This window comes from Aethalodelphis obliquidens, unplaced genomic scaffold (assembly GCF_003676395.1).
Source record: "Aethalodelphis obliquidens isolate GAN/ISIS:26980383/991018 unplaced genomic scaffold, ASM367639v1 scaffold11, whole genome shotgun sequence".
Lineage (NCBI taxonomy): Eukaryota > Metazoa > Chordata > Mammalia > Artiodactyla > Delphinidae > Aethalodelphis > Aethalodelphis obliquidens.
In genome coordinates, this window is record NW_020837955.1 from 12,941,362 (window position 1) to 13,013,450 (window position 72,089).

Consider the following 72,089-nt stretch of genomic DNA (forward strand, 5'->3'; position numbering starts at 1 on the left):
ACTATTCTAGGTCCCTCATATAAATGGAATCATACAGTATTTTCCCTTCTAGGTTTGGTTTATTTCACTTAGCATGTTTTCAAGTTTCATCCATGTAGTATGTGTCAGAATTTCATTCCTTTTTTTTTTTTTTTTTTTGCAGTACGCGACCATCTCACTGTTGTGGCCTCTCCCGTTGCAGAGCACAGGCTCCAGACGCACAGCCTCAGCAGCCATGGCTCACGGGCCCAGCCGCTCTGCGGCATGTGGGATCTTCCCGGACCAGGGCACGAACCCGTGTCCCCTGCATCGGCAGGCGGACTCTCAACCACTGAGCCACCAGGGAAGCCCTCATTCCTTTTTTAAGCCTGAATACTATTCCATTGCATGTATATACCACATTTTCTTTATCCATTCATCCATTGATGGATCTGTGGGTTGTTTCCATCTTTTGGCTATTGTGAATAATACTGTTATGAACGTTGGTGTACAAATATCTGTTCAATTCTTTGCTTTCAATTCTTCTGAGTATATACCCAGAAGTGAAATTGCTGGCTTGTAACATAATTCTATGTTTAATTTTTTTGAAGAACCAACCCTGGCATTTTCCTTCCTGGTATATTTCCAGAGTCAGTTCTTTATCGTCTATTGAAACAGTGTATTTTGCCTCTCTGATGTACTATCCTACAATTCTACTAAAACACCTCTCTTTTGCTTGCTCTCTCTTTCATTCACCAAGGCATTTAGAATTATGATCTTATGTTCCACAGTACTCATCTTCCCCAAAACAAAAACACTGAACCTCACTCCTTGGAACAAGCTGCCATTTTCCAAATCATAAGTTGCATTAGTTAAAAGAATAAGAAGCTAACTTTTTTGGAGGAAAAATGTGCAGTCTTTCAAATCAGTACCGAGATACCAGCCTGGTAGGCAGCAAGTAGACATACCAGGAAAAGAGCTCCTGATTTACAAATGTCTCACTTAAGAACATCCCTGACATTCAAACCGTAGTGGAATTCAGGAGTTGAACTCCTGCAGTTGCTGAAGGTCTCTGTTTGCCACCACTGGTATTATGAGGACTGTGGACTCTCACTTGTTAATGGGACAACTAGAGCCCACCTCTCTTCTATTTTCATCTTCCTTCTTTCTTCTTGACACCAGAACTATAGGGGTGCCACCACCACCGTGGCTAGCTGGCATCATGTCGAGAGCTCCTGTTTCCACTGGAAGATTGAATTCCTTCGAACAGAAGAATTTCAGTTGGAACACTGCATGATTTTGCATACAGAAGCAACGCTCTTTCACATCTAGTCAACTTATTCTGTCCATTCCATCCTTATCTAACTCAGAATCTATCTTTCCTCCCTGCCTCCTCTCCCTTGAGGTCAAAATCTCACCTAGACCACTGCAATGGGCTGAGCTGGTCTCCCCGACAGTAAAGATTTCTACCCCACCCTTCATATTATAGGGGAAATCCATCTCTCACCAGCTCAATGTCAGTGTCACCGGAGCCTTGAAATAACAGTGTTCAAAGAAGAACTTAACCACTCCAAGCCTCTGCTGGGCGGGGCTACAACAGAGCTTTGTCTTCTTACTTCTAGTCTGATCTATACTTTTCTTACCAGTAGCTTTTTAAGTTTACATGGCTCTTGTTTGTTTAGCAAACAAGAATGACTGTAACTGATATCATTCATATGTCAAGGTCAGCAGCAGAAGGAAAGGAAGTTAAATGAATAAACTCCAAGACCAAAATCATTCCATTACCCTTTTGTCACCTTAGTCAACATTGGTATGGTACCTATTTTCTTCTCTTTCTCTTTTCCCTTTTTGAGGATGGTGATCAAAGTGAAGTAGTTAAGGTACTTCTTGATCAACTCATCCAATTCTTTCTTCCTTTCACTTCCTAACCAGCATCTTCATCACTTCCAGAGGGAAATTAAAAGTGCTCCAGGACCCAGTTCCACCATGGTGGGGTGGAGGTTCCCCCCACACCAACAACAGTTCTCTGGACACCAGCTTGGTGTCCTACAATTTGATTCAATTCTAACACTAGTCACCTGGAGATAGCACAGGTAAATCCCACAGGTTAAAGACTCAGTCCTACACAACTGCCCCCGTGCCTTCAAATGCCAGTCACAAGCCCACGTCATCACCTGTGCTTCTGACCAACCTGCTATAAACTGGAGGTTCCAAGGTCTCCCTTCCTGGGCTTCAGATGCTAGTTGCAAGTCCAGGTTGTTACCTGTACCTCTGACCAACTGGCTATAAATCAGAGGTTCCCATGACCCCCTCTGCGGGTTTGATTAATTTGCTAGAGCAGTTCACAGAACCAGGAGAAGCATTTTGCTTATTAGATCACCAGTTTATTATAAAAAGATATAACCAGGAACAACCAGATAGAATAGATGTATAAGGCAAGGTATAGGGAAAGAATGCTGAGTTTCCATGTCCTCTCTGGCCACACCACTCTCCCAGCACCTCCACATGTTCACCAACCCAGAAGCTCTCCGAACCCCACCTTTTGGGTTTTTAATGAAGGCTTCATTACATAGGCATGATTGATTAAATCACTGGCCATTGCTGATTGAACTCAATCTCCAGCCCCTAGCCCCTCCCCACTCCCAGGAGTGGAGAGTGGAGAGTGGAGAGTGGAGAGTGGAGTGTGGGACTGAAAGTGCTAACCCTCTAATCCCGGGGTTGGTTACCCTGGCAATGGGCCCCCATCCTTAGGTGCTTTTTAAAAGTTACCCCATTTAACTTAAACCCAGTTGTGGTGGAAAGAAGCTTGTTATGAATAACAAGACATCTGTTTCACCTCTAAGGCTCAGAAGCCATTTCAGGACCTGAGGACAAGAACCCAAATATTATAACAAAACATGTGCCCATTGCTCTTACTGCTCAGGAAATTCCAAGGATTTTGAGAGCTATGAGCCAGGAACCCAGGGTGAAGATCAAATATATGTGAGAAATATATTTTGGTTATCTGAATGTGGCCAAATACATATTTCTTATAAATCACAACATCTCATGGGCTCTTCAGATGCTCTGCACATCTAAATCTCAGAATGCAACTGTGAAATTGCACTTGATTTCCAGATGTTTGGAGGAGCTTCTTGGTTCTTCCTTCATAACCATGAGCTACCACCCTCACCACCCCTCCCTACAATTTCCCCACCAAAACACTTCTACAACCACCAATAAAATCAGGTGTACAGATTTTTGCAAGCAGCCTTAAATTCTTTTTAAGAACAAGGCAAAGGTATATGTTAATTAAGTTAGAATTCAGATGGCCATTTGTCCCAGTTTGCCTAGGGCAGTACCAGTTTGTGCCTACTGCCCTGCATAATTTTTAAACGAGCTCCCCTTTTTACTCTAAAGAAAAAAAGTCCCAGTTTGGAGGATAAATTATATGTTTTCCCTACTTAAAAATACACCTTGCTTTCCCAGTAAAGTGCTTTTCAGGTGACTCGGTGCTGTTGCCCACATCATTGCACTTTAGTTGCACAACAACTCTGCAAAGTAGGAAGGGAAATACTTTGTCTCTGTCAGTTAAATGAAGTAACCAAGGCTGGCTTCAGGTAGCATGGTGGTGATTGTCCGAGGTCACGCACTCCGTGACAGAATCAGAGCCAAAACCCAGGACTCCTGATTTCAAGTCCAATATTGTTCAACTGTGGATCCCTTTGTGCAAATATCTAAGTAAAAGCAAACCTCATTCTCTTGTTTAGTAACCTGCTTGAACTTGGACCTAGAACAGTTTAGACAGGTTCATCCTTGCCCAGAGACTCTCTTTTCACATTTGAAGCAAACAAAGAGATGAAAAAAGAATTACGTAAACATAAAGAGGGTATTAGTGAATCCTAGGGCCAAATGACATAAATCTTTGATTTTACCAGGTGCAGTTATATCAGGTTATTGGAATTTTATTTCTAACCAAATTAGGATGACTTGGTTGACAACAGGAAGGAAGGGAGGGAGGGAGGGAGGGAGGACGAAGTAAATGAGGAAGGAAAAGAGATGGGCAGACAGAAATACAGACAATAAAGATCAATAATGAATGCCTACGGTTACAAAAAACATATAAATGGGTTCTGCCCCAGTCTTATAGATACATATCCCGTATGGTTACGTGCTAATCTTTTTTTTTTAAAACCTAAAACCAGTAAAATTCTACTCTCCTTGGATAAGTGGCAACGACAGAAAACAGATAAAACCCACGATCCTTCAAAGACAGGCACAGTGCTTGGCAAGGTCTTCAGGGTTTCCTAGAGGTGCTGAATGCGGCGCCACACGGAGAAATAAATGCATACTCCCCTAACCTCCCGACTGGCCGCCCTAAGAGAAGATTACACGACCCGCGGGGGTCCCTGCCTCCTTTCGCAATGACAGAAAGAGGTCTAGTGTGCCTTGGGAAGGATGACTCCAAGACGCTCGCCATTCTAGCCAGACTGCAGCAGAGGGGTGGACGCCTTGGGGCCAGGCCCGGGCACCGCAGCTGACCTGGGAGGCGACCGGCCCTCCCCTCGGGGACCTGAAGGTGAGAGGGTAGCAGAGGACGAGCGCGGTTCCCCGTGGAGGGGGTGGGGAGGCGAAAGGGCCGCACGCGCATGCGCCGCACCGCCACCTCCGCGGGCCGGAAGAGCGGAGCAGTGGAGCCGCGGCTGCCGGCGCCAGACGCCGCGGTGGCCGCGGGGAGATCGCCGGCTGGGCGATGCGGCCCGTGGACGACACTGGGGCCGCCAAGCGGCTGGAGTCCGGGCTGCCGCTGGTGGACATCCCGCCCCCGGGCTCCAGGCAAGAGTCGGCGGCCACCGAGGTAGCGGAGACGCCCGGCCCCGGTGGGTGCTGGCAGTGTCCTTCCTTGCCGTGCGGCTCGCGCGCGGAGCAGGGTGAGTGCGGCGCACGGACCCTGGTGCGGGTCTCGCCCGTGGGGGACCGGGCGGGCGCCAGCGGTGGGGGTCCCCGCAGCCGCCGGCCGGGGGCCCCGTGTGGACCGCGCCCCCCCCCTTCCCACCCTGCTCGGAGCTCGTGAACACCCTCGTGCTGTCACCTGGGGGCGGGGGGGGTGCGGGCTGTAAAGCAGAAGCCCCCCGCGCCCCCGTCGGCGGGAAGAGCGGAGAAAGTTTCTGATTGTTTTGGAATCCATTTGGGATTCTGAAACTGTTCTTATAATTAAAGTGATTAAAGTGTTGCGGGCAGGATCATGGACTCAGATTGCCATTCGGTGCGCCCTGCCCGAGATTGGGAGTCAGGGAGAAAGGCCATCCCGCAGCTGGCCGAGGTTGGGAGGAAGCTAAGCAAGAAAACTGATCTCAATGTAAACGGTGTTGCTTGAAGAGGAAGTTGAAAAGCATCGAGTCTAGAAAAACGTTTTTCTCAGAGTTTTAGAATCTTGGGAAGGCAGAGTTGAGTGGGACTACTACTGGTTCTTAACCTTTTTGAGTTACAAGGAATTTGTAGCAACTGATGCAAAATGAGACAGAGGCACAATCTTACAAACACAGGTAAGAGGTTCACGGACCCGCCTCCAAAGCCAGGGACCCCGTGTGAGAAAGCCTTTATCTTGTTCAATGTCTTCCTTTCACAGATGATTTAATTGAGGCCTGGGAAGGTGAGGGCTTTGGGAGGGTTTTTTTGTTTTGTTTTGTTTTTTCGAAGATCTAGCATGTGTGGATGAGACACTTCACGGGTCCGGGCAGCACCAGGGATAGGATCCCAGTTTGCTAGCGACCCAGCCCAGAGCCCTTTCTCCTAGCCCCAAGCACATTCCTCCTTAAACTCCACCACCCACCTGGAGCAGCTTCCTCAAAGAAAAGAGAAATAGGCAGATGTCCTTTCAAGACAAAATTACACAGTCTGCACCACCTCATCCTCTGGATCACCTCCCTTAAGTGTGACCTGGGATTTCTATGTCTCTTAGCCGATCCCGCTTTCTGTCTGCACTTCTTAAGAGTCAGAAAATTCACACATTTTGTGGAGAGACAAACCCCAGGGAGATGGTTCTTGCTGCATTTTTGTCCTTCATGCTAAGAGAAATGATCAGGTTTCTGATCATTTATGTAAGGGTTACCTTCAGCTGAGCTGACCAGATGTGCAGCTTTGAAGAAGTCAGCTTCTCATCTTAGCATCCTATGGCTGAATGTTGTTACGATGGACTGCTGAGTTAGTCCTTGCAAACTTTTAAATGATTCCCCTGTTTGTGAACCAAAGAGGCATACTTCAGGCAGAAGGTGGCAAAACCTACGTAAGCAGTTGCACCTAAGAATCTTGAGGGGTCTTTTAATTTCAAAGAAAGTTGCTAATAATAAGACTTAGATAAAGTGACCAGATAATATTCCAAAAACGGGATTGCCATAGAAACACTTTAACACCCCCCCCCCCCACCATACTGTGGTCATTGAACTTTGTGACAGTATCATTTTAGCTTCTTAACCCAATTGGTTATCTCAAGAAAGTTCATTTTCAAGTTCAGGTTGAAACTGTTACCCATTTTTCTTACTTCTTGTATAACCTTCCCAGACAGCACACAGCTATCCTAAGACATCTGTTTATTTTCTTGAGGGACAGTGTGGGTCTTAGACTGAAGCAAGGAGAAGAAGTTGTCTTAAGTCTGTGCCTCACATCCCCCTGGAAGGAGTGAGTTCCTTAGGGTAGCAGTGGCCCTGAAACCAGTAGAGCTTTTTACAGTGACCGAGGTCCTATTTCAGTGGGTCTAGGGTAGGGCTGGCATTGAAGTTTTAAAAGTTCCTCAGTTGATTCTAATTCCCAACCTGAGTAGTGAATCACCAGTTTAAAGCAGAGGATAGAGAAAGTGAGCAACTTTTCAGTTTTCTTCTGACTCAGGAAATCGCACTGTGGCCACTTACTTAACTTGAATTATTTAGAGTTGCCAAATTATTAGATATGTTTTCAGTGGAATATGGTCATGGAAGCATATTACATAGGCAGATGCCTCTTTGGATTATGCTACTCTCTTGTCCATCTCCTTTGACAGAGAGAATTGAAATTACTATTCTGTAAGAGACTGAGGTCTGCCTGAGGAGAACCAGTCCTCAGTCTTATAACAAATAATCAAGTTAAACTAGACCTTGTAACTTAAAGTTTTAAAAGAGTTAAAATATCATGTTAAGTTAAAATATTCCTGGAGAAAATTTTAAAAGTTTAGGTTGGAGAAGATCCTTGAAATATAGACCAGGGAGATGTTTTCTGTCCTCGATCTTCCTATTCTGTTCTTTCTGAGGGTGTAGGTTCTATGTAAGGATTGGGTTTCTTTTAAGAAAAACTATTTTGGGGCTTCCCTGGTGGCACAGTGGTTAAGAATACGCCTGCCCATGCAGGGGACACAGGTTCGAGCCCTGGTCCGGGAAGATCCCACCTGCTGCAGAGCAACCTAGCCCGTGCACCACAACTACCGAGCCTGCGCTCTAGAGCCCGCGAGCCACAACTACTGAAGCCCATGTGCCTAGACCCTGTGCTCCGCAACAAGAGAAGCCACCGCAATGAGAAGCCTGCACACCGCAACGCAGAGTAGCCCCTGCTCACCGCAACTAGAGAAAGCCCGCGCACAGCAATGAAGACTCAACACAGCCAAAAATAAAAAATAAATAAATTTATAGAAAGAAAACTATTTTATTTGGACCTGAATTCTGAAATTTCAGAAACTGACCTCTAAGGCTGACCAGAGCCAATACCTGTATTTTGTGGTGCTTAACTTGGAAGTCTTCTAAAGCTTCCTTCTCATGGGCTGAGTGGGTATGTGCAGTTTGGTTCCTACAGTATCTGAGCACATAGATATAGAACACAACGTGGAGGATTCGGGTACTTATAATGGATAACCTATTACGTGATGACTGCTAGCTCCAGGTCATTCTCTTCAGCAGTACACCTAGAACAGGAAAAGGTGGAGACCACTGACCAGAATGGCATCTTTTACTACAAAGGCTGAAGTGTACCCCCAGGAAGATTGTGGATCATCAGAGTTTGGTCCCACTTTGCAAACTGTTTGTCACTTGTGGGCAAAGGTATCTAATTAACATGAGGATGTTGAAATGTATTACCTGGTGTTTGTGTTTATCAGAAAAGGGCATTAAAACAAACAAACTTTGTGCAATACTGTTTTATGGCTGAGTAACCCATTGTAAATTCCTAGATTGGAATGATAATCCTTGTTTTACTACAAATTGCATGTGCCTACACATCCTTCACCTCTGCTATGCTCTTAACTAACAAGGGCCAGTACTGTGTTTCCTTCCTATTCTGTCCTTGTTTTTGTGTTCGTTTCAAAAAAGAAAAAAAAAATATTCCTCAGTGTGTGGCCTATCTTTTAAGTTCTCTGCTTACCCTGTTGCATTTTGCTGTCCTCTGAATGATGGGGGTGAGATTGAAAGCAGGTTCTACTCCTGTCTTAGGCAGCTGTTTAAGACAGAGGCAGTGGCTGCTCCTACAGACTGTCATTAATGGATTGAATACTTGATGCCCTGGAGAAAGCAGAAGTTTCCTGGTTCAGATCAAACCAAGAATTAGATGGCAGTCCTGTTTTTTGTTTTTTTAAATTTTTAAGCACTTTTAAGCACTTTTAAGTACTAAGTCAGAGGGATAGATAACCTAGCCCCTGGCCTCAAAGAGTTTATGTTCTAAATGGAAGATAAGTCGTAAACCGTGAAAACTTTAAGATCTCCTTAACTGTTCAAAATAACTAAACAGAGAGCCTTCTCAGATTATGCTTTTGCCTGTGGTGTTAGACCCTACATCATTCCACGAAATTTTCTTATATTATTTCCTTCAGCAATTATTTATTCAGGGTCTTCCATGGGCCAGGCCTGAACAGGGCAGCTGAGATCTTAGCCCTGGAGGAGCTTACAGGCTTGTGGGGGAAGTCAGCTAATCAAGAAGTAGCCATATCACACAGTTAGGACCTGTTTTCCAGAAAAGAACACTTTCTACATAAAGCCGAGTTCACCAATGAGATGATATAAAATATCACTTGGAAGCATTTTTCTCTAGCCATCTTGATAAGCATTTCTTAAAGATTTCTTTCACCATCTTGGCAAGCTTTTTACTTCCTTTTGACTTTAGGAGTGAGGGATGAGTCTTCAGTGAGACAAAGAGATCCATTTTATAGGGTGAACTGCATTCTAAAAAGGTAGGTTTAAATTGTTGCCCTTTGTCTATGGTTCTTTATTCTTCGTGGGGAAAATGGTTCAGATCCAGAGAACGGATATGCTTAGGAGGTAATTTTTGTAGGCTGTTAGCTATTAATATTGTTCCATTTTTCTCAATTTCTAAGTAAAAGTGATTAAACATACCCTTGGAAGCAAGGACTAACCAGAATTTAATCTTTTTCAGAAGCTGAGAAGAAAGCACCCTGTCCTGGACTTGGCTTGTTTTACACATTATTGTCTGCGTTCCTCTTCTCAGTGGGCTCTTTATTTGTTAAAAAAGTGCAAGACATCCACGCTGTAGAAATTAGTGCATTCCGATGTGTGTTCCAAATGCTAATCATTATCCCTTGCTTAATATACAGAAAGTAAGTATTTCTTACCTGCAAAGTAGAAGGTATTAATAAATGTTTGTAAATCTTTTGACCTGCTTAAATTATCTACTCTACAGACTCTGCTTTATCTCTCTCATAGCTTTACCAGTCCCTACACCCTTTGGCTCAGATTAATGAAAAGTCACAAGGATCCACCCACAGAAGATGCTCTCATTAGCACCAACCACATGCCCAAACAAAGGAGGAGAAAGAGATTCAGTTATTTACCACCCCCTATTTTGAGAACAAAGCTTTCCTTGTACAATTCCCCCCATCTTGTACCACCCTCCCTCTTTCCTTTGGCGTAACTAGTATTTGGAAGAAAAAAGTAAACAGGAGGAAACAGTAGTGTCTCCTAGTGTCAGAGGTTTCTTTAAGTAGAACAGGCTGCTCTCCTACCAGGGCAGACAGAAGGTTACAGTAATAATATTTAGGTCTTCCCACTAGGGTGCCATGGGAAAGGGGAAAGGGGATCTTGAGAAAGGCCTCTTTAGCTCTTTTCTTGTTCAGTGTCCTCATCTGTAAACTGGAGGGAATGATATCCTTTGTCCTCTACCCTGTACGAAAACTGTAGTCCCCATCCTTACTCTTCTCTCCCCGCCCAGCCTCCCTTCCCCTTCTACATGGACCCCATACACACACCCTCCCCAGGGGAAAATTATACCTCCCCCACACTGTTGTAACCTCTACAGACCCGCGTGTACTTAGACGCCTGGGAGGAGCGCCTGTTGGGTTCCTGGTGGCTGTCTGGCTCTTTTTCTTTTTGGGTAAAGATGCTTAAACTCCAGATTAAAAGCTTCAGTCACTTGCTACCAAAGTCTCTTTGTATCTATAACTCAGTGCAGATTTACTTAGAATAGTTTCACTCCTTATCCCAAGTCTTTGGTGAAAAAAAAAAAAAAAAAAAAAAGGTGAAAATCCTCTAAGATCAGAAATATTGTCAGAAATTCCCGTGTAGGTGTGGACAAGTCACAATATTTTAGGAAATGATGGTAGGTAAGACTTCAGAAATGTCTAAAGGTGGCAACAGACCACTGATGCTAACACAATCATTCTCTCCATTTTGGAGTAAAGGTATTGGCAGGAAGGCACTTAGAAGAATTTTCTTAAGTTGTTGGCACTAATCTGTTTTGACCCATTTTATGTTTCACTATCATGAAGAACTCTCAGCTTTTCAAAGTATGGACCAAAGGTGACCACACTTTCATTTCTAACTCCAGAGACCAAGGGCTCCCTATGTCAAGCCTAGACGCTGCTCTAAAAAGGCCAGCTCTGGCACAGACCAGAGAGCCGCACCTAGCCAGGAACTTACACAGTACTCTGCTTTGTAAATATTTAAGTGTAAAGCATTTGAGCAGCAGTTGTTATATTTATCCGAATGCTACAGTTTCTTTTCCAGCGTATTTTAACTCTTTTCCTAAGGAGAACAATGAAAAGTTGTCTCATATTCAATGGCTGAAATAAATTTTAGCATTGCTTTCAGCTGTAACAGAAAAACTCACTAAGATTGAGAAAGCACACTCGCATTCCCAAGTTTTCTTATACAGGGCAGCTAAATAATGAAATTGTATTTATTATAAAAATAACACTTTTCATTATAGAAAATTTGGGGAAAATAAATAGAAAGGAAAATTACCTATGAGTCCACCTATTAAGGTATAACCATGATGAACATTTCAGTATATTTTCCTTTTTGTCTTTTTTGCAGGCATGTACCTATACCTAGGGAAAATAATATCTATATTTGCTGACTTATACTATTTATGTATTTCTCTTGTGCTATTTTTGATTCTACTGTGAACACTTTAATGTCATTAGCTATATTTAGGAAACACTTTCTAAAAGGTGTATAATAGTTGTAGACATAATTAATTTACTATTGCCTTGTTTTCTGATAGTTAGGACTTTAAGATAATGCTTAATTTAAAAATGTAATTTGAAAACAAATACCGAGTTCATTTAATATGCATTCCTTCCTTTGAATTTACAGAACTGGGTTTATAGGCCCCAAAGGTCAACGAATCTTCCTCCTTCTCAGAGGAGTCCTTGGTTCTAGTGCCATGATCCTTTTATACTACGCCTACCAGTCAACATCCCTCGCTGACGCTACGGTTATCTCATTTAGCTGTCCAGTGTTTACATCTATAATTGCTTGCATATTTCTCAAGGAAAAGTATAGCCCTTGGGACGCTGTCTTCACTGCATTCACAATCACCGGAGTGATCCTTATCGTGAGGCCGCCATTTTTGTTTGGTTCCGAAGTCGTGGAGACGGATAAAGACTATTCAGTTCACCTGAAGGGTGCTTTCGCAGCACTTGTACACGCTGTGTTTGCTGCCGTGACTTTAGTCATCCTAAGGAAAATAGGGACATCTGTGGACTACATGTTGAGCATTTGGTATTATGTAGTAGCTGGCCTTACCGAGTGCATCGTTGCCCTTTCTATATTAGGAGAGTGGAGTCTGCCGCACTGTGGGTTGGACAGGCTATTTCTCATACTAATTGGGCTGTTTGGTTTGGGAGGTCAGATGTTTCTCGCAAAAGCCATTCAAATAGAAAAAGCAGGACTAGTAGCATTAATGAAGACTATGGATGTGGTCTTCGCTTTTATCTTTCAGATTATTTTCTTTCATGATGTGCCGTCGTGGTGGACAGTGGGTGGCTCCTTATGCGTAGTAGCCAGTAGCATTGGAGCGGCCGTTCGTAAATGGTACCAGAGCTCCAAATAAAGCATCATTGCTGAAATGGGTACACCATCACCCAGTTGAGACTTACCACCCGCATACACACCTGGAAAATGTCCATTTACTTCACTGACTATATACATTTCATAGTTAAGGTACCATTTTTGAATATGGTATGTCTTTAATTAGTTGAGGATAGCCAGTCAGTTGGGTGTAGCAATTATTATTTTTTGTGTGTGTCAGTTATTTTTTGGTTTTGGTTTTGGCTTTGGTTGTTGGGGTGGCATTTGGTAAGAGAACACATCATTAGTTGAAGAAAAACTGCACAATTTTTTATGACTCTTAAGTATAAATATATGTAATTTTTAAAAGTGTATTTTTGGTACTGATGGGATATAGGTGGGAAGAAATTTTAGATTCTCTTTTAGCAGTGTAGAGGCTAAGAAAGTTATTGATAATAATGCTGCTGTATAATTAGTGTTGTGTTGAGAATTCATTTGAAATGTAATCCCATTTAGGAGGCCAAAGCTGGAGTAGGTGCCTACTTAATGGTATTAATAAAACAAATGAATTAGCCTTATTTTCAAGGCTTTTATAAATTATTGTCATTCTTTTAACCCATATTTGTGCCTTTTCACTCTAATGCTGAAATTTTCATACATAAACTTAAAAAAAATCTTTAAATCACCAAATTTGGCTAATAGTTTTCTGTTTTAGTGGCATTATCATCTGTAGCTACATTCTGTAAGTCTAATTGTCCTCTGTTTTTTTTTGAAACTGCACTAAATTTTTCTTAACTTTCTAAGTTAAGGTGTTTAAAAATCATAAGAAAGAAATCTTGGCATGGCCAGTGTGCACATTTCCATCCTGAAGTGTTTTCCCTATACTAGAAATGTGATTTTCTATAAATTCTCCTTGAATTTATGGTGTGATGCCAAATAAAATTTTCTCAGGGCTTTATTAGGTTGAACCGTAAGAAATTGATGAGATTTTACCTTTTTAACTTACAAAAACCATAGTTCCTTATGGTTCACCCTATTAAGATACCTCTCTTACCTTCTAAACCAAATACTTAGGGGACTTTGGAGTATATTTTTTTTAAATTACTTTTTAAAATACAGTAATCCTAGTAAACTTATTTTTGTAGTCTTTTTCCCTTATGGAGTTATATATAATAATGCTTCATGTTATATAGTAAATGTAAAGACCTGTGAATCCATGGTCGATTGATTTTTGTAGTTTCTTCAATAGGAAAACAAAAATCACTGTTAAATTCTAGTATATCAGTATGATATTAAGTGTCAGTGCTGCACCATGATACTAACATCATGAATTCAAACACATTTTATGTCTGGAACTTCATCAGGCCAGTATTCTGCAGTTAAAGAGAGAATGTAATATTTAGGAAACCTTGGGAGGTTATTAATCAGGAAGTAGAGAGTACACGCAAATGGCTCTTTGTCACAGTGAACCCTTTACTGGTGAGGCTATAATGGTCTCCAGCTCTTACTGTGTCAGAGCTCTTATCTTAAGCCTACAGATTTGAAAGATTATAGGCTCTTTCCCACTGTTTCATCACAATTCTTCCGAAGTAAGAAAGAACTTGGGCTTCTGAGGTTTATGCCTTGGTGAGAAAAGGATCTTTTCCAGTAGTTCCAAGAGGAAATTTTTGGCTTGCTGATCTTCCCAAGTGCTTCCCACCAGATAAATCCTAAATGGTCTATTTAGGAAAGTCACACTATCTTTATAACTTTAGCCTAATCTGCAATATTAGAGTTTAGAGTAGCAAAAGCATCATTTTGCAAGTATGTTAGATAATTATAGAATTAGAGTGTCTTAGGGCTCAAGGGTTAGAGTCCTCTTGTAGGAGACATGCTCCATGTTTAGGGATGCTAGGGAGGGGATCCCTCCTTTAGTTCCATGATTAAGTACGGAAAGTAAACCACTGCCTGAGCTACATAAGGTAAATGAACTCTCAGGGAACCCTCTCCTGGTTCTTTACCTTGCACAATAAAAGAACCTATGGGACCTTGAAAGTTAAATGCCTTTGGGCCTGTACACTAGAGACATGTTTTATTTCAACAGTGTGGTTTAAGTGCTTGAATGTCACAATATATGACCAAAGTTGGAGAAAATGTTTCTTCTCCCAACTTTTACAGGGTGTGACTCTTAAATACTTTTATAATGTCCAGGGTATATACAAGGATATGTATTGTAACAATTATGGGTGCGTATATTTTGCAAAGACTGTAGTTCCTATATCTTGAAAAGGGAACTATTTTCATAAACTGGTTTTATTTTATAATTGCTAATAAAATTAATATGAAAGAAAACTATATTTTGGTTTTTATGATTATAGCATATGTGCTAGCTAATATACCTTATTTCTTTTTTTCATCCATGTGCTTCAAAATGTACTTCTTAAAGAGATTGACCTCTGGCCATTCAGTTATGATGTAATAAGTTTCAAATTATTTATCTGTCTCTCTGATACTGTTACATCAAATCTAATGTCTCAGAAATAAAGGTCCTAATCTTATGTTCCAGTGAGGCCTTTATTTTTCTAGATCCTCAGAGCTTGGAGCAGCTTTTGTTCCTATAGCTAATCTGTTACTAAGTCATGGAGTGTCTGTCTGCTTATTGTCTTGTGAATTCTTCTTTCCTCACCTTTCCACTGCTGCCGTCTTAGTCCGAGACTTATCACCTCACACCTGAATCACCACAACAGTATCCTGGTTATCTGCTTCTAGACTCTTTGTTCCACTCAGATCCTCGTTCCACTGCCAGACTAATCTTCCTAAGGCCCTGCTTTCATTGTTACTCTGGTTCTCATGTAGCCATAGCCATGCCTTCTTATGTACCACATCACATCCAAATTATTCATCTAACCCTATTCCTACTTTTCCAACTTAATTTCTTGTGTCCCAATACAAATTTGATACTCGGGTCAGTCTCCCCACCAACTCCCACATTTGCCAAGAGATCCCTTCCTTTGTGTTTCGCCTGCTTTCTTTGCCCTCTCTTCTTTGCCCTCTCAAGCCTCTTAGTCTCCAACGGCTCAGCTGAGCTTCTGTTTCTTCCACTGTCTCCAGCGTCTCCCACCCATACTAGTCCACCTTGGAAGAATGGATAAAACACTGGATTAGCTGTCTGAAGATCTGGGTGTGGTGTAATCACTTTCCAGCCAGGCCCTTCCACTTAGTGTCCTTGAGCCTGTTTTCCTCATTTGCTTCAATTATTAAATAGAAAAATATTACTTGCCCCAACCCATGTTACAAATAAGTGTCACAGAAGGACTTGTGGACCCCAAAGGAGGACAAAAACACTTAAGTATTGAACTGTGGTTACTATGGTAGAGTTGAGCATTCACTTCCTCTTCAAAATGATGCCTAGCGCAGGGTCCTTCCCTCTGAGCAGTCTCACCGGGAATGGTATGAACTGTTTTCCGGATTACAAACCTCATTTGGCTCCCTCCTGCTGGCACAGAATTCTACTGTTTGACAGCTCTAATTTTCTGCCTGATCTGCCCATGTAGGGCTGCCAATGGTCACCAGTCTTTTTATCTTACCCATAGGTGTCACCGTCTTTCCAGTTCTGGCTTTAGCTCTGTGAGTATCACACTTGGCTCTGACTAGGGGGGTGAGACTGATTCTCTGTGTGTTTCACATGCACCATTCTTCAAACTCAGCATGGCTCTTCTAGCCTCTTATCCTTTCACCCAATAAGCATAATTAGTCTACTGAGGGTAATCCAGTAGGAAGAGCCAGATCTCTTTGATAACATGCTGGCCTCTGATCTAGGTGTATGGAGCCATGGTCAGTACTGGGCATGATGATTTGGTAATTACAGTGTAGGCTGGGCACGTGAAGCCTGGGCGTTACCCCAAACACACTACTATATGACCCCTTTGGTCCCTTACATCAAATCTAATACAGCTACCATATTCACTTAGAGTTCTGCAAGAGGGACCCTCTGTGATCCACAAAGACCCATTCAAGTTTTAGCCTATTTGAACACCAGATTTGGAAAACCAGTTCACAAAGAACCCATGAATCTTGACACTGCCCATCACTTCCTGGAAATGGTGGGTGAAGATTTATAGCAGGAGGGTAAGGAGCAGACATATCTGGTATCAAGGTAGGGCAGAAAATGTTTTACCATAGAAGTCCAGTCCACAAGAAAAGGTTCGACTGGGTTCCACAAGGTGCTATGCCAGCTGTCACCTCCTAAGCCAGATTTGCAACACTATGAAACAATGCTTATTTTTATCACTAATTAAAAAAAATAGTTACTTTTCATAAGAAAAGTTATTATTTATGTTATAATGGAATCATTTTAAATAAACAAATGGAAACTTTTTAGTTTTGCTTTTAAATATTGTAAAATATATATATCCCACATGAACCAGAAGCTCTTTGGAGTCCAGTCCTCAGAAATGTTTAAGAGAGTAAAGGGGTGCAAGACCAAAAGCTTTCTGAGCCATAGGTTTCATAGAGGTATCAAATTTGAAACCTTAAAAAACAAAGATTAAACCCATTCCTTCTATTTCATGAGGTTCTGACAGTCTGAAATGCAGCTAAATATCAGTTTGTAAATTAGAAACCTCTTTAATGTGGAGTTTAATTTTAGAATTGTGAAGTTAAATAACTCTAAATCTATATAAGAGGTCCAGATTATGTACCCGAGAGAGAGCAAAGGAACAATGAGAATCCAATTAGCCCATGGTCATTGGGTCATATCAGATTGTCTCCATTACTTCCTATGTATGTGCTTTGGTTCCTTGGTATGTGTACTTTAGAAAACTCAGAAGACTTTGCTACTCTGTAGGGTAGCACATGCATTGATACAACTTCTATGAAGGGCAATTTGACATCGATTAATTTACAGATGCACATATTTTTTCACCCAGAAATTCCATTTCAGGAATTTGTCTTATAGATATACTTGCTTACTGAAAAATGACATATACAAGATTATTTATTACAACATTACTTAATAGCAAAAAACAGAACTAGCCTGAATGTTCCTCAGTAGGGTACTGGTTAAACAAGTAATGGTACATACACAAAATACAATGGCATTAAAAGTAAATTCAGCCACACCATTGTAAAGCAATTATACTCCAATAAAGATGTTAAGAAAAAAAAAAGTAAATTAAGAGAGAGCAAGGGAGCTTTGCATGCATGGATGTGGGATAATCTTCAAGATTAAGTGAAAAAAGCAAGATTTCAGATAGTAGCAGAGTGTGTGATCAATTGTGTAAAAAGAGGGTAAACAATATTCCAGGAAGATACACAAGAATCTGGTGACATTGGTTGCCTTTAGGGAGAAGAATCTGGTGGCTGAAGAACAGGGTGGAAAGGTGACTTTTCACTGCATCCCCTTTTATACCTTTTGAATTTTGAGCTATGTGGATATATAACCTAGTCCAAAAATAAAATAGAAAATAAAACTGGTAGAACAAAAACAATAAGATGACTTGACAGAAAAGAAAGGAGGGGATGAAAGAGAGAAATAGAGAGATATATACATACATACAGACATACATAGAGAAATGTTTATTGTTTTAATCTGATTTATCACCTGGCTCACCATCACTGACTTCCTTTTACTTTCTCCTCTTTCCCTTATCCAGCTTACAAATCAGACTTAAATTCCCACTTCATGACTGAAGAAAATACAAAAGAAAAATCTGAATTTTCCCTAAGATCCCCCAAAACATTGCCCAGCTGTGAGCCAAATATCTGCCTTTCCACAGCACCAAAATGATTTTTTTTAATTAAAAAAATTTTTTTAAATATTTATTTATTTATTTTGGCTGTGTTGGGTCTTAGCTGCGGCACGTGGGCTCTTTTGTTGTGGCACGCAGTCTTATCTCCCTAGTTGTGGCACACGGGATCCAGAGCGCGCGGGCTCAGTAGTTGTGGCGCGAGGGCTTAGTTGCCCCGCGGCATGTGGGATCTTGGTTCCCCAACCAGAGATTGAACCCGCGTCCCCTGCATTGGAAGGCAGATTCTTAACCACTGGACCACCAGGAAAGTCCCCAAAATTATTTTTACATGGAAAGTAATATTTATTAAACATGTCCCATCCAGGACAAGAGCTTCTTGATCTTTGTCTCATTCAATCCTTGCCAACTCTGGGAGATGGGTTGATTGGGAAATTAAAGTTCAAAGAGGTTGAAGAGGGTCACCTACCTGGTAAATTCCAGTGCCCTCACTAGTAAGTGATGGAACTGAGCCACTGTCCTAAGTCTGTCTTATCCCAAAGACCTTGACCTTTCCAGTACCTCACATCTCCTACCTAGCTGGGGTAGAATACAGGACAGGGAAACACTGTGGTGTTTGTCACTGTGGTGAAAGGATTGTTTTTTCTTTCTTTCTTTTTTCTTTTTACTTATTAATATTACTATTATTATTATTATTATTACCGGCTGCGCCACATGGCATGCAGGATCTTCTCCAACCAGGGATCAAACCCGTGTCCCTGGAGTGGAAGCTCAGAGTCTTAACTACTGGACCGCCAGGGAAGTCCAAAAGGATTGTTTCTTTCTTTTTTTTTTTTTTGCGGTACGCGGGCCTCTCACTGCCGTGGCCTCTCCTGCTGTGGAGCACAGGCTCCGGACGCGCAGGCTCAGGGGCCATGGCTCACCGGCCCAGCCACTCCACGGCATGTGGGATCTTCCCGGACCGGGGCATGAACCCGTGTCCCCTGCATCGGCAGGCGGACTCCCAGCCACTGCACCACCAGGAAATCCCAGGATTGTTTCTTGATTTGGGGATTTGGAGGTATGTATGCCCTTCTCCTATCTCCTCCCCTCTCATGTAGCAAGAGCTGGATGTGAGAGTATAGAAGGTGGTGACAACACTGCATATATTTTAGTTTTATTTCTTTCAATCTATTAATCAATAGTTATTGAGCAGTAGCCATGTACAATCACAGTCAAAACAGGAAACATCAAATATTGTCAAGCCCTCAAAATGGTCAAAATGACATGCAAACATGACATATATACACATTGTGTAATCAGTATACCTGGGCTACAGCAAGATACTGCCCAAGCACGTAGAAATGAGATAGCCTCCTGAGGCCTCAAAGAAGGGAAGACCAGAGCTGTGCAGGGCTGCCTAAATACACAGACTTGAACCTTGGGCCAGCTGCATTCAGCCATAACTTCCCTAGATGCACTAGGAACATTTCTAAGGGTGTAACACACCAATCAGGAGGACTGGCCAGCCTCAGAAGCAGGAAAGGACGGTGGCTGTGGCAGACGTGTTCCCACTGTAGAGACGGGATGCACCAAGACGGGGAGTTCCCAGCTTTTCTCCCTAAAGTACCCCTAATCGCTGAGGAGAGTCCGAGGCATAGCTATAAGCATAGCAACAATACCCACTACCCTTTATTTTGTCCTTCTAGTGTCGGCTACTGTCCTAACTGCTTTTTGTGCTCTGGCTCACTGAACCCTGCAATGCTGTGGGGAAGGCTGTTTATTGTCTTCACTTCATTGTTGAGGAAACAGAGGCTTGGAGAAGTTAAATGACTTGTCCAAGGTCATGTAGCTAATAAGTGGCAGAGCCTGGGTCTTAAAATCCTCCTGTGTCAATCCCCAAGCCTCTGCTCCTGACTCTGCTGCTCTATTGCTCACCGCAAGCCTGAAGCTGCCCATGTCAAGCTCAAAAGTTCTTTGAGCCTTCATGCTTTTTAAAAAATGTATGTAATTTTTTGCATCCTAATTAATAATGTATCGGTGTGTTTTAGTGTAAAGATATTATTTTAAATGACTAATTCGGTTATTTAACTTCTTATCCCCTAAATCTCTGGTACCCTAGGAAAAGGTGTCAAGTTTACCCTGGGTTTGTGTACCCTCGACACCCTGCCATATAGCCCATGGGACTCTTCAACTTGATTTTAAGAAACATTATCCAAAGATCAAGCAGTCAAGCCCCCAAGCTACTAACACTACAATTATAAAATCAACACCCCTTATTCCTTGTATATCCATAGTTTATCAAGTACCCATGTGATTATAATTTGGCTTCTCACATACCTTAAGTACAAAAGAGAATGGACTAAGCAAAAGATTGAGCACCTAGTTCCCTAACCTGTTCTATTTCTCACTGTATATTAATAAAACTGGCATATGTTCCACACATGTCTCCATGTACTTGGTCATTGTGACTCTTCCCAGAGAAATATATTGTATTCCCAGCATCCCTCATCCCCTTTCTTGTAAGTAATACTCCTGTATTATTCATGGTAGCTACGCTAGCTGCTATCATACCCCGCAAATCTCAGAGATGTGTCAATGGCGTTTTATTTCTTAGTTACATCACAGTCTGATGTAAACTGTAAGCTCACTGTAGTCTCCCCTTTAAGTGATGTATATTTTACAGTTACAGCACATCTCAGCTGAGACCAGCCACATTTCAGGTGCTCAGTGGCTACATGTAACCAGTGGTTATCTGACAGCACAATTCTAGAAAGTGCTGGGAGGAAAGGAGGGTTACAGTAACAGCTACAATTGTTACTGTAGCTGCCACGTGCCAGCATATTTCAAAGCTCCTTACACATTTCTCTCATTTGATCCTTGGAATAACCTTATAAGATTGATGTTCTTTTCCCTATTTTACAGTCTTAGAGCGTTTAAGAGACTTGTGAGGTCACATAACTAGCAAAGAACAGAGATCTGACCCAAAGCACTTTCTAACTGATCTCATGCTTCCCATTTACAGATACAAGAAGATGAATTCCTCTGGACTTCACCCCAAAGGTCATGAAACAGCACAGGGCCTAATCAAAGCTCAAAGGAACGGCACTAATATCACCAGTAAGGTGTGCAACCAAACCAGGCATTCCTTGTGAAAGCAAAGAGGCACCTACCATGCAGATTAGTGAAGCAGAAACAAGGTGCTAATCAACTTCCCCAGCAAAACAGTATTCTTCAAGAAGCAATGGTGAGGGAATGAACAAAGTGAAGAGAAGAGGAAAGCTATGCTAACCAGAAAGAGATAAGTGAGTTTGAACATTAACAAAGGGCAAAATTTGGTGATATAAAAATAATCACAACCTTGGCAGATAAACATGCAATTTCAATAAAGCAAGTGGAAGTGGATGCCACAGGTCCTACTTGTAAAGCTGCTCTTGGGAAGAGGAGGAACCAGAGCCTGGGCCCAGGTCAGGGGTTATCAGGATCGACTGTGGAAAGCAAGTCCAAGGAAGAGCCAAGGTCACAATGGAGACAAAGATGTGCAGTCATCCAAGGTGTGCTGTTAGAACACCACGTCTGGCAGGCTCTGTACCAGCTACCAAGACAGACACAGCTGCTTACATGTGCTCGGCTAGAACTAATGCCAAAAGCAAGAATCCATATAAACAGTCCTCAATGAAAGAAGAACATCATGCTAAACTTATTAAATCCCTACATTATGCCTTTTCTATATTTAGAGTTTAAATGTTTACTTACGAAACGATGGTAATAGTGGATTCCCATGGTTTGGATGGCTTTGTCTATCTTTATTTTTATGTCCTTACCTGGCAAATGTAGAAGTTGACAATTTTATATCGGTCCTCCAGTTTTATCACTTACAAACATTTTAGCAGTATATAAAATCAAAAAAGCACTGCTTGAGATTCCATCCTTTTTCATGTGTACCAGATTTTGCTTCTCTCTGGTATAATTTCAACTACTCCTTCTACCCTAGCTCCATCCCCTCAGTGCATAAATATGCTCAAATTTCTTCCAAGTAAACCAAATCAAATGAAACCTTCCTTAAACTCTCCTCCCTTCCTCTCTAGATACACCTGAGCACCGGTTTCTTCTTTAACTTCCATTCTTTCCTCAACCCCCCAACTGTTTATCCCTCTAATATTTCACACTGGCAATTGAATATTAAAAAATTTTGCAATAGTTTCTCCACCAAAATAAGGATTAATTAAAATCTATCATTCAAGTATAATGCTTTCCCTTCTAGTTGAATCACCATTAAAACACTATTGCCTTCTTCCTATCTAATCACCTTCAGAGGGCCCAGTATTACATTAAATAGTCCTTTGTCAGTTTACCTTGGGAACTTAGACAAGTTCATAAGCTCTGTGTCAGTATACCTTGGGAACTTAGACAAGTTCATAAGCTCTGCGTAAGAGAAAAGCCATGTTCCAAACTGGCTTTCAAATACATTTTGTTTTTCTTTTATCTTTTTATTTTGACGTAATTTCAGAACTACAGAAACACAGTAAGAACTGTACAAATAATTCCCACTACCTTTTCACCCAGATTCCCCAAAAGTGAACATCTGAGAGTCTACAGACGTAATGCCATTTACCCCTTGCATTTTTCAGGGTTCTCCAGAGAAACAAACCGATAGGAGATATATACATATCTTGAGAGAGATATGTATGGGCACGGGGTGGGGGGCGGCAGTTTAGATTAAGGAATTGGCTTATGCAGTTATGGGGGCTGGCAAACATGAAATATGTAGGGCAGCAGCAGGCTTGAAATTCAGGTGGGAGTTGATGTCGCATTCTCGAGTCTGAATTCCGCTGGGCAACAGGCTAGAAATCAGGCGACTGTCTACATTGCAGTCTTAAGAAGAATTTCTTCTTCTTTGGGAAACCTGTCTTTACGCTTTAAGGCCTTCAACTGATTGGATGAGGCCCTCCCACATTATGGAGTATAATCTGGTTTCCTCAAAATCTGCTGATTTAAATGTTAATCATATCTTAAGAATATCTCCACACCAATATCTAGATGGTTGTTTGACCCAGCAACTGGGCATCATCGCCTAGCCAAGTTGACACATAAAATTAACCATCATATCCCTAAAATTCTGCATTGTCTATTTCCTTCAAAAGCATATTCTCTCAATAACCACAGTAAAATTTGCAAAATCAGGAAATTAACATCAATATAATGCTAATATCTAATATACTGACTTTATTCAAATTTTACCAATTTTCCCAATAGCCAAAAAAAAAGAAAAATATATGGACAGTTCTAAATGGAACAAGAAAAATGTTTACAAGTCAGAAACTGTTACACAGAAAGTAATTTTAATGAAAGGATTGCTGATTTTTTCAGTGCTTCTAATTGAGGAAATTAAAAGTTGGCCATTCTCTGATGGACTCAATCAATTTTTGGAAGTTGATATTCAAAATCCCAAAGTCTGGTACCTGGCTAGAGATTCCATCCTTTCTCATATGCTTTAAGAATTTGTTTTTCTAATTCCTCAAACTTTCCACTTCTATTGGCCCTCCTTCTGCATATAAATATATTCATGTCTCTTCCATCTTCAAGCCAAACAAAAGCAAACGAATCCTTTTCTAAGTCCAACCTTTCCTTTTTGCTGTTATCCTAGTTCTTCCCACCAAACTTAGACTTCTAGAAAGAATCACCCACACCTGTCTCATATTCCTCCTCCCCACCCCATTTACTCCTCAGTTTAGTAGATACCAAATCCATCTATGTCCCTTTTCCTTGCTTGAATATCACCAATTTTGTTTGCTCAGGGAAAATGACCCACAACCCAACCTCAGGAGAGGGGCTAAGGTGGGAGTGAATTTCAATTACCATGATGATCTAATCCACTTGCCAGTGATTGGCATAGAAAGGGGCAAAGAAAACAATGCTGGTTAATGAGATGAGAAGGAAAGTTTATAGGCAATATCTCTGGGAAAGATTTTCTAATTCTCACAATGAGGTTTCTGATAAGAACCTCTTCTGCTTTGTAAGGAGGTGATGCTTGGAGCCACTGCAGCCTCTTGTAACCATGAGGACATCTAGCCAAAGGCATCCATTGACTGATAAAACTCAATGGCACTATGAGTGGCAGTTAACATTTTGCAAGCTAGCAAATCATTTATCAGACAATTAGTCATTTATCCCCCCAGTATTCAAGGTAATAAAAAAAATCCATTATTTAAAAACTTTATTTTTCAATTTTTAAACATCCTAATTATTTACTAATATTGCAAAGCATTATTTCTTATCCTCCCTTTTTTTCCATTTTTTGCAAATGCACATTATTTCAGTTATGTTGTATAAAATGAGCTATTGATGGATACCTTAAGAATTTAACGACTGGGGACTTCCCTGGTGGTGCAGTGGTTAAGAATCTGCCTGCCAATACCGGGGACACGGGTTCAAGCCCTGGCCTGGGAAGATCCCACATGCTGTGGAGCAACTAAGCCCGTGCACCACAACTATTGAGCCTGCTCTCTAGAGCCTGCGAGCCACAACTACTGAAGCCCGCGTGCCTAGAGCCCGTGCTCCACAAGAGAAGCCACCGCAATGAGAAGCCTGTGCACAGCAACGAAGAGTAACCCCTGCTCGCCAAAACTAGAGAAAGCCCGCGCACAGCAATGAAGCCCCAACGCAGCCAAAAGTAAATAAATAAATTAAATAATTAAAAAAAAAAGAATTTAACCACTGGACATGGTATTATATTTAAGACAAAATTCCAAGGGCCCACAAGTTAGCTTTTAAATAATAATTTGCACTGGAATGTCCAGGGAACCATCAGTTAATGGCAGTGTTCTGTTAGTCATGGTTCTCAGCTTTCCAAATCAACATGAATTACTTTAATGTAATATTTTTCTAAGGTTCTGTGCACTTTATTGTGTATGGTCCTTTCAAAAGGCTGCCCGGCAGCTTGGTCTATGATTTTTCAGCAAAGATAGCAGAAGTATTCCAAACAGGAAAGCTTTAAAGATTCTGAAATCATTTACAGAAAATCATTTAGTGAAGTGGCTTAGTACTCATTATCAAAGAATGTTGATTTGGATGTCTGCCTGGACTACACTTTAGGGAAAAAAGAATTGTCAAAATACCTTTGAGGCTATACACACAGGATCCCCTTGGTTTAGAGCTCAGTTTTACCAGTAGATGTCGCTATAGTCAGACATTATTTTAGAAAAAGATAAAGGTGACCTCATTAGCATTTAAAGGCTGTCAGGGGGAGAAGCAAACAAGCTCTTCTACACCTAAACATGTGCTCCTTTTTTTAAGAAAACGCAGTAGGCATCTAATAAGTGTTTTCTGAGTGAATTAATAATCAATGTATATTAATTATTCTGCCTTGAAATCTTTGTGACTGAGTTATGTTGATGTAATAACATAACATGTCAGAGGCAAAGCTTTAGAATTTCCAAAATAACAATGAGCTCTAAGATATGAGCAGACAAGTTTGAAGAAAACAACTTGTCTAGAGTCCATTTATGAGATGGGGCATGAGAATTCAAGCAATTCGACTTCGCAGACATTAACTGCATCCCTCCTATGTCACCAGTGAGCGAGCTTCTACTAGAAACAGCGGGAGATGTGGTACCTAGGGCTCCATGGGAAAGTGAAGCAGAGGCCATTTGTTCTGTCCTCAATCCGTGAAAGGGGGAAGGGGTAGATTTTCCTGGCAACACAGTCAGACACAAGTTCTCAAATCTGGGAGAAGGGGCCAAGAAACAATTCCCACTAGCTCATTTAACACCCACTTTCCCTTTTTTCAGCAGAGGTTGGCCTGCACATGACATAAAGACATTATGCAAGCAGTTTACAAAGCTGTCATATTATTCAGAGGTTTGATACTGATTATGTACATAATACGCATTATATTCATTTTGAGTACTTGCTATGGGGCACACTCTGTACCAAGTCCCTTATCTGATTTAATCCTCCCAAAAGCTCTGTGAGGCAGGAAATTTTATTATCCTCATTTTTAGAGATGAAGTGTCTGAAAAACATGGGGCTAGGGGATTGAGTGGTTAAACAACTTATCCAAGATCACCCAGTCAATGAATGGTAGAACAAGAGTCAAACCTAGCCCTGTGTATAGCACTCTGCTGTGCTCTTTCTTAGTTCGTTATTCCAAGGCAACAGGCTCTATTAGTGTTTGATCAGATAAAATCTGGAGTCACATTGTTTAAGGTGACTTTACCCGCACAGAAATAAACTCACGTATATATAGTCAGTAAATTTACCATAAAGAAGCCAAGAGTATACAATAAAGGACAGTCTCTTTGATAAACGGTATTGGAAAACTGGATATCTACATGCAAAAGGATAAAACTGGATCACTACATTACACACCATACACAAAAATTAATTTAAAATGAATTAAAGGGACTTCCCTGGTGGCGCAGTGGTTAAGAATTCGCCTGCCAAGGCAGGGGACATGGGTTCAATCTCTGGTTTGGGAAGATCCCACATGCCACGGAGCAACTAAACCTGTGAGCCACAACTACTGAGCCAGCACTCTAGAGTCCCGAGCCACAACTACTGAGCCCATGTGGCACAACTACTGAAGCCCGTGCGCCTAGAGCCTGTGCTCCGCAACAAGAGAAGCCACCTCAATGAGAACCCCAAGCACCGCAACAAAGAGTAGCCCCCTCTCTCCCCAACTAGAGAAAGCCCATGCGCAGCAACAAAGACCCAGTGCAGCCAAAAATAAATAAATAAAATAAATAAATTTACAAAATGGATTAAAGACTTGAACATAAGACCTGAAACCATAAAAATCCTAGAAAAAAACAGGCAGTAAGCATCTTGATATCATGATTTTTGGATTTGAGAACAGAAGCAAAGGCAATAAAAGCAAAAATAAGCAAGTTAGACTACAGCAAACTTAAAAACTTCCGCATGGCAAAGGAAGCCATCAACAAAATGAAAAGGCAACTTATAAATGGAAGAAAATATCTGCAAATTATACATCTGATAAGGGATTGATATCCAAAATTCATAAAGAACTCATACAACTCAACAGCAAAAAAAAAAAAAAAAGCAGCAAACAATCCGATTAAAAAATAGGCAGAGGATCTGAATAGACATTTTCCCAAAGACATACAGATAACCAACAGGTACAGGAAAAGATGCTCAACGTCACTAATTATCAGGGAAGTGCAAATCAGAACTCCAATGAGGTATCACCTCACTCCTGTTAGAACAGCTATTATCACAAAGACAAGGAATAACAAGTGTTGGTGAGGATGTGGACAAAAAGGAATCCTTGTTCACTGTTCATGGAATGTAAACTGGTAAAACCACTATGGAAAACAGTATGGAGTTTCCTCAAAAAATTAAAAATAGAACTACCATATGATCCAACAATTTCACTCCTTGGTATTCATCCAAAGGAAGCAAAACACCAACTTGAAAAGCTATCTGCATCCCCCTTGTTCATTGCAGCATTATTTACAATAGCCAAGACTGGAAGAAACCTTGGTGCATTTCATATATATATATATATATATACACACACACACACACACATCAACTGTAAAAAGGAAATTTTGCCACTTGCAACAAGGGTGGACCTTGAAGGCATTATTCTAAGTGAAATAAGTCAGATGGAAAAAGACAAATACTGTATGATCTCACTTATATATGGAATCTAAATAATAATAATAATAAACCCTAAATTCACAGATACCGAGAACAGATTGGTAGTTGCCAGAGGTGGAGGATGGAGGGTGGGTAAAATGTGTGAATGTGGTCAAAAGGTACAAACTTCCAGTTACAAAATAAATGGGTCATGGAGATACAATGTACAGGAAGGTAACTATAGTTAATAATATTGTATTTTATTTTTGGAAGTTGCTAAGAGAGTAGATCTTAAAAAGCTCTCATCACAAAAAAAAAAAATTGTAGCTATATATGGTAATGGATTTTTTTTTTTTTTTTTGGGTTATGCGGGCCTCTAACCGCTGCGGCCTACCCCGCTGCGGAGCACAGGCCCCGGACGCGCAGGCCCAGGGACCATGGCTCATGGACCCAGCCGCTCCGCGGCATGTGGGGTCCTCCCGGACCGGGTCACGAACCCGCGTCCCCTGCATCGGCAGGCGGACTCCCACCCACCCCGCCACCAGGGAAGCCCCGGTAATGGATTTTTAACTAGACCTATTGTGGTGATCATTCACAATATATAAATATCGAATCATTATGTTGTATACCTAAAACTAATATAACGTTATGTCAATTATATCTCAATCTTTTAAAAAGTTGACCTTACCTGAATCATTCGTTTAAAAAATCTTCATTATTGAGCCGTGCCTATGAACAGGCACTCTGCTGTGTGCTAGGAGAAGGGGAATATAAAGGCGTGAAAGCCAAGTGCCCTAGAAGAAATTGTAATTGAGTGGAAGTAGAGATGGGGTGTGTGGAGATGAGGAGGAACTGGAATGAGGAAGGTCACCCAGGCTCTGTCCTCTCTACACAGCTCAGGAGGATTTGGGGAAAGTGGAGAAGATTTGGAGCAGCTGCTGTGAGGAATGTGCGAGGTTAAATAATATGTCTGGGAGAAGCAAGGAGTATTTCAGTATCCTTTCCACTCAGAATTAATGGAGCTCATTTTCTCAGATTTTCCAAAATAAAGTTCACCTCTGGCTAGAGCTCAAGGTTGAAGAATTTTAGTTCAGAATTTAATTTTGTTTCTTGAAAATTTGTGAGCACTTAAAATTTTTTAGCATGAAAATATATAATTGATAATACTACATTAAGGAGAAGGAGGCCGAAATGCTTACTTGACTTTCAGTGCTGATTATCTATTCAATTTACTATTTCTTATTGTCGCCTCACTTCTGAAATAAAGAAACAATGAAGTAAGAAACGTTTTCAAAGCCAAAGTTGAAATTATAAGACTAACCTAAATTTAGGGACATTTGTGTTTGTATTTTCAAGATATGTGGGCTTATTGCCCGAATCCTTACATTTTTAACAATGTCATCTGCTTGCTTTGTGTTTCTTCATAAATGTGTAGAAATTTTCTGGCTCCACTGGGATGTCTTCAGTTCTGCTCTATTCCACTTAAAATATTTTGTTAAATTATCTCATTGCATTTTATGTTTAGAAATCCTCTCTTTGAGACATTCCATCTTGCTTCTGGCGGGGGAGTGTTAATTACTAAATGGAATTTCTTCAGATTCAAATCTTCCCCCACCCACTTTGCCTCAGAGCAGGTAGAAAATGTTGCTCTGGAAAAATTAAAGGATAAATATCTCTAAATGGGCTTAATAACCAAGCCCATAACCAGTGTATTTTTCCAGAGTGACTTTCAAAAACCATATATAAATTCATTATTAAAGCCGTAAACAAGGGGAAAAACTCCCAAAATAGGAAACACAAATGGCTAATAAATATATGAAAAAATTTCAACCTTACTACAAATAAAGAAAAGTACCTTAACAGAGCAATGAGTCCTTTTAACTTTAAGTTTTGGGTTTTTTGCTTTTTTTTAACGACAATATTCAAGATTGGCAAAGGGTTCAAATTGCCAGATGGCACCATGGTTGGGAGTATAAACTGGTAAAATCTTTTGGAAAATAAATCCAGGGACTTCCCTAGCGGTCCAGTGGTTAAGACTCCACGGTCCCACTGCAGGGGGCGCAGGTTCGATCCCTGGTTGGGGACTAAGATCCCACATTGCTGCAAGGTGCTGCCAAAAATTTTTTTTTAATTTAAAAAATAAATATGCAGTATGTATTATACCCTGTGGCCCAGTAACTCTATTTCTAGGAGTCTTTCCTAAGAAAGTAATCAGGACACAGAAAAAAAAAAACCTTTACATGAAGATATTTCATTTTATAATTTATAATAATACAAATGTAAACAACTATTTCCCTATTCGAGTATATTAGGCTTTTTAATTTATTTTTATTATTATATTATTTTTTTGGCTGCACTGCATGGCTTGTGGGATCTTAGTTCCCTGAGCAGGGATTGAACCCGGGCCATGGCAGTGAAAGCACCAAATCCTAACCAATGGACCGCCAGGGAACTCCCAATATTAATTGTTGGTTTTTTTTTAAGCTATATTCGTAGATTAGAATCTTATGCATTTTTTCACAATTATGTTTATAAAGATAGAAATAAGGGAAAATAATTGTGGCATAATACTAAATGGAAAAGCAAGGGAGTGCATATATTTAAGTAAATATGAGTAAAAACACATAAAATCTATATATACATATAAGTATATATACATACATGCCCTTTCTGTAAAACGACTAGACAGATGATCTCTGAGGCCCCAAGTGTGGTTCTATAAAGTGAATCTTACCAGTGTGCTGTCATCACATAAGTCATGACTCTCTGGAAACTAGAGTTACGGGGTCAGTAACACTAACCCCTTGTAGTAGGTCAGATTCCCTAGAAGCACAGCCTGGGAAAGGGATGAGGGTGTGTGATTTACTGGGGACACACTCTTCAGGAAAGTCCTGTGAGAGCCTGAGAGAAATAGATGAGGGAGGAGAGAGGCAAGCCAGGTTAGGGTTTCAGGTAAAGTCTAGTCTCCACCTGACCCAGAGGTGCTCTGGAGTACCTACCACACCACAGCACTGTAGGTGGCTGGAATCCCAATAGCAGCTCTGGGTGGGTGGGGCAGGGTGGAATCACTGACCTGCCAAGTTCACAGCAGCTGTGCTCTGGGTGCAACAGCAAAGGGGATCTGGCCTGGCCCCATTGTGTCCACCAGGCCATCTAGGGCCATTGTGAGGATTAAATGAGGTCACTGTTGTAGACCCACAAGACCCATCAAGGAACAGTAGCTTTTCTTTTTATAATGTTAACCAGCTACTGATTTTTAAAGAACACACCTATGTTTAAATACATACACAAATCTGACTCTTCCAGTGGGAATGCAGCTGCAATGCAAAAGCTCAATTACAGAGTGTCCCCTTCCCCAACAGTCACCATCTACTGTTTCCACATGCTTTGGTCACCTGGCTCCCTGGCTGTTTGCAAATGTATGGAAAAGAGCAGAGAGGAAGCAGGGTTGAGCCCTCCCTATAGTCTTGGTGGCCTTGATTTCTCTAGACCATGTCTTCCTCCTGGGTAAAATTAAATCAATGAAGGGTCCTTAATCTGGGCCAGGATATCTCCAGGAATTGTACTGAAAATTCCATGCAGTTTTCTGGGATTAAAATGCATACCTTTCATCAGATTCTTTAAGGAGAGAGTGACCCAAGAAATCCAACTTCCAATCTTCCTTCCCCTCCAGCACTCTGATTATGCATTGAGAAGAGACTTAAGTCAAAGGAGGAAATTAAACATAAAATTCTTTGTTCTGGTTTTACAAATACAGTCAATTAGAAGAAGGATTCATCTTCCCTCAACCCCTGTTTAGATTTAGGAAAATTAAAGACAGCTACAAGTGCACCACTGCTCTGTGAGATGGGCTTTACCTTCATTGTACCGAGGAGGAAACTGAGGCGCTCCTGAGGTTACTCATCCAAAGGCCAACAGCACCCCCTTGTGGTTTAGATCTAGATGGTCAAGACATTGTGGCTTTCAAATGCCTTTGGGTATATTTTAAAATATTTTTTAAAAGATTTATACTTTTTTTTCTCTTTCAAAAGTAATACTTTAAAAATTCAACAACATATAAAGATGTAAAATATAAATGGAAGGCTCAGCTCCCCAATTTACCTCCCTAGATGCTAAGTAGTAGAGTGGATTCTTTTTTATTTAGATACATACAGATTTGTTTGATTGATTGATTCTTACAAAAATGGCATTATATTAAACACACTGTCCTCCAACTTCTGTCCAGACAGGGTATCATGGACATTTTCCATGTCAGAGCACAAAGATTACACCTCACTCTATTGAAAACTTACACATATATTAAATACTACTAATATGTTAATTTGAACCACTAGGCTAAATTGTTTCTGTGAACCATGTGGAATGAGACTTCTTCCATCTTGGAGCAATTATTCAAACTTCTTATAAACTAATTATGGAGGTTATAGCTCTGCACTGTTCAAAAAAATTCAGGAACGGTTCAGGACCACTCACATGGAATTGTAAGCATGCTCTCACAGCCCAGGGAGCTTCCCTCCATTAAATGTCCAGCAAGATATGGGTCCACCTACTTTGCATAGGTGCTATCACATCATAACTATAAACTGTGCAATAGCAAGAGTTGCCTTCCTAGCTGCTTTAACATGATTGTATTATATTACATAAAGGCTTAGTTCTTATAATTTTGGTGTCTTGCCTGTCTACCTCTGTATACTTATAATAGAGTTTTTATAAGTTTTGGACATTTATGTTTAGCTTTTAATTTTATAAATGTTATTTTATTTTGGTAGAGGTGAAATAAGTAACCTAAGAACTAGAAGCCAAATGATAGATAGACAGGCAGACATAGATATAGATGTTTAATTATTTAACAAATCCTATTAAAAACAGCTTCAAATTGAGCTAGCCAAGCTCAGTTTGGCAAGGCATAAACACAATTATACCAGTCTTACAATGTAAATAAAATTCCAGGCGTGAAATTTTACATGTAATATTCTTTTATTCAACCTATAAAACAAGTGAAATGGGATGGCTTTGAAACTTTAGGCAAATGTTTGAGGACACAGGCACTGAGTATGAATATTTTCAAAATGCCTTGTTTGAACATCTCATAATGTTACAATATACATCTGAAAAGTGTGTTATACCAAAGAAGACTATAGCATGGTGGTTAGAAATCAGGTCAACCCAAGTTTGAATCCTAGCTTCATCATTAGCTAGATGACCTTGAGCAAGTAACATCACCTTTCTGAACCTCAGTTTCCTCATCTATGAAATGGGTTTATTACTTCCCAAATAACAGAGATGTTGCAAGAATTATGAGCTTGTGGCAGTAAAGAGTTTAGCATAATGCCTAATGCTGAGTAAGTATTAAGAATTATTATGTTTTAAACAAAGGAGAAGCAAAAGCCACTTGGGATCAAGATGAAGGATGCTCTTCTCAGATGTCTTCCTGAACCACAAGTAGCTTGTCAGGACCTCCTTGTCCCACCTACCTAACCCCTGCATACTGTGCTCTTAGCCACTTCACTGCATGAGCTCACAGTGAGTATCCATTTCCAGCAGGGAGATGCCCTCCATCAAATCTATTTTTCTTCTTTTCTGAAATTTGCATGGAAAAGGGAAAGAAGGCTTTTTTTTTTTTTTTTTTTTAAGGACGTTCTTAAAGTTAAGTACAAGAGAAGGCAAACGTTAACAGAGGAAAGACTCCTGCTGTTGGCCACTGAGAAAAGCCATCGGAGAGGCTTTGAGGTCAACCTGATCCGAAGGAAAAGCTTTGTTTCCTGGCTAAAATTCACAGTGAATTTATTTTGTCTTCTTTTTTCATGAAAGTAATATGTATACTTTATAAAGAAACAAAATTGCACAGTTCAGAGAAATAAAACATTAAGTTTCCTATTCCCAGACACCTCCAGTCCTGGTCCCTTGCTCCATTTAAACTACCGGTTTCTGCCTTTCTGGGTCATCTCCATCGGACATGGGACCGAATGGAATAATCTCATTCAAGTGTTTGCAAAGTCTGGTGTCAGGATATGCTGCACCAAAGGGAATAAGAAGATTCCATGTCTTTCTGGTTAAGACCAGGGTCAGCACAAGGAATTAGCAAACAGCATCCTAGCAGAATTTGGAATGGAATTTGGAAAATGGAATTCTGGAATAAATAAGCAGGCCATGGTCAAAAGGGCCAGCAGGCCCAGAGGGACTGGGGTTGGCTTTTCTGCTTACCCCTTACCTCAGCCACCCCAAAGTCCCTGGGTAGAGCCAAGCAAAGGAGCATCATAAACTGGACCAATGCCCACAAATGATCCAAGGAGCAAGGCTTGGAAAACAGGCTAGGGACCAAATCTCTTCCCATCACAATGATGCACCTGGGATGGTGACAGAATGAACCTGGCCCTGAATGGTCCAGACCTGGCTCCCAGACAGATCCCTTGAAAAGAAAAATAGGAGAGAGTCCACCTGGTGAGATGAAGGATTCCTTTGGCCAAGCCAGCCACCTGCACACTGGGAATAAATCAGGACTCTGCTCTTCTCATAGATATGCCAGCCAACTTGTGGCATACCTAGCAGGAATTTGGAAGCTGATTAAGGAAGGAAAGCAATCCAAGTTTACTTCATTATGGTCAGATGCCAACAAAATCTAGATTATCATTATGTATTTATACCCACAAAGGGAACAACTTGGCATGGATTGCAAAGTAGTTAATTATGATTGAGACATCTCATGTCATTCAATGTTTTGTTTTATTATGGCTTTATTTATTGACATGCCATCTTGACCACAGAAAATTCTAAGTTCCTACCAGCCCTTCACTGACCTCCTGTATTGTAAGGAAAAATAAAAATTAGCTGTACAGGAAAAAAAAAAAAAGGATTCACTTTCATAAGTAGCTTACATGTGATGTTGTAAGAATAGTGAAACTAGAGGAGGAAAGGAGTATCACCTTAAACACACAAGCTCTTGGAAGCTTCTCTACTTTCTCAAAGGCTCTTCTCCCCACCTCCGAGTTAGCCTTTCAGACTCACCCCTCTTTTAAGCCTTTCACTTCCCAGTTAGAATGAGTTTCTCCTTCTTTTCTACTTCTGGAGTAGCCTGTTCTTACTCAAATAATTGTATGAGTGATGTGTTCTAATTATTAGTTTAACTGTCTGTCTCCCCTATTGGTTAATGAGTTCGCCAGAGGGCAAAAGACTGTAAGAAATTGCTTTCCTCATTATGGTACATCACACAGGGAAGTACTATGCTACAGTCAAAGAGAATAAGGAATCATCAGGCATCAGGGTTGTGAAAATCAAAGCTACAGTATGATACCACTTCATATCCACTAGGATACCTGTAGTCAAAAAGATGATAACAAGTGTTGGCAAGAATTTGGAGAAATTGGGACCCTTGTATATTACTTATGGGATTGTAAAACAGTGCAGCCACTGTGGAAAATAGTCTGGCAGTTCCTCAAAAAGTAAACATAGACTTACCATATGATTCAGCAATTGCACCCCTAGGTATATGGCCAAGAGAACCGAAAACATTTGTCCATACAAATCTTGCACATACATGTTCAGTTCATAACAGCACTATTCATAACCGCCAAAAAAGTGGAAACAACTCAAGTGTTCATAAACTGAAGGATGGAGCAACAAAATGTGGTATTTCTATACAATGAAATATTATTTGGCAATAAAAAGAAACAAAGTACTGATACATGATACAACATAGATGAACCTTGAAAACATTGTGATAAACGAAAGAGGCCAGTCTCAAAGGACTATACATTGTATGGTTCCATTTACATAAAAGAATAAGCAAAGCTACAGAGACAGAAAATAGATTGGCGGTTTCTTAGGGTTGGTGGAATTGGGGGGAATGGTGAGTGACTGCTAAAGGGTACAGGGTTTCTTTATGGGGTGATGCAATGTTCTAAAATGGATTGTGGTGATGGTTACACAACTTCATGAATATACTAAAAACCACTGAATTGTACCCTTTGAATGGGTGAATTGCATGGTAAGTGAATTATATCTCAATAAAACTGTTACTAAAAAAATAAGGAAGAGCTCTTTAACATTGAAAGGTGTAATTCTAGTATATACAGTTTAAAAAGCAAGGTGCAATTTAATAATACACGTGTGAGAAACAAGGTAGATAAAACTATGCATACACTAGTTTATTTTTGCAAAAAGAATTATAAGAAGGATAAACTAGAAATTAATGATAGTGTCTCCTACAGAGGGAGAGTGGGAAAGGCTGGAGGGGAGGTAGTGACACTTCCCTGAGTACATCTTTTTGTATAGTTTTGATTTTTGGAACCATGTTAATGTTTTTACATATTCAAAAATTAAATCAACAGCATTTCATTACATTTGACTTATTTCAAAAATGAAAAGATTCCACGAGTCTATACTTACACTAAAACAAACAGACAAAAATAAAGGAATAGAGTGAGAGAGAAAGTTCTTGTTTACAGAAGGATGCTAACTGAAAAATATATGAGAAACACCAGAATTTTAAAAATCAACCACCATCTTATTAACTGATTCAGGAAAGCATCATCAATAGTTGCTAAATTTACTGGGGAAAAATTGTTGGGGACCAGAATACTTATATAGGCTCAAAGCATCTTCTTGCAGATTACATATTAAATACAAGGGAAGAAATGGTACCTTTACCAAAATATGGCAGATGATACATTAGCCAAATGATCAACATTAACATCACCCAGGATGGAATGAACCACATCAGATGATTCCTGCTGTGATGCACTGAAAGAAACACGCCGTTCCTGTCATATTCCTGCCAAGAACGCATAACCATAACCAAGTCACAAGAAGGCACTCAGACACACCTAAAATAAAGGCCATTCTGTAAAACAACAGGCAAGCACGCTTTAAAAATGTTAATGTCTTGAAAAACAGTGAAAGGCTGACAGATCATTGCGGATTAAAGGAGACTAAAGACAAATGACAACTAAATGCAATGTGTGGTTCCGGATTAAAACCTGGACGGGTGAAGATAAGTGTTGCTGTATTCAATATTGGGATAGTCAGTTTGAATATAGACTACATATTAGATTAAAATATTGAATGAATAGTAAATTTCCTAAATTTGACAATAAGAGACAGCCCTAATTCTAAGAAGATAATACATTTTAGTGGTAAAGGGTCTTGATCTCTTCAACTTACCCTCAAGTGTTTAATTTGAAAAAAAGAAGAATATGTGTGTGTGTGTGTGTGTGTGTGTGTGTGTGTGAGAGAGAGAGAGAGAGAGAGAGAGAGAGAGAGAACAAATACATCAAATTGCTAATAAAAGGTGAAGTTTTCAAATTTTTAATTTATAAAGAAACTATCTCACTCCAACTCTGTATCCCCAGCACTTCCTAGCAAAATAATCTTTGCAACATAGTAGATGCCCAATAAATGTTTATTAAATGCTTAAATTAAATGACAAAGTCCAATCAGGAATCACTGAATTGCAAGTGATAAGGTAGCCAGTTCAAATTGTCTAAGTTCTGACAAAGGAAGTCAGAAAATTTAACTGTAAACTCGAATGGTATACTTGTTTCAGGTATAGCTGGATCCAGAAGTTCAACCAGTGTCATCAGGATCTTCTCTCTCTCTCTGTCTCTCTCTTCCTTATTTTCCTCTATGTTGGCTTTACTCTCTCCCTTGAGATGACTCTCCTTAGGATGGACTCACATAGCTCTCTAGTTCAGCAGAAATAAAGATATTTTTGTCCAACTGTTCCATACACTTCCACTACTAAATCTCACGGAACTGACTTAAGTGATCAGAGAGGATGAAAAATGCTGATGGGCAGATTTGAAACTTGTGTTCTCAAGTGTGACCTACATGCTTTTTGGAATGAGCAGCTTCAAATTTTTCAAAGCACAGAGTCATGCAGAGTCTTGGAACATCACCCCTGAGAGGAGACAGGCAGCCGGGTTCTCCCTTCTGCCCTTGTCCCCTTTGATTAGCTTCTCTTTGAGCCTCACGGCACGAAACTGACAGACACCACAAAGTCTACACAGTGGATCTCCAAAGTCCAAACTATTTATTCTCTAAGGTTAATTAATCTACGTTTCAAAATAAAATGTTGTAATATGAAATTCCAAGTAAAGAAAGTTCCATTAATCTTTTCTGAAAAGCAGTGATAAGAAGTGATGACTTCCTCTAACATGCTCCATGCCACTGGTCATGATGAAATCCATTTACTCAATCCAGCAGTGGACATTTTTAGACACTTAGTTCAAGATCACTTAGGGGAGATCTTGTGAAATTCCAAGATGGAATGGTCTCTGCTGGCAAGAAGCTCCCATTTTAGTCAAGGAGAGAGTTTACACATTGGAGACATTCACTAGGGATCTGTCCTAGCCCGTAGGTGCCAGAGGGGTGATGAAGCTTCAAGTTCCCTGCAAGTTCTGTGGATTCTAGGGTACGGAGCCATCAGGGAAGATTAGAAGGGGAGCTCAACAAAGGTAGGGCCTCTTTCCTGTCCAATTCACTGATATGTCCCCACGCCTGGAAGAGTGTCAGGCACATAATAAGCATCAGTAAAGATGAGTTAGGGCTTCCCTGGTGGCGCAGTGGTTGAGAGTCCGCCTGCCAATGCAGGGGACACGGCTTCGTGCCCCGGTCCGGGAAGATCCCACACGCCGCGGAGCGGCTGGGCCCGTGAGCCATGGCCGCTGAGCCTGCGCGTCCGGAGCCTGTGCTCCGCAACGGGAGAGACCACAACAGTGAGAGGCCCACGTACAAAAAAAAAAAAAAAAAAAAAAAAAAAAGATGAGTTAAATGAAAAATGGGCTGAGGAAGCCCAGAAAGGTCATCAGAGAAGGTCGGAGGGAAAGTGACGACTGAGTAAGACTTAACGAGGAGGGATGGTGGCAGGGAGGGGATTTAGGGAGGATGGGGACACAGTCCAGCCCTGGCAAGACATGGGGTAGCTGCAGGATGGGGCAAATCCAGGCCACACTGGAACCAGTGATGTACACTCGCACAGAAGGGGGGCCGGCTGAGCCGCAGATGGGAGAGAGGGCAGTGGTCACAAATCAGCAGCCCGCGGCTATGTAAGCTGGCAGACGTGCTTTCTTTGACCTCTCCACGGTTTAAAAAATTGAGAAATCTTATATAGCATCCAGACTTCTGTCTTATCTTGAAAACTCAGGAGATCTGGCAACACTGAGCCCACATTCTCACGTGGTGACAACTGGCTGGAGCTGAGGAACCTCTCAGAGAGCACGTCCTCTGCAGCTCACAACAGCCCTCTCCACTCCCGGTTGTCTTATAACCAGGCCAAGCCTATCCTTTACGTGACCATGGGCTCCATGGCATCTGAGCCTGTGACAAGCATAGGCGGACTGTGTATTCCCCAAAGTTACCTCTGAAAGCACACGTGGCGCCTTCACCTTCCTTTTTGAATCTTTCTGTGTTGTATTCTGTTCTCAACGAAATTTTAAGTAAAATTTAAAATATTTTAGAAAGAAGGCACTCAGAAGTCTGGCAAAACTAAGCTTATGCTTGAAAACTATAAACTAAAGAGGTGTAATCAAATGTTTTGCCACAATTTGCATCAAGGAAGTCCCATAGTCCTGCATTAATGAGAAGACTTTAGCAGCAAAATCTATTGCTTATTCCCACTCCCTCCCCTTTTATCCCCACCAGCAATGTCCTAGCACTACGACCTCTTTAAGGACGTTGGTATGAATATTTCTGCCATCTTCCCTCTCTAGTATTTTCAGAAACTTAACACATGCTGGACATGGCAGGTGCAATTCTAATTTTAATACGTGTGGGAGTCCGCCTAGCCCACTATTCCAGAAGGGCTTTGGGAATTGTATCAGAGCATCAAGCTAGTTGGAGCATTATGCTGCCTGAACAGCAGTCCATGTGGGCATAAGTCTATGGAGTGCAGGCCCCCCTCTAGCCAGTTAAACCCCTGTGAGCTAGGAGTGATTAGAAAAGAAAAAAAAAAACAGCACCTGTTCCAGCTTTGGCAAGAACCCTAAAATAGGGCAACCATTTCTCATAAAAGCTGCACTTCAGCATTTGCAGCTGCTTCCTTATCAAAAATCAATTTCTGTCTATTATATAAGATACATAAATAGGATGGCCTTTCCCCCTTTTTGGTTTACCACTTTTTTTCTTGACCAAAGGAATCTTTTTGAGCACTTTTGTATAGATTTGGAGTCAGTGGGAAAGTATTCTTTTTTCCATCAAAATCCACTGACCCCCTGAAAAGGAATCCATTAAAAAAATTTTTTTAAGCTAGTCACTTTAAAAAGTAAGCGTAGAGCTTACTGTTCTTTGTTTTCATTTTCCTTTCTCATGTAGCCTACAAGAGAATGAATGAAAAAAAAAACATAAGAACATAAAACCTCATTCAGTAAGTACATCAGTCAGTAAAAACAGGTTTCAGTTTACTATAACAATACACATGGAGAGAGACAGAGAAAAGACAGAGGCAGGAAAAGGGCAAAAGGAAGGGGGAAAGAGGATTAGAGAGGTCATGAGAGAGAGAAGTGCACTCAGACATGGGAGGGGAAAACCCAAAAGTCATTGATTCCTTATTCAGACCACTCCCCAGACTCCCAACATCCTTAGTCTGCAAACTCATCTTACATGCTAACTGAGCCCATGCCACTGCTCCTAACCCTGGCTCCATGAGCCTCCAGCACAGCTAGTCTATTCAGTTTCGTCCCTGATGCCATGGATCCAACCCCTGAGACCCACTGATAAAACCAGCTACAGCATCTCTTTTTCCCAAACTTATCTCAATCCCCTTAAGAACAATGAGCACACTGAGGGTAGAAATCTCCCACAATAGATTATTTGCCTCAATGATCCAGATCTTTTTCTAGAGTGCATGATTTTATTGGTTGCATTTGGAATAGCTCATTTTTAGGAGCCTGGAAAAAAATACATGCCTAGTGCTTTATGAATTCATCCATTCAACTGGCATTTCCTGATTTCCTATTGAATGTCATCTATGATACTAAGAACGACTGACTCAAGGGCATTTCTCACCTCCTGCAACATAATTCTCTAGTATACAGACTAGTTGTTCTTTCAAAATGCCTTGTACTAAGCCATGTTATTTCTTTTATTTGAGTAAATGCAATTTGCAAGTTGTCAACAGTGAAGTTAGCTAAGCAAAGTGAAAAAGCCCCCAAAAAATCTATTCCTTAAACTTCACCCACAGAAATAGGATACTTTAGAATATGCATTTTTTAATAGTTTGATTTGAAATGTGGAGGAAGAAAATAAATAAATAACTAGTCCTGGAAAACAATAAGGAGTTATTTCATCATTAAAGAAAATAAATTTCATCACTTCCTCCCTCCACTCGTTCTTGCCGCCACTGATTCTGCAGTGTCTCTTGGCAAAAAGCACAAGTAAAGAGAGCAGAAGTTAAGGACACATAAATGGATTCTGAAGTCTGTGCATTCAGTAACTTATCTTCCCTCCGTCTATCCTTTGATTTAGGCAAGGACTCAGAAGTCAGTTTCCACTGCTAATCTCTACCACTGGCCTTGAGTTATATCAGATAGGAACTTCCAGTTATATCAGATCATCCTTTTATGGCCTGGCATTCTTACTATCAAATATAGTTACTGGTTAATCTGATGGCTGTCTCTTCTCACGTGGAAAGTTTTTTATAAAACCACATGAAATTATGTCAGATCTAGCCTCAGAGTTCCAAGCTCCTCCCTAACTTCTAGTTCTGACAGTACAGACTAAGCAATGCTCTCAGCAGGCTTGGGTAAGAGACCCCACTACCCCCACCTGTGGTTCCACTTATGTTCTGAACTTTAAGCCCACAAGTGAAGTCAGAAGTTCCTTTGAATACTGTTGTGAAATGAGTTAATTTTCTGATCTATGATAAGGATAGCAGCGTGATTTCTCTAGAAATCATGTCATGCCTCCACTCAAAAGCCTCCAGTATCTGCCCATTTCACTCAGGGAAAAGCCACAGTTCTTCAGAGGCCAGCACATCCCCACCCAATTCTATTAACCATCTAACTTCCTCTTCTACCATCTCCCGTTTGCTCTCTCCAACTGCCACATGATGTTCCTCTAACATCTCAATCTTTTACTCACCACAGGGCCTTTACATTTGCTGTCCCCTCTGCCTGAGACGTTCTTCCCCCAGATATCCACAGGCTCACTCCCTCAGTTCCTTGAGGTCTCCACTCAAATGTCACATTATCAACAAGACCTTCCTTGACCAAATTCCCTAAAAGAGCAGCAGCCCACTCTCACCCTAGTACTTTCCATATTTATTTTAAAAACAGCTTTATTTACAATAGCCAGGAGATGGAAACAACCTAAGTGTCCATCATCGGATGAATGGATAAAGAAGATGTGGCACATATATACAATGGAATATTACTCAGCCATAAAAAGAAACGAAATTGAGCTATTTGTAATGAGGTGGATGGACCTAGAGTCTGTCATACAGAGTGAAGTAAGTCAGAAAGAGAAAGACAAATACCGTATGCTAACACATATATATGGAATTTAAGAAAAAAAAATGTCATGAAGAACCTAGGGGTAAGACAGGAATAAAGACACAGACCTACTAGAGAATGGACTTGAGGATATGGGGAGGGGGAAGGGTAAGCTGTGACAAAGTGAGAGAGTGGCATGGACATATATACACTACCAAACATAAAATAGATAGCTAGTGGGAAGCAGCTGCATAGCACAGGGAGATCAGCTCGGTGCTTTGTGACCACCTAGAGGGGTGGAATAGGGAGGGTGGGAGGGAGGGAGACGCAAGAGGGAAGAGATATGGGAACATATGTATATAACTGATTCACTTTGTTATAAAGCAGAAAGTAACACACCATTGTAAAGCAATTATACTCCAATAAAGATGTAAAAAAAAAACCAGCTTTATTGAGATATAACTCACCTCCTACACAATTCACCCATTTAAAGTGTATAATTCAGTGACTTTTAATATATTCACAGACTTATGCAACCATGATCACTATCAATCCTAGAATATTTTCCTTGCCCCCCAAAGAAATTCTGCACATTTTAGCCATCACTTCTCAATCACCCTAACTTCCCAGACCTAGGCAACCACTAATCTACTTTCTGTCTCTAAATTATTTGCTTATTTTGGACTTTTCATATAAATGGAATTATACAATATGTAGTCCTTTGTGACTGGTTTCTTAGCATAATTTTTGTTGTTGTTGTTTTTATTGCAGTATAGTTGATTTACAACATTGTGTTAGTAGCATAATGTTTTTGAAGTTTATCCACATTGTACTATGTATCAGTACTTCATTCCTTTTTATTGCCAGATAATATTCCACTGTATGGATGTACCGCATTTTATCGCTCCATTCATCAGTTGATGGATATTTGGATTATTTCCACTTCTTGGCTATTGTGAGTAATGCTGTTAAGAACAGTTCGTACAAGTTTTTGTGTGGACATATGTTATCATTTCTTTTGAGTATACACCTAGGAGTGAATCCACATCGTTTTTATCCTTCTTTATTTGAGAACTTATTACCATCTGATATAACATATGTTTACTTTCTTTTTTATTGCCTGCCTTTCCCCCACTAGAATATTAGCTCCCCAAAGGCAGGATTTTGGTCTGTTTTGTTCACTGCTTAGAATAGTGCCTGGCACAGTAGCATACAATAAATATATGCTGTATGAATGAAAGAATGCTAAATTATTGGGGCAAACTGAGGGGGGAAACCTATTAAGTCAGTAAGCTGACTGTGTACACATTAAAAGCCAATTTGTGGGAAGAGGTTTGCAATGACAACTTGCAGGGAAGTAAGAAAATTTCCAGAGTTGCCAGTAGCCTGTGCTTTAGTCAAGTGACCTTTCCTTTCTGTCTTTCCTTTTTTTTTTTTTTTTTTTAAGCTGTGTGATTCTGTTTTTTTATTAATTTTTTGGCCATACTATGCGGCATGTGGGATCTTAGTTCCCCGACCAGGGATTGAACCTGTGCCTCCTGCATTGGAAGTGCAGAGTCTAAACCACTGGACCAGCAAGCAAGTCCCAAGTGACCTTTCTTGAGGTCAGTTCCTCCTCTGTAAAATGTCAGGATTGAACCAATGTTCCTGGCTCCTTCCAGCTCCATATGCCATAATATAACTTAAAAATTAACAAATGACTTGATTTGCTCATACAAATATTTATCTTTCATTCATTCAACAAATATTTATTAAGTGCCTTCATAAGCCAGACACTATTCAGATGTCTTATTTGGCATATCAACACTTACAATTTACAACAATATACAACATTTACAATCAAACATTTACAATTATTTGGATAATAGTTACACCCTTTTTGATTTAAATTTCTTTTCTTCTTTTCTTTTTCACTTGTGTCCAAAAATACAGCTGAGTTGGGCTTTAAATGAAAACCATCTCTTAATTATTTTCATTTTCTAAGACATAGGCAGGAACTGAAAGACTCCCCCCCAAAAATCAGTATCAACATACATTTATTATTATTTCTTATTTTAGTGTCTTCCAATTTCACACAGGTACAAAATGCATCCATTGTCAGAAACAGAGAATCAGTGCGGTGGACTGACTGGCTGTGCCTTTTGTGTACAGGACTACAGTCTGCATTCCAAGCCCTCCCCATCAGCACTTCCTACCTCTTCTCGTGCTTTTCAAAGTGCCCACAGACTGAAAGTTTGCCTGATATGAGACAAGCTTCTCTATCATTTCTTTATCCATCTAGTTTATTCCTTGACTTAGCACAATTCCTCAAATGTTGGGGGACAGAGAGAGTAAGACAGTAAAAAAGCCTTTTTGGACCTCTAATTAACATTGTGTTCATGGGCAAGCCACACATTTTGTCTCCCTTATACCTCAGTTTTCTCCTCAGTAAGATAATGGGTTTTGAGTTTAGACCCTGGTCTTTTCCAGGTTGAACTTGAGCATATGTAGAAGTAGAGCAATCCAAAGTAGTCAAGAAGCCAAAGGAATAAGAGGTTCTATTGTACAAAGGCGAGATAATGCTTACAAAGCCATTGGCTATGTTCCTGGACCAAATACCCCAAAAGGTACTTTGTCAGGAATATTTTCTATGATTAAGTCCCAGGGACAGTTTTGTATCATCTGCCTACTGTATAATTTTAAGAAAGCATTTTGGGAGAGCAAAGTGGACCTGGGAAGAAATATACAAATTCAACAAATGTTTGTTTGCCTATGACATGCCAGCCTGAAAGCTGTTCTCATCCAACCTGTACTGGGTCTCCATGAAATAGATATTACTGGCATGCTCTGTTTAATAAATGAGGAAACAGGCTCTGAGATGTAAAACAATTACCTTGGCTAGGATGATACAAGTGAGACACAGATGATACATAGATACAAAGTCTGTGGGCCCCCAAAGACTTGACACTCTTTTCACCCTGTAAAAACCACTCTAATTGTTTACTTTACATTCATGATGGATCTAGGATGTTACCTTTGCATATGAAGTGCACAATATATATTAGAGATAATAGATGATAATAATGACAATTCCTTTCAGAACCAAAAAAGAGGATATTTTATCCTCCTGCAACCAGAAAATTTTGTGGAAACTTGAAAAATTTGATCAAATTCCATTATTTTCAATTACCAAATAGAAATCATAGGGTATCTCTTTTTTTTTTTTTTTTTTGAGGAGTTCCAATTCTAGAAATTTATCTTGATAGTTAAACATTCACACAGGGACTTCTTCCCTGGTGGCTCAGTGGATACAACTCCACGCTCCCAATGCAGGGGGCCTGGGTTCAATCCCTGGTCAGGGAAATAGATCCCACATGTATGCTGCAACTGAAAATTCGCATGCCACAATAAAGGAGTCCACATGTCACAACTAAGGAGCCCGTCTGCCGCAGCTAAGACCCAGTGCAACCAAATGAAAATTAAAAAATAAACATTCACACAAAAATTCATATACAAGAACATAAATTATTATAATAACCAAAGAAAGGAGACCAATTAAATGTCTAGCAATAGTAATTATAAAGTATGACATAACTTTAGTGATAGCTATACGATGGAATACCAGGCAACTATTAAAAATCATGAGGTAGAAGAATATTTAAAATATAAAACATTCAGTGATAGCACATCTCTTTAAAAGAAAAACACTCTAGTGAACTTTGGAAGCTCTGAGATGCTGTTTTCAAGAAAATTTAGGTGAATAAATTATTCACATTTCATATGGATGTCTCTAAATGTTAAATAAATGCCCCCCCAACCCATCCATTGGAAGTGATTAATAGGCAGTTCCCCTAATATAAAGACAGCAAGTCTTTGGCACTGCATATTACCTAAGTTCCTAACATCTAGGCTGCACAGTGTGAAGACTGTATGGGAAGAGCTGTAATCTAATCTGATCTACGGTCCTTTAGTGCGATCCTGGGATACAAATCGCCCTTTCAGAATAATTCTATAAAATCATACAAAAAGAAAAAAAAATGTTGCCTGAGAGCTAGTTGTATCTATTGGCCACAAACAACAGAACCAATTCTTACTACTGTAAATAATAATAATAATTAAGGAACTCTGGGAATTGAACAAAAAGCTTTAGAATGAAGCTTAGAAAAGGGCAGGAACTAGGGAGTTCAGCGGCTCGAGGAAAAAAATGTCATGAAGAACCTAGGAGTAAGACAGGAATAAAGACACAGACCTACTAGAGAATGGACTTGAGGATATGGGGAGGGGGAAGGGTAAGCTGTGACAAAGTGAGAGAGTGGCATGGACATATATACACTACCAAACATAAAATAGATAGCTAGTGGGAAGCAGCTGCATAGCACAGGGAGATCAGCTCGGTGCTTATCCCACCTAGAGGGGTGGGATAGGGAGGGTGGGAGGGAGGGAGACGCAAGAGGGAAGAGATATGGGAACATACGTATATGCATAACTGATTCACTTTGTTATAAAGCAGAAACTAACAAACCATTATAAAGCAATTATACTCCAATAAAGATGTTAAAAAAAGAAAGCATTACATTCTAGATAAGTAGGTTTGACTGTCTGGGGCCTTGGTAAAGCTTTTTGCTGCTCTGCTCCATTCAGAGAGCACTTGAATGATTTAGTTCGGGATTTCTGCCCACACCTTAGCCAAGGGAGGGACACTTCACACACATGATGGATCTATGTTATTTCTGACTGGAGACGAGCACAGACTCCCCCAAGCCCAAGTTGGGTGCTGTTACCAGAAGAATAGAGTGGAGGCTGAGCAGGCAAAAGCAACAGATGTCCGTGAACCTGACGTCAGTAATTTGGCCTCTCCATCCTCTTGGAGGGATCTGTGACATGGGTTTGAAGCTAGAGACAGATCCAAACCATGAATAGACATGAGGATAAACCCTGGATCAAAGCTACAGCCCAGGCCAGGAAGGGGCAGGCTGGAGCCGGGGAAGGCAGATGACAGGAGAGGGCACTTGGAGTTCTGAAGGGTGAGCAGCTGTATTTTCTGATACGCACTTCATCCGGCCGCCTGTACCGAGAATGTACCACATGGTCAGTGGAATGGAATGCAGGGCAGACACCAGCCCCTCTGAAGCACACAGAAACCTGATACAACGGCTTCAGCCTAATGCATGTCCAGGCATTTTCTCTTATTTAATTCCAGCTCTTTGCAACATCCAGCAGAATAAAATGGCCAGGCTGGGTCAGAGGGTCAGACCAGCCAAGCCAGAGTGGTCAGGCCCAAACTGCACATTAAGGTGAGATGGGGGACATTAGCTGAGGCAGGAGAAACTGCCCCATCTCCTTTCTCAAGCTAAGGCTCACCCAGCTGGCACTAGAGAGAGGTCCTGGTTTGGGCTGGAAGGTGCTGGTTCTAGAGGGGGCAGAGGAGGCTGCTACTGTGATAGATGCATTGGGTGCAGTACCATTTGGAGCAAGGACTGGAGCAGAATCAGCTGCTAAATCCAAGAGGTCAGTTTGAGATTGTGGTCAAGAATGAGGTAAGAGACCACACACAGGTCTGGAAACACAGTGGGAAGTAGGATGGCTTGAGAAATTTCAGGATAAGACTGCACAGCCCCAGGGACAAAAGCATTTTCTCACTGAATGCTGGTCAGATGGCAGGGGGCCCAGAAACCAATCAGATCATTAGTAGCACAGGCTGGACTGGAAGAAAATGGGCAAATACCATAGGTGGATGTGGGTACCTGACCCACAGCAGGCAAGAACTGGGGGGTCTAAAGGCTGGAATCCAGAATCCCAGAAGTCAGAAAACCAGCCAGGTGGGCACCAGCCAGTAAGACAGACCTCTGATCTCAGTGATACCCTACAAGGGAGGATGCCAGGTCCTTGGACTTGGTGGTGATATTTATTAAATGTGAGTCATCTTCTAATTGGGCAAGTACAGATGCCTGAAAGAGAGATGTGTGTGCTCTACAATAAAAACCAAATCTAATATATTTTGGGAAAAAAAAACAGAGAGAGGTGCTGTTTCTGTAAGACATTGGTTCTCAACCATGGCTGTGCCTTGGAAGCACCTGGACTATTTAATAATAGGCGGATACCTGGACACCACCAATGGAGAGTCTAATATAGTTAGTGTGGGGGTGCAGCCTGGACTTTAGGAGTTTTAGACGCTCCCTGAAGTGGCTGATTCCAGTGTGCAGTCAGGGCTGAGAACTGCTGTCCTAGAGCATTGGGTCCCAACAGGCCTCCCTCAGAATGCTGGTACAGCAGGTTTTTACTGAATGCTGGGTTTCACACCCAAAAAATCTAGGAAGTAATGCATAAAGTATCCAACATTCTTTTGAAGATTTAACAAATTCTGAGAAGTTTTTCAGTAAAAATAGCATTATTCCCCCTTTATAAAATGAAATTTACACACCGTAAAATGCACAGAAATTAAGTGTGCAGTTCCTTGAGTTTCAACAAATGTATACACCCAACAGTTGGTGATCTGGATGAAGGGAATGTGGAAGTTCCTTGTACTAGCCTTGCAACTTTTCTGTAAGTTAAAAAGTATAACAAAATTAAAAGTTACTAAGAAGCATACACTTGTGTTACCATCACCCAAATCAAGATAGAGGACATTTCCATCATTCCAAAAAGATCCTTGGGCTCCTTTCCAGTTACTCCTAGACCCTCCTAGAATCAATATTCTAAATGATTTCTGTTACCATAGCTTAGTTTTGCCTGATTTTGTATTTTATATAAATGGTACCATACAGTATGTACCAAATTGTGCCTGTTTCTTACCATTGGCCTAATGTTTCTGTTGTGTGAAACAGTAGTTCATGTTGTGAGGTTCACAGATTATGTTGTTGTGTGAATTAGTTCATTCCTATTATAAATAAAGATGCTGGGGACTTCCCTTGTGGTCCAGTGGTTAAGAGTCCGCCTCCCAATGCAGGGGATGGGGGTTCGATTCCTGGTCGGGGAACTAAAATCCCACATGCCGCGGGGCAACCAAGCCTGTGTGCTGCAACTACTGAGCTTGCACGCCTCAACTAGAGAGCCCGCGTGCCGCAACAAAAGATCCCACGTGCCGCAACTAAGACCTGACACAGCCAAATAATTAAATAAGTAAATAAACTAATGAGTAAAAATTCTTGAAAAAAGAAAAAAGATGCTATGAACATTCTTATACCAGTCTTTTTGTGGATACGTACTTTCATTCCTTTTGGGTACAGCAATGTTTTCACTGAAAAAAGGACTTCATATGTAAATAAGTCTGGGAAGTAATGCTGTGTGTGTGTGTGTGTGTGTGTGTGTGTGTGTGTGTGTGTGTGTGTGTGTATCAGAATGAAGTTGTCGACTCAAAGAGGTCGTAGTAGACTTTGACATACCTTAGATAGAACTGTTTTCAATTAGGCTTAAAACCATAATATTTAAAACATGGAAAACTCTCAAATGTCAGCTAACCCTTTGAAAATGAGCTCCTGGTCAATAACTTGAACGCCCTCTTTGTGAGTCCTTGGAGACAAGTCCTTGCCCTGTTCATCTCTTTCAGCACCCAAAACAGTTCTGGGCACATACGAAATTCTCAATACAGATATTGGGCTGGCCAAAAAGTTCGTTCGGTTTTTCCGTAGCATCTTACAGAAAAACCCAAACCCACTTTTTGGCCAACCCAATATTTTTCAATTGCAATACAGTATTTCTTAAAAGGTAAACAGCAAAATGTTAAGTTGTTCTTTTGGTGGTCAGACTACAGGTAACTTATGTCTTCATTTTTTTAATCTCCATTTTTGTATTCTGTGAACTTGAGTTACTCTTAAAATGAAAAAATATATATTTTTAAGATACTCACTGTGAAAACCTATTGTCTCCATTAGGAGAAAAAAGGGAAAGTTTAATCTCATCATTGCTTAAACATTTTCCAATTAAGTAGTTAATTTTAACATTAATACTAAGACTTCAAAGATTCTATTTGACCCTGAGAAACTAATAACTGATGGGACTAAGTGACCAGGAGCTATGGTGGGGTGTACATTCTGCTAATGTTTACAGGCAGCAACAGCAAATAAAGAAATACATAACTGAATGCTTTACAAAATGGGCCTGAGGTACTGATTAGTACTAGGTGAGAACATTTGGTCTGCTACTTTAGTATCTAATTTACCTTCAAACATCAAACACTCAGCTTCAAAGTTGACAGTTACAGAATACTAATAGAGTTATCACATTGAGATTCCTCCACTTCAAGGAATTCTTAAAAGAAAAAGCTGGGGGGGGGGTTTGTTTGTTTTGTTTGTTTGTTTGCTTGTTTTTCAAATCATCTGTGCTGGCTCCAACCAAAGAATAACCAAATCTTGGGCCAGAGTATTTACTATGTTTACTCTGTCACTGGAACAGTTGTTACCTTATAAATTGTTTCAAATATTATATTTGTGTTTGCCTTTTTTTTTTTTTTTTGCGGTACGCAGGCCTCTCACTGTTGTGGCCTCTCCCGTTGCGGAGCACAGGCTCCGGACCTGCAGGCTCAGCGGCCATGGCTCACGGGCCCAGCCGCTCTGCAGCATGTGGGATGTTCTTGGACCAGGGCATGAACCCGTGTCCCCTGCATCGGCAGGCGGACTCTCAACCACTGCGCCACCAGGGAAGCCCCTGCCTTTTTTTTTTTAAGGCAGATCATACTCTAACTTGCATTAACTACAAAGACCTGCACTGTCAGGCTGTGGAATCTAGAGAGGGTTCCCACAGTAAAACGTTGGATAAGGTGGTCCTCACACAGGACAGTTCGTCACCATAAATGAAAATTTTGTAGCCACATGTGAGAGGTTTTCTTTTTTCCTCATATGTTAAACAGCTTTCCCTCCTTATTTTCTTATAATCAAAGCATACTTTTAAAACTAAAAAGAAAAAACGATCCAGAATGCAGTAAACTGATATGTATTTATCCATTGTTCTGTTTTGTAGACTACATGTGGTGCAAGCATTGTTGGAATATCTTAGTGATGGCCGTTTATTTTTCCTGATTAACATGAAAAATGAAAAGAGAGAATACTTTTAGATTTGAAAGAAGTATTGCAGATGATAGACTTCAGTAATTGCTCTAGCAAACCACAAAGGATTAGTTTTACAGCAAGAAACTTGGGGTAACCTGGCTAAATATTTCATTCATGTGACCAAGCAGGTTCAGGGTGGGAGGGTTGGGATCTGCTTAGCAGTGCGGGTGACTGTGGCTTAGAGGGGCTTACAGTTAATTTCTCACTCATAGCTTCAGAGTGTACATGCTCTGTGCTCCACTGTGGAATCTGCGGTCCTGCCCCTCAGGTTGAGGCTCTCTTAATGTGGCAAGAATAGCAGCAGTGCTAGAGTCAGCCATTTCAGAGGAGGAAGGGCTGGCTGGCTCAGGCTGCTAGGTGTACAAGGGATGATGATGTTCTTGTCAAAAGCCCAGCCAGGATCCTTGCAAATTTCATTTCATAAATACCTTGAATTTAGCCAGCACTCCCTACTCTCACCCAGTGGAGTAGGTGCAGGGAAGCAGAGAATCAGGAAGAAATGAGAATGTTAAGGACCTGGTGAGTGAGGAGGGCTTCAACCCAGGATATAATTTCTCTGGATCCCAGCTGAGTCCTCATTTGTGTTCAAATGAGGAATCAGAGCCTCTTCCACATTCGTTCGAATATTTTTCAAATGATGGAACATTTGTGCTTTCAGCGGTTACATCTACGTTTTGGAAATAGCAAAGCCCATTCAGTTCTAATAAAGCTGGGCCAACAATAACTTACATTTGGAGAGTGGGTTTCATATCACAAGGTGCTGTAACAATGCCTTGTTTCATTTAATCTTCAGGACAAGCCCTGCTGTAGACACTTTTATTCTCCAATTGCAGAGGAAAAAAGTGAGGTTAAGAGAAGTTAAGGAATATGCCAAGTTACAAAACAGAGGTTGGACTTGAATTCAGATCTGATTTCAAATCTATTGCTTTTCACCCTATATCAGAGGTTCTATTTTTTTATTTAAAACATATGAAGCAGCACAATAGGGCAACCTAGCTAATTTTCATCCACACCTAATAATCTTGTGCTAAAGACAATTTAAAAAGAGGATTTCCAAAACACTTTGAGCAATTGCATCCTCAACAGAACGAGTGTGTGGTTTCCCAGGAAATAAATTCATGGTTTTCCTATCTTTCCAAACGCATGGTTGGATTTTAAAAGTCCCATTGTTTTACTGTCACTGCTGGTAAGACTTTAAAATGCTTACTATATTCGCTTCCATAAAAATCATTATGCAGGAAAAAAGTATTGGAGGTATAAGCTATTCAACAGCTGTGAAAGGGAAAATTGCAAAAGAACTTTAATGGTACATAAAACCAGACTTGTGAGCTACTTTATTTTTATCTGGGAAAAGAAAAAAATGCTAGCATAATAATATTTATACTGTACATCTACAAAAGGACCTCATTATACTCAGAGGTTATATTCTAGAAATTCCAAGTTAATACAGAAATATGAGGGGGATTTTCCCCTGATTCATTTTTTCCCTCCCATTTTTGGCCTTTGGTCATTTGTTCCATTACACTGCCTTTCTTTTAGTTGCAGTGACCATACGTAGGAAATCAGATTAAAATGTCCTATAGGTGCCATCATTAATCGTGCTTTAGCTGCTCAGAGCTGATTGTTAAATAATCAGGAGTTTTGCGAGTTAATTGTTAAACTCTTTGTACTTGAAATTGGCCATAGTGGGAGTATTTACACCATGGATATCGAGGAACTACTACTCCTCACCCACACCCAAAGCTGGTTTACCAGCCTAGCGCTGACCGTAGGTATGAGGAATCGGGGAGGGAGGTTGCTATTTAGCACCTCACAAACGTCGGAAGCCACAAACTGAGTCTTCTCTGTACCAGCGGAGAAGAACAATGTGTCATCTTGTTCAGCGACTTTGGATTTGACTTACAGAGTTTTATTAAAGCTGGGAGAGTAGGGCTGCATTTAAGAATGTTTCTGTGATGCCAAACAAACATTTGGAGCTACAAAAGAAATTCAATGTGCTTACAGAAGGTTGTTTAATTTACCCTCTAGTTAAAATAAGGTAAGATGGTCACTGTATATTGTTAAATTGAAAAAAAGCAAGTTTAAACTACACATAATGACCCCATGTTAATAAAAAAAAAATTGTTTTAGACATGGATATTCTAGAAAAATATGCCCCAAACTGATTATCTCTTAGATGAGTGGGGAGGGAGATTAAATGTTTAATTTATTTTTATTAAATGTTTAATTATTCTTTTTATTTCTGAATTGTTCTTTGTTGCTTTCTTTTTTAAAATCAGCATTAAATCTTCTTATAACTAAACAGTAATTTTAAAAGAAAAAGAACCAAACAATGTCAGGTGAATTTGGTCATACTGACAATTTGACAATGGCCCGTTCAAAGCATAAAACTGATCCAACAAATCATTTTCATCCCCATTCTATAGTCTCAACCTGTTTTCCTTTCTTAACTGTCTTGACTTTTTAAATTATTGTTTTCAAAGATAAACGCATTTATATCTTGTTGGACTCTGAATTTTCAGTTTTTGTACCTGCTTTAAAATACTTTAAAATCAGTTCCTGCATTGCACTGAAAGACATACCAGCTCTACTCTAGAGGTTGGTTAGGTCTTGAAAGCCCACCACTTCATTCATTCCTTTGCAAGGCCCAGGGGACTCCTAAGTTCAACTGTTGGCTGCAGGCAGAGCTGACAAGATTTTGTTCTGACAAATAGCTGTTTTCTTGTCAAGGAAAGTTTGTAAGTTACAGTTTGTTAGTCAAGGAGCTTCTTAAGAACTCTAGCATCAGGGGTGCCGGATTGTATTTCTAGCTTGGCCATATAATCAACCATGTTACTTTGGGTTAGTCACTTAATCTCTTAAAAATCTCATCTGAAAATAGGCATAATAAATACCATATTTCCGTGACTCTAAGATATACCTTTTCCCCCACATTTTACTATTTCTGAAATGGGATGTGTCTAAATAAATTTGCCAGCTGCCAGGCCCAGTGTGGATGCCTCAGAATGGGATATAACTGTCATTTGTGAATGTAAGAGAAGTTAGCAGATATTATAGAAGGTATCTGTTCATTTCATATCACTTCAGATGAGTTATTTGCATTTGATAGGACCATACACATTTATTGTATTTCATCTTAAATAACTATACATTTATGTTTATTCTAAGTAAAGCAAACCTTTGTCACTGAAGGACTGATAAAGTTTCCGTACTTTCTTGTTAAGTAACAAGAGACACTCTCTGATAACTGTTATTAAACAGATAGTCTTCAACCAATGATACGCTACAATCAAGGGAAAGGGAAAATAACACTAGCAGGCTAATGCTGTTGAAGATTAAATGAGATATGCTAAAACCATGCTGAGCATGGTGCCTGGTACATAGTGAGCACTCACGAAATATCTTAGTCATTGTCATCATCCACTTTGCAACATTAGTTGACAATAACTTTCCATATTCATATTCTTTTACAACTTCTGTATAAGGAAAGCAGTAAGATCTGAGTCGATGGTTCTCAGATCTTCACGGAACCTCAGAATTACCTGGTGAGATTTTGAAAAAATATCACTGCCCTGAGACCCAGGCAAATTAAATTAGAACCTCTAGGGGCTGGACCCAGGCACTTGAAGTATTACTAAAGTTTCCCCAGTGATTCTAATGTGCATTAATTTAAGTTAGTGATTCTCAACCTTGGCTGCACATGAGAGACCCCCTACAGCTCAGATCAACACATGAGCATCTCGGAGGATGGCGGGATGCAGGTATTAGTATTTTGTTTTCTTTTCTAAGGGTGGATCCCAAACATCAGAATCACCTGGGGCACTTGTAACTGAATCCAGACTCACATACCCTAGTCCCCCAAATTCCTATTTAGGTCTCAAGTGAGATCCTTAAACTTTGCATTTTTAACAAGTTCCTCAGTTTACGCTGTGGTATGGATTTTCGAATTACCAATCTATGTTCACTAGGTTGCCGGTTAAAAGATCAGGGATCTAGTCTTGGTTCTGCTAACTAGTTCTCTGAACATAGCTCCCTCCTCTACGACGTAGGAGGTTGGATTAGATGCTCTCTGAGGTGTCTAAAGTCCCTTCTGCACACCATATAAAAAAATAAGGGCTTCCCTGGTGGCGCAGTGGTTGAGAGTCCGCCTGCCGATGCAGGGGATATGGGTTCGTGCCCCGGTCCAGGAAGATCCCACATGCCGCGGAGTGGCTGGGCCCATGAGCCATGGCCGCTGAGCCTGCGCATCCGGAGCCTGTGCTCCGCAACGGGTAAGGCCGCAACAGTGAGAGGCCCGCGTACCGCAAAAAAACCCCAAAAAACAAAAAAACCCACAAAAACTCAAAATGGATTAAAGACCTAAATGTCAGAACAGAAACCATAAAACTCCTAGAAGAAAACATAGGCGGAACACTCTTTGACATAAATCTGTCTCCTAAAGCAAAGGAGACAAAAACAAGGTAAATAAATGAGACCTAATTAAACCTAAACACTTTTGCACAGCAAAGGAAACCATCGACAAAATGAAAAGACAGCTTCCTGAATGGGAGAAAATATTTGCAAATGATATGACTGATAAGGAGTTAATATCCAAGATATATAAACAGCTCCTACAACTCAGAATCAAAAAAACCTAAACAACCTGATTAAAAAGTGGGCAGAAGACTTGAATAGGCATTTCTCCGAAGAAGACATACAGATGGCCAATAGGCATGTGAAAAGCTGCTCAACTTCATTAATCATGAGAGAAATGCAAATCAAAACCACAATAAAGTATCACCTCATATCTGTCAGTATGGCTATCATCAAAAAGACCCCAAATAGGGCTTCCCTGGTGGCGCACTGGTTGAGGGTCCGCCTGCCGATGCCGGGGACACGGGTTCGTGCCCCGGTCCAGGAAGATCCCACATGCCGCGGAGCGGCTGGGCCCGTGAGCCATGGCCGCTGAGCCTGCGCATCCGGAGCCTGTTCTCCGCAACGGGAGAGGCCACAACAGTGAGAGGTCCGCATAACGCAAAAAAACAAAAAAAACAAACAAAAAAAACGCTCCCCACTAATACAACTGCTCCTCACTAAAAATGACACTTTTTGTTTTACAAAGGTTTTGTGTATACCTCCTAATGATAGTCCTTTTACGTAGCACATGTACTTTCTTTAAAAGTTGAGACATAATTCACACACCATAAAATTCACCATTTTAAGGTACCCAATGCCGTGGTTATTAGTATATTCACAAGGTGTGTAACCATCACTACCAACTAATTCCAAAACATTTCATCATCCCAAAAGAGCAACCCCAGACCTATTAGAAGTCATCTCTATTCCCTCCTCCCACCCACCCTGAACAACTACAAAGCTACTCTCAGCGCAGGTACTTTCATGCCCCATTTAAAGGCAAAGAAAAGGAGACCCAGATATTCTAGTGGTAAGAGGCTACAGCCAGGATTAGAAACTGTTGAACTATTCTACCTCCCTTTTGTGAACACATTTACGCCCAAGTTATATGTTTGCCACTGTAAAATGGAAGAGAGGGTTAAAACAATAACTTGTAAATTGTTGCAGTCATTTAGAAATAGTGTTGGTTTGTTCTGAGAGGTCAATGCACTCAGACATGTCTTGCTTTACTTTGTTAACATTATGCTTTCTTAATGAAAGAGATTACTTTTGTTTTCTTCTCTGCAACTGAAACCCACTTGACCTCCCCAGGAAAGAAAAAAATGGTTATCGGAGTTAAGTCAATTGAGCTGAAATATAAGGAAGAAAACAAGTTTTATATTGCCACAGCCATACATCTTAAGTATAGTAATTACATTTTAGTCTATTAAGCTTCTGATCAGGACAAATAAACCTTATATAAAATTCAGACCGAGTTCAATAGGATTAGAAAAGGGAGGTCAGAGAGGAGATGTGGATATCACATTTTGAATCATTTGGAGTTCAAACAAACTTGGAGCTTTTCTTTCTGGCAGATATTAGTTTAATAAGAGTCACTGCCTACAGACTGCTTTAATCTAATTCTAGAAGCCAGTAAATTGCAATCTAATTGTGAAATGATGAAAGACAGTGATTTGAAGAAACGAATGTGTTTACATGCAGTTTTGTCCAAGTTCAGTTTTGTAGAAAAGAGTCAGAAATATCTAATCTCTACTTTAGGGGTAAAAATGCATCTAGGGGTACACACCCATATAGCTGGGTATGTATCTCCCTTTGTGTGCCTTGCCTTCCATGCCTGGGAGTCTATTTCTGTCGAGTCGGATAATACCAGGCCTGCATATCCCAGCCTCCAGAGCCCCTCAGGGTAAAGAGCTGGGGAACAGCAAGTCCCCAGAACAATTGGGGAGCCTGTTCACAGTTTTGGCTGCCTGTGTTGCTACTCTGCCAGTCTGTCTGAAGCATTTGGGGAACACCCAGTCTTTGCAGAAGCTTGAACTTGGCGCTAGAGAACAAAAATGAATAAAGAATAAATTTTCCCTGAAGGTGAGAACAGGGACATTTACTCTCCTGTCTAATTTTCCTGCCATTCAGCCACATTTGTACCAGAAGACCCAGTGCAGTGCACGTATGTGCTGGGAGGAGGGAGAACACAGACTCCTCCCCAGTCCACCTGGACATGCTGGGTCTAACAGTCTCTCCAATGATCAACTGTTAAAATATATTCAACTCTGTTCATTTCACAAGACAATGATGGTCTTCATACCTCTCGCCTTGGTCCATATGTCACTCTACTGAAACACCCACACATTCCTTCTCTCAAGACTGACTCCTGCTTGTCCTTCTAGACTCAGCTGTGCTGTCCTCCTGGGAAGCCTTTCTTAACCTCTCATTTGCACTCTTAGTTAAGTCCTTCCTCAATGCTCCTTCAGCGTCTACCCAATTCCATTTTGCATCTTCCTATCGTGATGACTATTGTACTCTGTTACTATCTTTTCTTAAAAAATCTCTATTAGATTGTTTCTACAAAGTCTGGCCTATCATGTTTATCTCTATATCCGCAAGACCTGGTATCATACACGACTTATAGCAGGCATTTCATTTATTCAAAAATATGTGTTGGGATTCTACTGTGTGCTAGGTACCATGGAGGGTGCTGCAGCTAATCATCATTTTTGCTTGCTAAATGAATAGTCTCCCATCCTTTGGTTCTTCGCCATCTTCTGCAGTACAGTAGAAAAGAAACCTTGCTGGGTGGGTTAGGTACCAAGGCCTGAATGCAAAGAATGAGAGTGATCTCCCTCCTGATTCTTTTTTTTTTTTTTTTTTTTTGCGGTACGTGCGCCTCTCACTGTTGTGGCCTTTCCTGCCATGGAGCACAGGCTCCGGACGCGCAGGCTCAGCGGCCATGGCTCACAGGCCCAGCCGCTCCGCGGCACGTGGGATCTTCCCAGACCGGGGCACGAACCCGTGTCCCCTGCATCGGCAGGCGGACTCTCAACCACTGGAACACCAGGGAAGCCCCCTCCTGATTCTTGTTTACATGTATTGACTGCTCACTGTGGGCCAAGCACTGTGCTTAGAGCCTTATGCGCATTCACACACTTAATCCTTTGGTCCTTGTACCACCTTTATCTCCGTTTTATAAATAAGGAAACTGAGGTGTAGAGGATGCTGTTTGCCCAAGGTTACAGGGCTAGTAAGTCCAGCTAGGATTCAAAGCCAGGCCTTTGTCACTACATTATACTAAACTATTGGTAGGAGATGGAGAATACATTGTTTTTTTCTGATCTCCATGAATGGAACTTCATTTCAACCCCAAGTGGGGTATCCTTCAGATGGAGAAAGACTTGCAGCCTGAGCTCTGAGAAGCCAGCGCAGTCAGCCACCATTCTGCCATGGAACAGCAAGCAGCTATGGGTTCTCATCCATTTAGCGGGCAATGTAGTGTGAGGGATAAGAACCCAACATGAACTAAACGTTCTGCCCTTGCGTCCTACCTCTACAACGTCCTAGCTCTAGGGCTTTTGTGAGTCCCTTAACCTCTGTCTCCTCATCTGTAAAATGGGGAGAGACAGACTGGAAGAGGGAGATCAGCCATCCCAGCTTGCCAGGGACTGTCCCAGTTTCAGCTGAAAGTCCTGCATCCTAGAAAACCCATCACTCCCAGGCAAACCAGGATGGTTGGTCACTCTGAGCTAATTTTTTTGCTTCAGGACTCATGGTCTATAAGAGGCCCATTTAAGTTGAGTATTATGAAGCACAGCCATTGAAGAGTCTTCTGCAGCAGCGCTCACACTTTAACCTATATAGGAATCACCTAGAGAGCTTGTTAAACACACATTGCTGAACCCCACCCCAGAGTTGCCGATTCAGTAGGTCAGAGGTGGGGCCTGAAAATTTGCATTTTAACAAGTTTCTAAGTGATGCAGCTGCTGGTGGTCCCAGAACCATACTTTGAGAATTACTGGTCTATGCATTTAAAAATTGCTATGTTATCAGCCAAGAAACAAAACTGTACTTGAATAGAATTTAAATTTCAGCCACCATGATGAGAAAAGGTGAAATTTTATCAATATTTCAGTTTATTTGCACTCCCACCTTAGAGCTACCCAAATTGGTATTAAGATAAAATATTACAGAGGAAGATATGTTAATAGTTGTGCTAAGAAAACAGGTTTGTTGGCTTAACCAATAAACAGTAAAACAGTTTATTTTGAGTTAATCTTTAATATGCTAATATGAGATGTAAATTTCTGGGACATGTCACATTTCCCCAACTTTTTGACCACAGAAATCTCTGTTCTCCAGTATCTGGAAATGACTGCTCAACTTAAAATGGAGTAATAAATCATTCTATCTGTTTTAAAGCAACATTTAAGCCCCAATTTCTTACTTCCTAATTAGCTAAACAGTTGCTAAATCGAATTACACAGTGTTGTAGGTAGTAAAAACTTTCTTTATCCTACAGATTTCCATAGATCACTGTATGGGTCAAATATAACTTAGGTTATTCATACATATTTTTTTTGTTTCCAAAGAAGGCCTCGAGAGCAATCTTTATTCTTGCAGTGGACACTTCTTGGGATGGCTGTGTGGCTCATACAAATCCCTTCTCTGAGACTGGTACACGGTGGCTATGTCTGCCATCAGACCCTCTCAGTAGCCATAGTCCAGGGTGGTCTTCTGACCAAGCTGGCTGATCTGTCCCAGAAATTTGCAATTGTAAGCTAAAAGACAGAAGCTGGAAAGCCTCTGGAGCTTCTTTCTATCAATGGTGTAGCTCTAGTGAGAAGGTCTTTGTGTCTCAATTTCCCCATATTTAAAAATGGGGCAGATAATAGTATTTACATCATACAGCTCACGTAAGGATTGAATGAGTTAATACACGTGGAGTTCTTAGGGCAGTGACCAATGTGTGGTAAGAGCTTCCTAACTGTGATTGCTTATTAATGTTGTTATTAATTCCTGATGCTCAAGTCTCTAGAGATGACAAGGATTCTGCCCTCCCTCATCTCTGTGGTTCAACTTCTCCTTAGCTTTCATGAGATAATATAGTGTTCTTCCAAAATATTCTTCTATAGCAGGTGGTAGGCAGAATAATGGCCTCCCAAATACATCTATGTTCTAATCCCTGGGACCTATGAATCTGTTACCTTACATGGTAAAAGAGACTTTGTTGATGTGATTAAAGATTTTAACATAGGGAGATATCTGAGTGGACCCAAGGAAATCACATGGGTCCTTATAAGGGAAAGAGGGAGATAGGAGGGTCAGAAGAGAGACGTGATAACGGGAGCAGAGTCAGAGAGAGAGTTGAAGATGAAACACTGCTGGCTTGAAGATGGAGGAAGGCGGAACAAGCAAAAGAATGTAGGCAGCTTCTAGAATGTGGAAAAGACAAGAGAATGGAATTTCCCATGCACACTGCCAATACTGTTAGCCCACTGAGAACTATTTTGGACTTCTGACCTTCAGAATTGTAAGATAATTGTGTTTTAAGCTACTAAATTAGTGGTAATTTGTTACAGCAGCAGCAGGAAACTAATACATGGCATAAGCTAACCAAAGCTAGATTCTGTTGCTCACAAGAAATAAAAAGCAGTTTAATGACCTCTCTACAGACACTAGAAGAGTCTAAAGAATGGGCAGGTCTCTGCTGGGTGATTCTTCAGGTCCTTCTGGCATCTATTGGGATCACTAGGGGGCATCCTACCTGTAGCTGAATTGGTCTTGTGGGGAAGTGGCTTTTAAGATGACTTTACTCATTTGTCTGGCACCTTAGCAGGGACAGTTGGAAGCTAAGCCTTTCTCTCTCTCCATGTGGGCTCAGGGACTCTCTACGTGATCTTTCCAGCAGGATTGTTGGACTTCACACATGGCAGCACTGAGATCCAAGAGTGAGTGTTCCAAGAGAACCAGGCGAAGGCTCTAAGGCTTCTTATGAGCTAGTTTTTTTGCTTATGGAGCGGTGTATAAAGTTAGACACACACACACACATACACACACAGCATATGGCTAAGAACTGGGGAGGGGTAGTGCCCCTAGAGCAAGGCTGGAGGTGCTATTACCCGCGGAGGGAGAAAGGATGCTAGAACCAAAATGACAGGAGCCTCCCAATGAAGATACAGAAGCCAGCCAGGTGAGAGATGAAAGAAAAGCCCCTACTTTAAAGAGTGAGTCCATAGCTTAAAAGAGATCAAATATGTAAAATGTGTTGAATGAATGGGGACTATATGTTTCATTATTTGTTTCTTGTTTAAATTATTTTTAATGTACTGATAAAATAATAATATCAAGAGAAATAAAAACGTTCAGGAGCCTACCACATTGGCACATGGTTTTGAGTTTTTTTCTTTCCTTCCAGTCCATACCTTTGGCATAAATATTTTTTGAAGGTTAACTAATTTGTCATTTGATCTTTAGAATACCCACACAACCAGGATACACTAAAGTATGATGCCTTTATTTACCATTCTGTGAAAGTTTATATAGAAACACATTTAATTTCACTGAGATTATTTTTTCTTTACTTCATAAACTGCAATTGTCTTAAATGACTTTAAAGAAAAGCTCATTCATAATTCTGACACTATAATACAGTGACTTTAATGTCTGCACACTACCTGTTAGTCTTGGTTCATATATATTCATGCTTTTTCCCCCCCAAAGTTAGAATCACACAGTTTTGCATTCTTTTTTTTTTTGAAAGAACAAAATACTAACCATGATCTCTTGTTTTTCATTTTAGGAAGTCTTAAAACTGATGTTTATTATTTGCATAATATTCCATCTAGTGGTAGAGCATAATTTCCTAAGGCTAACCCTTATTGTTAGACATTTGGGTTGTTTCCATTTCCAATTTTCAGACATAGTATTTACTTTTGCCAGTCTAATTCCTGGAGAAAAAAGTCTTCAGGGCAATAACAGCCTCAGCCAGGATGAATGTGCTTCTCTGCTTGGTAAGCACAGCTATAGTCTAGTCCACATAGGTTGAGCCTACGGTCATGCCACTGGCAAGTCAGCTTACCAGCTTCCCACAACCTTGGCAGTACTGGGTGTTATTTTAAAAAACAAAGCACAGTGAAGTGGGAGGAATTGGTTTAATAGGCATAAAATGGTATTTGTTCTTCTTGAACTGTTTATTTTTCTCTTTTTTCCAACTATTTAATTTAATAGTTTTAAATTTACAGAGAAGTTGAGAGAATAATATCCTTATATCCCCTACACCTAGATCCACTAATTGTGAATATTTTGCCACACTTGCTTTTTCTCTTTCTTTCTCTTTGTCTCTCTTTCGCACACTCCCTCTCTCTCACATACACACACACAATTTCGTTTTGCTGAACCGTCTGAAAGTTCCAGATATCATAATACCTGATGCTTAAATACTCAATCATGTGTCTCCTACATAACCAAAATACCACTGCCATACACAAGAAATTTAACATTGATACAAAATAGTATCTAATATACAGTACATAAGCATATTTCCCCCAGTAATTCCAAAATATCTTCTAAAGGTGCTTTTTAAAATTTGGGATTCAATCAAGGTTCACACATTGCATTTCTCTGTCACATCTTTTAGCTTTCTTTTGGTCTAGAAAAGTGCCCTGCCATATGTTTAACTCTTTCAGAGATTGACTTTTATTTGAAGAGTCCTGACCAATTGTTTCATAGTATATCTCACATGCTGGATTTGCCACATTGTATTCCCATGATTAAATTCAGGTCAAACATTTTGGTCAAGAGCACTATACGTGTGCTCCTCACCGCATCTCACCAGGAAGCACATGATGTCAGGTTGTCCAGTTACTGGTCATGCTAAGTTTCATCACTGGGTTAAAGTACTGTCTGTTGTGAAAGTAGCTTTTCCCTTTGTAATTAATAATTAATCTATAGAGGTGATACTCGGAGACTGTGTGACTATCTCTTTCCCCAACAATATTTCACCCAGAGGGTTTGGGATTCCTTGACAACACTTCCTAATTAGTTACTACATTGGTGGCTACAAATGGTATTTTGCTGTTGTTGTTGTTGTTTTAATTACTTATTTATTTATTTACTTTTGGCTGTTGGGTCTTCGTTGCTGTGCGCAGGCTTTCTCTAGTTGCGTCGAGCGGGGGTTACTCTTCGTGGCGGTGCACGGGCTTCTCATTGTGGTGGCTTCTCTTGTTGCGGAGCACAGGCTCTAGGTGTACGGGCTTCAGTACTTGTGGCACACAGCCTCAGTATTTGTGGCACATGGGCTTAGTTGTTCTGTGGGATCTTCCCGGACCAGGGGTCAAACCCATGTTCCCTGCATTGGCAGGGGCATTCTTAACCACTGCGCCACCAGGGAAGTCCCTACAAATGGTATTGTTAATCCAATTATTATTCCTTTTTACAGATTAGCTGATATACCTCTGTATAAATGAGCTATATCCCCCCTTTAAAATATCAGTATGAACTCTGTTTTCCATGCCTGTGTAATCTTCTCTCACATTGACAGTACACTTGGCCATATGACTTGCTGTGGTCATTGGGACCCTAGCAAGCAAGACCAAGTAGAAGCTTGATTAGCTCTTGTTGGGACTTGTCTCCTGGGAACACTCCTTAGAACCAAGCCATAAAGCTGTAAGAAAGTACAGGTTATCCTGCTGGAGATAGAGACCACATAGAAAGACCTGGGAGAATGAGACACCACATGAAGAATGAGGCCAAGTAGAGCTTCCAGCTTAAGGCAGACATAGGAGTGGTTCCAACTGACACCTCATGGAGCAAAAGAACCATGCCAGAATCATGAGAAATTATAAACTGTCATTGTTTTAAGCCACTAAGTTTGGGGCATTACACTGTATTAGATAAGTAAAATGAAACACACACTCGGAGAAGTCTTAATGATATTGTTGCATAAAAAACTACTGTAGGCTTAAAACAATAATTTATTATTATTTATCATGATTTAGTGGATCAAAAATTCAGAAAAGGCACAGCACCGAAGCCTTGACGCTGCTCTACAATGTCTGAGACCTCAGCAAGGATGATTTGAATGCGGGAGGCTGGAACAGCTGGGAACTGTCTGGGTACCTCCCCCATGTGTATATAAATATGGCTTATCCTCATGACTAGCTTAGGCTTCCTAGCAATATAGCAACCTCATAGTACTTGTTTCTTACATGGCATTTCAGGGCTCCAAAGAGCCACTGTTCCTAGAGAGAGTAAGAGAAAGCTCTTTCTTTTTTTTGGCGGTACGCGGGCCTCTCACTGTTGTGGCCTCTCCCGTTGCGGAGCACAGGCTCTGGACGCACAGGCTCAGCGGCCATGGCTCACAGGCCCAGCTGCTCTGCGGCATGTGGGATCTTCCCGGACCTGGGCACAAACCCGTGTCCCCTGCATCGGCAGGCGGACTCTCAACCACTGCGCCACCAGGGAAGCCCAAGAAAGCTTTCTTAAGACCCAAGCCTGCATACTGGCATAGTTATTACTTCCACCGAATTCCATTGCCTATATTCAATCAGGAACACAGATTCCACCTCTTGATAGGAAGATGTCAAAAAAATCTGTGGTATCTTTAATCTGCTGAACATCTCTTCCTTTTCATTCTATTCTCTCCTTCCCCTATAAGAAACCATTGTAATTGTGTGTGTGTGTGTGTGTGTGTGAGCGTTTTCAAAAATAAGTGAAAAAACCCACAAGTTTTATTTCTCCTTTCTTTTAATACAATAGGTAGCAATATTTAAATGTTCTTTTGTACATTGCTTTCTTCCTAAATAGCTTTATTGAGGTATTAATAGTATGTAATAAACTTCACATATCTAAAGTGTACAACTTCATAAATTTTGACCTGAGTATATACTTATGAACCACCAATACAATCAAGATAATGAACAGGTCATCACCTCTCTCTCTCTCTCTTTCTTTTTTTTTTGGCCACGCCGGTGGCTTGCAGGATCTTAGTTCACCGAACAGTGATTGAATCCGGGCCCAGGCAGTGGAAGCGCAGAGTGTCCTATCCACTGGACCGCCAGGGAATTCCTGACCCCTGTCTCCCCTCTCTCACCCTGTCCCCAGGCAACCATTAATCTGTTTTCTGTCATTACAGATTAGTTTGCATTTTACAGAATTACATGTAAATGGAATAATACAATATATCCTTTTTATATTCTGTTAAAACTTTGACTTCTTTCACTAGGCGTAGTTATTTTGAGATTTATCCACATTGTTGCATGTATCAATAGTTCCTTTTTAAACTGATGAGTAGTAATTATATGGCTACATCACAATCTGTTTATCCATTCATCTGCTGATGAGTATTTAGGTTGTTTCTAGTTTGGGGCTTGTCATGTTCTGCTCAGACTGCTGTAACAAACTACCATAGACTGGGTGGCTCAAACAACAGACATTTGTTTCTCATAGTTCTGGGGACTCAGAAGTCCAAGATCAAGGTACCGGCTGACTCAGCTCCTGATGAGGGCCCTCCTCATGGCTTACAGACAACTACCTTCTTGCTATATCTTCACATGGTAGAGAGAGAGCAAGCTCTGGTCTCTCTCCCTCTTCTTGTAAGAACACTAAACCCCACTAGGAGGTGAATACTATTATTATCTGCATTTTACAGATAATGAAACAGAGCCACAGGTAAATGAACTTGCCTAAGTTCTCACAGCAATAAAGAACAGAGTCAGGATTGAGACCAAGGTAGTCAAAGTCCAGGCTGCACCTTCACCATGATTCTATATCTGCTTATTGAGCACCTACTATGTGCCTGGTACTATTCTAGGTACTACGGATACCAGTTAACAAGCAAAACCACTGACCTCATGGAGCCTTCAATGGGGAGACAGAAATTAATCACATCAATAAATCAGTCTACAATATGTCTGCTGGAGATAAATGCTATGGAGAAAAATAAAATGGGGTAAAGAGGATAAAGAATGCTGGGGAATGTGTGCAGTGGGGGTTGCTATTTTGTAATTAAGGTTTGTCAGGAAAGAATATACTGATTAGGCCACATTTGAGCAAGAACCTAAAGAAAGTGAGGATGAAACCATGGAAAATGTTTGAGGGAAAATAAGTATAAAGTCCCTGAAGTAGAAAAATGCCCATGATATTCAAAAACAAGAAGGTAGGGAAAGTAGAAGGGAAGAGGTAAGAGATGTCAGGGATACCAGATGAAGTAGGGCCTTACAGGCCAAGGAGGGACTTCTGAGTGAGATGGGAGCCCCTGGAGGGTTTTAAATAGAAGCAGGGTGTGATTCAGTCACGAAATGTGACTGACTCACACTGTGAAAGAATTATTCTATCTGCGGTACAGAAAGTAAATGGTAGGAGGCAAAAGCAGAAGCAGACAGACCAGATAGGAGGCTGTTGGCAGGTGAGCAGGTAAAAGGTGATGGCGGCTCTGGCCAAAGCAGCTGGTAAGAGATGAACGCCATCTTTGGGGCACATAACAGCCTCATTGCTTGTTTCCTGGTGGCTCTTGCCTCTCAGAAACACATCGCTGACCAATGGGTGCATCCACAGACTACCTGAAGCCTGTCTATGGACTTCCTAAGTATCCTGGGTTAAGGAAATTGTCTCATCAGAACAGCAGCTCTGTGTTGTCTGACATACCAGAATGTGTTTAGCTTAATATAGATGAATAATGAAAAACTTTAAGGAAGTATGGCAGAGCCTCCAGCCTCTAATAAATCTGAGCATGACTGCTCTTTCAACAGTGCAGTTATGCTCAGAGTTCAGACCAAATTGCATTAAATGCTGCTTCTATGTACTCAATAAAAAATAGAAGCATGAGTCACATTCCCAATTCTAAAAGCAATACTATTTTTTTTTTTGCGGTAAGCGGGCCTCTCACTGCTGTGGCCTCTCCCGCTGCGGAGCACAGGCTCCGGACGCGCAGGCTCAGCGGCCATGGCTCAAGGGCCCAGCCGCTCCGCGGCATGTGGGATCTTCCTGGACCGGGGCAAGAACCCGAGTCCCCTGCATCGGCAGGCGGACTCTCAACCACTGCGCCACCAGGGAAGCCCCAAAGCAATACTTTTGAATACTATAGTAAAGTCTGCAGAAATGCATCGGGCTGGACCTTAAGGACTGATCCTTTGTGGAGTTACCATGGCCAAGGGCTGGTCCTTGGCTTTGAGGGGTCAGAGGTTTAATCTGGTTACTGACCCAAAGTTGCTCAGAGGCTGAAGGCGGCTTCTGGCCTGACTGAAGGTGTATGTGGCCCAAAGCAGAGGCCATGCTGGTGTATCCTTGTGGGAGCCAGAGTCTGAAGAAGATGTTGTGAGATGTCAAATGGCTTAAGTGAGATGCCACACTCAGCACCAGGGTGCTCAGGAGGAAGCTGGGTCATCAACGATCAGGACAACATAGTCATTAACTCTAGGGAACAACTGCCTGCGTTCAAATCCTGATTCTGCCACTTAAATTACTTAATCTTCCTGTACTTACACTAAATGAATTAAAATGTATGGGTTACATAAAATAGTACCTGACATATTGTGTTATTACACGATAATATCATAAAGAGTAGAACAAAGATAAGGTAAATCAGAACAGCTATCAAGGGATCAGTTTGGAAAAGAGCCTATATTTTACAGGGTGAAGCCCCAAGACTACTTCTCCCGGTTAAGATCTGCCTGAACACTGGACCCTAGCAACATCCACCTCCTCATCCCCAGAACCTAAGAATATGTTACCTTAAGTGGCAACAGGGACTCTGCAGATGTAATTAAGTTAAGGATCTTGAGATGGGAAGATATCCTGGATTATCCAGGTGATCCCAAGATCATCCCAAGGGTCCTTATAAGAGGGAGACAGGAAGATCAGAGGAATACATGTGAAAACAGAAGTAAATTAAAATAGGATGATGTGGGATGTGGTAAAATATGAAATAAGCTTTAAAAACTCATTACTGATCGCCCTGTAGGATGATCACCTTCCATACATGGGAAGGAGTCTTGAGAAATGCCTTTCCAACTGTGAAGCATTGGCATAGCTCAAAGAGAGGACCTGGATGGAGCCTGGAGGTTTTTTTTCCCCCTGTAACTCTGAAGATTAGCTTGTTTGTTCTTTCTAGGGCAAAAGAGGAGAATGTGTTAAAAGACCTTCATACAGCAGACACACAATAAATATGTATTATTATTGTTATTATTCATTATTTGTCAATGCCCAGCCCTCCATGGTTCTGAGTTCACTGGGCAAGTAAAGTTACAAATACACAGTAAGCTGTGAGAAAGCGAGAGAGAGGCATAGACATATATACACTACCAAATGTAAGGTAGATAGCTAGTGGGAAGCAGCCGCATAGCACAGGGAGATCAGCTCAGTGCTTTGTGACCGCCTGGAGGGGTGGGAGGGAGGGAGACGCAAGAGGGAAGAGATATGGGAACATATGTATATGTATAACTGATTCACTTTGTTATAAAGCAGAAACTAACACACCATTGTAAAGCAACTATACTCCAATAAAGATGTAAAAAAAAAGTTACAAATACACAGCAATTGGTTTCACCTACTGGGGCAATGGTCTGTTTAAAATATTTACGGTTAGAGGGCCGGTGATAGAAAGGTCATCTGAGTCCCACATTGAGGTTCACTGCAATGACAAATAGCAGTGTTCCTTCTTCAAAGGAATGCGGCTACACACTGTCACCTGCCTGGCCCCAGGGTGAGTGCCTGGCACGTGTGAGCTGCTTGGCAGAAAAGGCACCCAGTGTTTCCCTAGAGAGGCATATGGGAGACACTGCCCCATGACTGCTGATGACCTTCAAGTCCCTTGTCCCCAAGTACAAGCAAGGAGCTTCCCATACATGAGCTTGTTGGTTGCTGCCTTAGTTCTGAACCACCTTCTCCTGGCTACTGACTCCTCCATTTTGATTCTTGTCTTTAACTTTAGATTTAACGTTCAGGTTAAACCTTCAGGTTTAACCCAATGACCCTGGATCTTTCAACAGCAATTCTTGTTCTCTGTCCTAGCTGTGCTGCTGCCTCACACCAGATCACATAACTCTCCCCTCCAAGTTCACTTCAACCCTCCGAAGCAGCTTCTTCCCCAGGCACTACCCGTGTGAACACCCCTCCATCCCTCAGGCTTTCCCTATCACATTTCATGAACTTGAAACTAAGCATTCAGGGTGTCTTTCAGGGAAATCAGTCTAGAGACAGTATAGTAATGGCAGTTAACCAAGCAGTTTCTGGTAAAACACCACCTGGCTTTGAAAAGTAGATCTTCCACTTATTAGCTATGCAAACTTGGGCAAATTACACCCCTTCTAAGTCTCAAACTTCTCATCTGTAAAATGGGCCTAATGATTCAATGAGGTAATACCTGTAAAGAGTTAGCTCAGGGGACTTCCCTGGTGATGCAGTGGTTAAGAATCCGCCTGGCAATGCAGGGGACATGGGTTCGAGCCCTGGTCCGGGAAGATCCCACATGCCACAGAGCAACTAAGCCCGTGCACCACAGCTACTGAGCCTGCATGCCACAACTACTGAAGCCCACACGCCTAGAGCCCGTGCTCCACAACAAAAGAAACCACCGCAGTAAAAAGCCCGTGCACTGCAACGAAGAGTAGCCCCCGCTTGCCGCAACTAGAGAAAGCCCGCATGCAGCAACGAAGACCTAATGTAGCCCAAAATAAATAAATAAATAAATTTATTTAAAAAAAAAAAGAGTCAGCTCAGAGTCTGGCACATAGTAAATAAATGTTAGCTACTACTGGTGCCACTCTTGGTCCTTTATCACAGATTTACTCAGTGGCATCATAGTGACCTTAAAGCATCGAAGGCTGCTTAACTTTCCACCAAAGTATAATGCAACATAAGAGCATGCACTTTATAAATCTTAGTTGTAAGAATGGATCCTCCTTCTCTAAAATCAAAATGGGAAAATATGTGGTTGTATGGCTCATGTAAAAGATGACACGGTGGTTCTCTGGAGGTTTTTTATCCGGTAGATGTGATAAGAGACCTGTGGCAGAAACAGTCTGATCCAAGGCTTAACCACATAGCATTCTGAGAAAATACTGTGCAAAGATGATAGTCCATGGCTGGGCAAAAGAAGTAGAGTAGAGAATAAGACTGAAAAGATAGGAAGGGGATGGTGATGGAGGGCCTCGAATACCAGGTTGAACAGTAAGTGGTGAAGTTGCAACACTATAGCCTTCAGAGACCCACAGCCTGGGTGTGAATCTTCCACCTCATACTAGTTAAGACAGTGGCATTCAAATTTTTCTAAACATGACACACAGTAAGAAAAACGTTTTATGTTTGTTCTAGCATGCGCGCGTGCGTGTGCGCGCGTGCACACACACACACGCTCCTGAATCAAAGGTTAATGAAACAGCTCCTACCCTTAATATGCATGATGTATTCTGATGTTTTCTCTTCTATTTCATTTCTTAAAGCTGCTAGCCATGGCCACTAAATTGATCTCACGACCCACTAACAAGCTGCATCCCACCCACAGGTGAACTACAGAAAAATTACTTCATATCTCTGAACTTTGATCCTTATCTATGAAGAGGAGATAATGCCAATACTATAGAGTTGGGGATTAAATAAGACATAGAATGTAAAGAACCTAATACAGTGTTTGATACATAACACATAATAAGTGGCAGTTGAAAATCTTTTTGCAATTTATTGATGGAGGCGAAGAGAAAGCTTTTGAGGAGTTAAAGATTCCTGGGAATTTTAAGCCTGGTGACTAGAAAAAATTGTGCAGTGAAATGAATTGGGTAAGGAGGCAGCATAAGGCTGACTGGGAGATACTTAAGGTTTTGCTTTTATTTTCGGACTATAAAAATCATACCTGCGGGGCTTCCCTGGTGGCGCAGTGGTTGAGAATCTGCCTGCCAACGCAGGGGACATGGGTTCAAGCCCTGGTCCAGGAAGATGCCACATGCTGTGGAGCAACTAAGCCCGTGCGCCACAACTACTGAGCCTGTGCTCTAGAGCCCGCATGCCACAACTACTGAGCCCATGTGCCACAACTACTGAAGCTCGTGCACCTAGAGCCCGTGCTCCGCAATGAGAAGCCCATGTACCACAATGAGAAGCCCGTGCACCACAACGAGGAGTAGCCCCCTCTCGCCACAGCTAGAGAAAGCCCACACACAGCAGTGAAGACCCAACACAGCCAAACATAAATAAATAAATTTATTAAAAAAAATCATACCTGCTCGCTCTGCAGTTTGGTTTTTGTATTTTTAATTGTTCATAATACTTTAACATGTAAATGTTTAAAATAGTTATATATTTTAAACATTCACTCAAATTCCTTCAATTGCTCTTATTTTTTAAAATAAATTTATTTTTTACTTATTTATTGTTTGGCTGTGTTGGGTCTTCTTTGCTGCACGTGGGCTTTTCTCTAGTTGCAGAGAGCAGGGGCTACTCTTCGTTGCGGTGCACGGGCCTCTCATTGAGAAGACTTCTCTTGTTGCAGAGCACAGGCTCTAGGCGAATGGGCTTCAGTAGTTGGGGCACACAGGCGGGCACACGGGCTCAGTAGTTGTGGCGCGCGGGCTCTAGAGTGCAGGCTCAGTAGCTGTGGTGCACTGGCTTAACTGCTCTGCGGCATGTAGGGTCTTCCCAGACCAGGGCTCAAACCCACGTCCCCTGCATCGGCAGGAGGACTCTCAACCACTGCGCCACCAGGGAAGCCCTCCTCTATGTCTTTTCATGGCTTGATGGTTCATTTCTTTTTAGCACTAAAAATATTTC

General features: G+C 41.0%; 1 protein-coding gene across 2 annotated transcripts; it reads left to right on the forward strand.

The window, feature by feature from the left end:
- Window positions 1-4,625: 4,625 nt before the first annotated feature.
- Window positions 4,626-14,531, forward strand: SLC35G1 (solute carrier family 35 member G1). 2 transcript variants are annotated; one of them, XM_027112090.1, is made up of 3 exons: window positions 4,626-4,817; window positions 9,325-9,505; window positions 11,502-14,531. In XM_027112090.1, exons 1-3 carry the CDS (start codon window positions 4,691-4,693, stop codon window positions 12,238-12,240), a joined length of 1,047 nt encoding a protein of 348 aa, XP_026967891.1. In that variant the 5' UTR covers window positions 4,626-4,690; the 3' UTR covers window positions 12,241-14,531. The 2 variants fall into 2 exon arrangements, with proteins under 2 accessions (XP_026967891.1, XP_026967890.1); XM_027112089.1 differs by having other exon boundaries at window positions 4,627-4,868.
- Window positions 14,532-72,089: the final 57,558 nt, after the last annotated feature.

Coding starts and splice junctions, on each gene's coding strand:
- SLC35G1 (XM_027112089.1), top strand. CDS start 4,691: ATGCGGCCCGTGGACGACACTGGGGCCGCCAAGCGGCTGGAGTCCGGG. Junction 4,869..9,324: donor CGGCTCGCGCGCGGAGCAGG/GTGAGTGCGGCG, acceptor AATCTTTTTCAG/AAGCTGAGAAGAAAGCACCC. Junction 9,506..11,501: donor CCTTGCTTAATATACAGAAA/GTAAGTATTTCT, acceptor TTGAATTTACAG/AACTGGGTTTATAGGCCCCA.